This window comes from Plecotus auritus, assembly GCF_963455305.1.
Source record: "Plecotus auritus genome assembly, chromosome: 1".
NCBI classification, from domain to species: Eukaryota; Metazoa; Chordata; class Mammalia; order Chiroptera; family Vespertilionidae; genus Plecotus; species Plecotus auritus.
The window spans coordinates 50,731,232-50,802,093 of record NC_137770.1 but is presented as its reverse complement, the minus strand read 5'-3'; the positions used below and the strand labels follow the sequence as shown (position 1 = coordinate 50,802,093).

At 50.7% G+C, this 70,862-nt stretch overlaps 1 protein-coding gene across 2 annotated transcripts; it reads right to left on the bottom strand.

Moving 5' to 3' along the window:
- Positions 1-22,252: 22,252 nt before the first annotated feature.
- RBPMS2 (RNA binding protein, mRNA processing factor 2) lies at positions 22,253-51,589 on the bottom strand. Of its 2 annotated transcripts, none has more exons than XM_080678198.1 (8): positions 51,217-51,589; positions 35,205-35,282; positions 34,660-34,698; positions 32,669-32,731; positions 32,188-32,338; positions 31,559-31,710; positions 23,592-23,661; positions 22,253-23,322 (listed from the first exon to the last, which is right to left on the bottom strand). In XM_080678198.1, the coding sequence occupies exons 1-7, from the start codon at positions 51,295-51,297 to the stop codon at positions 23,599-23,601; spliced, it is 627 nt and encodes a 208-aa protein (XP_080534324.1). In that variant the 5' UTR covers positions 51,298-51,589; the 3' UTR covers positions 22,253-23,322; positions 23,592-23,598. The 2 variants fall into 2 exon arrangements, with proteins under 2 accessions (XP_080534324.1, XP_080534323.1); XM_080678197.1 differs by having other exon boundaries at positions 22,253-22,751.
- Positions 51,590-70,862: the final 19,273 nt, after the last annotated feature.

Genomic DNA, 70,862 nt, shown 5'->3' with positions numbered 1-70,862 from the left:
TTACTATGACCCCAAGTTCATAATAGCCCCAAATCACAAATGTCCCACATTAGAACCCTCTCAGGGTACCATTGCTCTACTTGACAAACAACATGCTTTTGGTTTTTAAATTATGAAGAAAGTTTGGAGCTGCCAGACTAAGGCTTTTCCAGCAAAAATGGGAAGTGATAAATGATACCAGAACTGCCCAAATTATCACTAGATATTTAAGCCAGGCTGGTCCCATATTCTGGCTCACTTTAGATCCTCCGCCTAGTCCCCTTGGCTATCCCTACCTGCTCTTCCAAGTTTGAGGTAGGAATATTCTTACAGAGCAGAATTGAACAATTAAACCCAGCCCTGATTCACCCCATCTCGTAGTCCCAGAGTCCTGAGCAATTTTCCTGGCCCTCAAGGCAGCAGCTGGGATGGCTCATTTCTGCCAGTCCATCCCTGGACAAGTAATGTTTTGGCCTGAAGAACAGGTTTTGACCCATCAATCAGAAAACATTGAGAACTAAATTATGTCAGTGATAGTGACCACTTATTAAGCATCATGCTAAAAGCACTAATTTATACAGCTCCCCACTCCCATTATATAGATGAATGAAAACTCAGGGAGATTTTGCTAACAAATTAATTTATTTGCTCTAATTCAAAAAGCTAGCCCTAGCGGGTTTGGCTCAGTGGATAGAGCGTAGGCCTGCAGACTGAAGGGTCCCAGGTTCGATTCCAGGCAAGGGCACATGCCCGGGTTGCAGGCTCGATCCCCAAGTGTGGGGTGTGCAGGAGGCAGCTAATCAATGATTCTCTCTCATCATTGATGTTTCTGTCTCCTCTCCCTCTCCCTTCTGCTCTGAATCAATAAAAATATATTAAAAAAAAAAAAAAGCTAGTAAGTGGTAGAGTTAGAATTTGGACCCAGAGTTGCCTGACCCTGTGCTTTGTCTGGACTTCCATGGTGAAGGAGTGAGAAGGCCTCTGCCACAGCTTGCTGTTTGAAGGAGTGGCCACCCTGATGGCTGCCTGGCAAGCAAGTGATAAAATTGGAGAGCCACCTTCCTATAACCTATGCATTCCACTATGCTAGCCACTAGCCACATGTGGCTATTTAAATTTAAATTAATTAAAATAAAGCTAAAAGTTCAGTTCCTCGGTCCCATTAGCCACACTTCATGTACTTAACAGCCACATGTGGCTAGTGGTTATGGTATTGCCCAGTGAAAATTTTTCCATCAACACAGAAAGTCTGGACAGTGCTATATCCCATCGTTCCCATGTCCCTATTTACTTCATTCATCACTCTGGCAATATGCCTGCCCCGCTCCTACCTCCCTGTTTCCAGCCGCATCCTTCCCCTGTGCCCTCTGCAACCTGTGATCAGCAAATTCTTCCATATCTCAGCCTTTTCTCAGGATGCTGCCTTCATCTCTTGCCTGACCTGAAACCTGGCTATCCCGTAAGGACACTGCTTCTTTAGCAGCCCTTTGAGGTGAACGCCATTTTCCTCATTCCCACGTACCTCAGAGTCAGGAAGTGGGTATGTTCCTCTCTCCCAAAGCCTTTTCTAACCCCCTCCCTCCTTCCTACAAAACCTCTGTTTTGACTCTTGGCTCACTGCCCCTCTCTCCACCCTAAATTTTGTTTTATTTGGTGAGCTCAGCATCCATATGATGGCCTCTCCAACATCCTCCTCTCACTTCCTTGACCTCCTCACCCCAGCAGTATTTTCCACACCACAGCAGCTGTCTGCTCCTGTAGTCGCACCCTCAACTTTGTTTTCACCAAAAACCATACGTCTTCCAATATGTAGACTCTCTGACCACAACCTTTTTTTAATTTTTAAAATTTATTTGAGAGAGACAGAGGAAAGGGGGGTGGGGGGAGAAAGAAACATCGATTTGTTGTTCCACTTATGTATGCATTCAGTGTTGTATGTGGCCCAACGGGATGGAATCCTCAACCTTGGCATATTGGGACGATGCTCTAACTGCCTGAACTACCTGGCCAGGGCCACCTTTTTCTTAATTAAGCCTCCATCAATCGTTTTTTGACCCTTCTCATGAGCTCCCATCCCTTGCCCTCACTAAATTCTCACTATTCATTGGCCCTAGATTTTTGGTCCTTCCTTTTAGCTTTACTTCCATCATCCATCATTATAACCACTCTCTTGCCCCCATCTCCACCCTTGGTGCTTGCCTGGCAAAACCCTTAATCTGGATAAACCCACCATCTGCCTCCTCAGTGCTTTTGCTAAAGCAAAATCACACCACCAGGCAGATTGTCTTCATTCCGTGTTTGCCATCCTACCCTCAAATGGCTCTCAATGGTGCCCGGGAATTCCTGCTACATTTCTCCAATAAGTTTGCTTTTCCACTCTCTAAGACAACTTATATGCCTATTCTCTCTCTGCAGAACCTCTAACCCTCTCATCGTAGCTGATGACCTAGCCTCATACTTTTTTTTTTATTGATTTTTAGAGAGAGAGGAAAGGAGAGGGGGAGAGAGAGAGAACCATTGATGTGAAAGCACAACATTGATTGGCTGTCTCCATGCCCCCTCCCAGGGATCTAGCCCACAATTGAACCAGCAGCCTTTTGGTGCACGGATGATGCCCAACCAACTGAGCCACACTGGCTTCACACCCCGCCCCCCAGTTTTATCGAGATATAATTGAAACATAATATCATATTAGTTTTAGGTGTACAACATATGAGATGAATATATCTCTCTAGCTCCTTATGTTACTGAGGAAATAGAAGAAAAGGGGAACTTTCTCTTATTCCTGACACAACCTGCAAATCTATCTGCCTCTCCACCCACCTGTGTCTCTCCCTTCCCCTATCTGAGAATGCCCCACCTCCTTTACAAAAGACCAGCTAATCCCTCCACAGAAGTGAGGGGCCCATCCCCTCTCCCCTGGCTCCTACAATCCCATCTTTCCCTCCAGCACACAAGCATGCTCTCCCATCCTTAAAAAATAAGACAGCCATTCTGAAAAAAACAGTTCGGCCGTTCTTAGAAAAGTAACCGTGCAACCAGTACATGACCCAGCAATTGTACTCCTGGGCATTCATCCCAAAGACATAAAAACTGTTCACATAAAAAACAAAAAACAGCCCTAGCCGGTTTGTCTCAGTGGATAGAGCGTCCGCCTGCAGACTGAAGGGTCCAGGGTTCGATTCCGGTCAAGGGCATGTACCTTGGTTGCGGGCACATCCCCAGTGGGGAGTGTGCAGGAGGCAGCTGATCAATGTTTCTCTCTCATCGATGTTTCTAACTCTATATCCCTCTCCCTTTCTCTCTGTGAAAAATCAATAAAATATTTTTAAAAAAACAACTCATGCATGTATGTTCATAGCAGCTATATTCATAATAGCCAAAAACTAGAATCAGCCCAGATGTCCTTCAGCAGGTGAACAGTTAAATAAACTGTGGTACATTCACACCATGGAATACAACTCAACAATTTTCAATTTAATTTAAAAAAATAACATATATAATGTGATAAGTGTACATTTAGGTAAAATCACATATGTAGCCGAAACCGGTTTGGCTCAGTGGATAGAGTGCCGGCCTGAGGACTGAAGGGTCCCAGGTTCAATTCTGGTCAAGGGCACGTACCTTGGTTGCGGGCACATCCCCAGTGGGGGGTGTGCAGGAGGCAGCTGATCGATGTTTCTCTCTCATCGATGTTTCTAGCTCTCTATCCCTCTCCCTTCCTCTCTGTAAATTATCAATAAAATACATTAAAAAAAATAAAAATAAAATCACATATGTAAATACAATAAAAACATATTTAGCAACAACAACAAAATATGAGTTGGGTTACAGGGCAGAAGAGTATTCTAGTCCCTAGGCACTGCTTTTGCAACTCCAGGGAACAAAAACAGGCAAGTCTGAAGAGAATATATGATAACAGGTAAGATAGAGGCTGGACAGATAATCAGTGGACCCTATTTAGGGTGTGCTTGCCCATAGGATCTCATTCAAAAAGCTATGTGGTGCCATGAGATTCAGACAAATCTGGGCTTGGCCACTGGCTGGCTATATGACTTTGGACTTGTCAGTCACATGGCTACTGAGGGCCTGTCTCCTCCTCAATGAAAAACAGGGACCATGGGCCCTGCCCTCCAAGACTGCGAGGGGAGGAGGGCGGGGGGGGGGGGGGTGCATTAAATTAAGTAGTGCATGTGCAGCATCTGCTTTCAGTATCTAGAAAATGTTCCATAAATGTGAATTCAATTCAGTCCCACTTCTCTGTATAAAAAATCTGTTCTCCAGGCAAGATCAGATAAGAAGCCAATTTATAATGATAAAACTCATGAGTATTTACTGATGATGCTCAAAAAGAAAGAGAAAAGAGAGTGAGAGAGAGAAAGGAGAAGTAAAAGGAAAAAAAAAACATCATTGACCACCTTTAGAGAATTTGAAGAATCCAACTCATTTTTCTGAACTTTGGTAAATAAAGGGAGTGAATCAAGTCAAGCATTTAATCTGCCTTTATGTGAACTGTGCTTTAGGTTCACAAAATTATTGATGTGAGATCGTTATTCTGAACACTGGTAAGAGTAATAAACAAGCATTCAACTTGATTTCCTTACAAACATGTCTCAAGGTAACCAATTAGGTAAGAAATGAAGAAGGAATAATAAAACAGCAACATTTTACAAACCCTTAATGCGATTGATGGGTAAATCACCAATAGCTGTTAAAGTTACAAAGGAGAGAGACACAGGACGGTTATGTACCCCCTGATGAAAGGGTTCATCACCTATGAATATTCTAGACAAAAACTTTAACCTGAATCAGAGTGAGCCTTTCTAATGAACTAAGGTTTACAGAAAACAAAAGGAGAGAAAAGAATGCAATCAGCAAAATCTTGAATATAGGAAATTTCTAAAGGAAAAAAAATCTCTCTTCACCAAATGGGGTAGGGTGGGTAGGATCTGTAGATTCAAATAGATTTAAGAGACTTATCCACCAAATGTAACCAGTGTGACTCCTTTTGGTTGTTAACTAAAGCTGTAGAGATAATCATTTCACATTATATACATAGGTCAAAGCTTTATGTTGTACACCTAAAACTAATACAATGTTATATGTCAATTGTACCTCAATATTTAAAAAGGAAATAATTATTCTTGTTTTAGGTCTAGTTGTTTTATAAAGAATCCTTATCTTTTTTTTTCTTAAAAAATATTTTTATTGGATTCAGAGAGGAGGGGAGAGGGAGAGTGATAGAAACATCAATGATGAGAGAGAATCATTGATCGGCTGCCTCCTGCACTCCCCCTACTGGGGATTGAGCCCATAACCCAGGCATGGGACCTTAACCGGAATCAAACCTGGGACCCTTCAGTCTGCAGGCTGATGCTCTATCCGCTGAGCCAAACCAGCTCGGGCTAGAATCCTTATCTTTTAGTGATACACACTGAAATATTTATAAATGAAATGACATCTCTGAGATGAGCTCCAAAAAGACACAAATGAGCCCTGACCGGTTTGGCTCAGTGGATAGAGCGTCGGCCTGCGGACTGAAGAAGGGTCCCAGGTTCGATTCCGGTCAAGGGCATGTACCTTGGTTGTGGGCACATCCCCAGTAGGAGGTGTGCAAGAGGCAGCTGATCGATGTTTCTCTCCCATTGATGTTTCTAGCTCTCTATCCCTCTTCCTTCCTCTCTGTAACAAATCAATAAAATATATTTAAAATAAAATAAAATAAAATAAAAGACACAAATGAGAGAGGATATGGATAAAACCAGTAGATATGAGTTGATGATTGTTGAACCATGCTTTTAACTTTTATGTATGTTTGACATTTTCCATAATAAAAATTTAGAAAACAAATAATAACAGCAACAACAACAAATCTTAACCCGTGCCAACCTGACACCACCCCACCACTCACATGGGCTGCTCACGTCCGGCCGCCTCTGGCCCAGAGTGGGCGTTCTGTCCCACTGCTTGACTCAGGAGCACTCAGTGGAGTTGGCCACTGCTTTCCTCTTGGGACACTGTCCTCTCTTCTCCTCGATGGCACTGCCCTCTCCTGAGGGGCCTCTGGCTGCTACTTCTCGATGGCCTTTTCCACTTTCACCACCTCTACCTGTCCTCTCTATCCCTGGATGAGCGCATTCATTCCCATTAATTTACATATTATCCATGGTCTGATGGTTCCCAAACCAGTGTGTCTAGCCTAGAATCCTCCTTTAACCTACGGACATACAGGCGCCATGACCAGGTCAGTCTGGCTCTAACCTCACATGCCCAAATCCTTGATTCCACCTGTCGCCTCAAACCTGGTCCTTCCCCAGGCTTCCCCTTCTTTCCCATCTCCAAAAACAGCCCTCTATCACCTGCTGCTCAGGCAGATACCTGGTTGTGGTTAGAATTTCTCTCTTCCCTCACCCCTCTTCCCTTCTCATCCCACCCATCATAGCAAGTCCTGTCTTTTCTTTCTCCACAATGGTCACATTTATTCTCCATCTTTCCCACCCTGATTGCAGCCGCCACCATCTTTGCTCAGAAGACTACGGCCTCCTCCTGGTCTCCTGGTCTCTTTTCTTGCTCTCTTCCAATCCATTCCCCACAAAACTGCTGGGTAATGAATATTTTAAGTATTTTTAAAATGTAGTGGTGTCAGTATTGTGTTTTGAGCCTTCCAAGGGTTCCCTACCTTGTTTGCAATGAATCCAACTCCTCTCCTCTCCTGCCTTTTGTTGTGGTAAAATTGTATTGTGGGAAAAGTCAACGAACATTTAGTGAAGCCGGAAAGCTTACAGTAAAGTTGGAGAGACATTGTTTACATGTATGAAACAAGTAGGAAGCAATTAGTGCAAAAGTGTGTTGCTCAGCCTGCAAGTGGAGGAATATAGAAGAATTGGGGTCAGCTTCTTTACTAATAACAGGCACAACTTAAATTCCATCTTTTCCAGGTGGAAATGGAGCCTGAGGCACTAAAACAAGATAAAACTGAAGGCTCTAAAAGGCCCCAGCAAGAGGATTAGGACACCAAGGGATGGGCATCCCTCTGTTCCCCCCCCCCCCCCCAGGGTGACGCCAAAGCTGCCTTTGGAACTGTAGGAGGTTTCAGAAGACAGTCCTCCTCCTTCACTGGTCATCGACCTTGGACACGGCACAGGTGCTCTTTGTGCTTCAGTTTCTCACCTAAATGTTGAAGTTCTTCAGGACTCTTTCCTGCTCTCAAGACTGTTTAGGTTTCCATGTGGCCGCTTTTACATGGTCGAGCTGCACAGGGACAGAAGTCACTTAAGGGATGAAATCAAATGTTAGGGGAAAGAGACTGGTTTTCAGGACCCATGGCACCTGTGTCCTGGGACTGCGTTGGGTGTGGCAGGAGGAGGGAATGAGGATGGGCCTGCCGTTACCTCACAGGGTCTGGCCTCCATCCCACGGGTCACTCCCTCCGTCAGGACCCCAGGATCCGGGGAGGAGAGGGCAGACTGGCTCTTGGAGGTGGCAAAGATTCGTGAGGCGCCCTGCCCCTTGGCTCCCTGAGCAGGAAATGCCTGGCGGAAGGCAAGGCCGTTAGAAGCACTAGAACCTAGAGGGGGCCAGGGGCAGAACATTCTTTTAGACCAACAGGAAAAACAAAAGTAGTGGTTGTCACCAACTTCCCAGCCCTAGAAATTGGAAATGACCAGTAACTCCTTTCTGCTCCTCTGAGAATGCCCACAGGCCTGTGAGCGCTTCGTCCCTGCCCGTCCGGCTGAGATGGCTCCGTCCAGAGAGAATGAGCCCTCAGATCTGCGTGCTCTGGTCCAGCACTATCTTCTCAGCACTTGCTTTCACCTCTGGAGAAAAACTTAAGGAAAAAAATGACCCTTTCTTCCCACCCACTTTCACTGGCCAAAATCCCCATCAAAGCCTGGCTTCAGTCCCTTCTACCAGGAATTATACCCAAGTGGGAGTGTGGTCACCACTGGCTACCACATAGAGGGGAAGGGGCAAACCTAAGAAATGGGAAAGAGCGCGGCCAGTGTGACTCAGAGTGTCGACCTATGGGCCAGGAGGTCACGGTTCAGTTCCAGGTCACGGCACAGGCCCGGGTTGTGGGCTCGATCCCCAGGCTGGGGTGTGCAGGAGGCAGCTGAGCAATGATTCTCTCTCTTCATTGATGTTTCCATCTCTGTCTCCTTCTCCCTTTCTCTCTGAAATCAATAAAAATATATATTAAAAAAAGAAATGGGAAAGCGTTGTCAGGCATCTGAAGTTTCACAGGGATGGCGAGGAGGTAGGGAGAAGGTCTGAGGGAGGCCGACCTTCAGGGACACGAACTGAGAGGGCGGTGTGCGGTGGGAGTAGGGCAGCCAGGGAGCCCACAGCTTGCCAACGGCCCTGGGCTTTGTGCCCGGTCTCTGATCTGCCGCATTGTTCAGCTATTTCCTTCCCTGGAAGTCGTAAGCAGTAAGCGGGTAGAAGGGGCGGGGGGGTGTGCACGGCCAGGAGTAAATGGAACAGGGTGGAGCTTCCACAGGGAGAGGGGGGCCGTGCATCCATTCCCATGACCAGCTGCCCTTCCGGCCACCCTGCGACCGCGTGGGAAAAGGCCTTGGGAGCGCTGGGACAGTGTGTGTATGTTTTCATTTGTGTCTGACTGCCTGGCTTGGCTTAGTCACAGGACAAAGCCCCTTGAGAAAGAGTCACCAGGCTATGTTCCCACTGGGCTCTGCCCTGGGAGAGGCAGAGGAACCCGCCCAGCGCCCGAGAGAAGGGCTCGGGGGCCATAGGTCCAACTCCCTGGAGGAGTCTTGGCTTCTGGTGAATCTAGATTGGCTGACTTCCTGGACTCGTGAGGATGCTAAGCTCCCAGCTTCCTGGCAGCCCTCTATTACTAGCTGGGTGTTGGGAAGCGGGTGAGAACCAGACATGAGGAGTGAAGTCAACCATTCCCACAGCGTCTCTCAAAGAAGCCCTGAATCCTCATAACCACACAGACCTTAGAGCCAAGCGGCGTGCCAGAGATCATATCATGACCCAGTGTTCTGCCTTCAGGCAGAAGCCATAAAGCAGAGATCACAAACTAGCAGCCCACAGGCCAAATGCATCCTGCAGATTTTAGAGAGAGAGGAAGGAGGAGGGAGAGAGAAAATCCATTGGTTGTCTCCTGCACGCCCCCTACTGGGGATCAAGCCTGCAACCCAGGCATGTGCCCTGACGGGGAATTGAACAGGGCCTCCTGGTGCATGGGTCGATGCTCAACCACTGAGCCACACCAGCAGGACCAGTTGCTGTTACTTATTACCCTTGCATGATTATTACATAGTTTTTTAGTGTCCTTATCACTATAAAGAATGATGGCATAAAAGAAAGAGGGCCACCGGTTTCTAGAGAGAATATTTCTACTCAGCCAGGCATATCTGTGAGCAAATGAAGATGGGATTTAGTGTCCTCCCACCACCTTTTCCACACAATTTCCTCCACCTTCCAGTGACATGGTGCTTAATGCCACCTTCTGACAATACTATGCCACAGACTCTGTGCCAAAATTACTTCCTAGGCCTCCCCTCACCCCAAAATAACAATTGTCATGTTCTCAGTGAGCAAATCCCAGTTGCAAAGCATAAAGGAGTAATGTCTTGGAGCAATCCCCAGCCCCAGGTTGCTAATGACCTACTAATAAAGCTGAAACTCCTTAGCTGGAGGAGTTCCCTCATGCAGAGGCCTGTGACCTGTGCATGTGGATACATGGAAACACATCTGATGCAGCTAACACTGAAACCAAGGTCACATCTGGGGAGATAGGAGGGGACCAGAAATGGAAGTGATGGGCCCCAAGCCTATCCATAAAGTTTTAAATTTTTATAAGGAGACTGTATCATGCATAACTTGCATAATTAAAATAAATACGAAGCAGAAATGCCTTAGCCTCGTAAATGTTAGTCTCACCCTAATTTACCTTTCCAGCTTATCTCAGATTACTCCCCGTCTTAAACTAGTCCGCTCACAGCTCCCTGAACATGCCCTGTTTCTGCTTCCATACCTTTTCTCTCTTTCTCCTACCCAGAATGCCTTTCTCCTCCTCCTCTACCAAGCCAAATCCAGTCCATTCCCAAGACAGAAATCTTTCAGTAATTTAGCTCATGTACACCCTAAACAAAATTGTAAAATGATGTACCCCTCAATAAAGCTGGCTTTAAAAACTATATTCTCTTGAAATGTTTAAATTAAAAAATTTTTCAACCATATTTAAACAGTTGCAATGGATGTGATTTTTAGTGTATAGGACTTAAAAAAAAACCATATTAAATGTATCCAATGGAATCACAGAGACTTGATAGCCATCATCAACCATTTATAAAATATATAAGCAAACTCTTTTCCAACAGAGGAAAATTTACATTATTGCATTTTCTCCTTGAACTCATATATTCTTTCTACTTCCCCCACATAATGTTATCCTACTGTAATATAAAGTTTATGCTTGGAAATGTCATCAAACCATATGTTTGGTCATCAAACCACATGTCTCTGTCATAAAAATATATATAAATTAAAAATTTTTAAATTATTTTTTGTATCCATAAGGATCTAGAGTTTAAGATTTTCTTCTGGATTGACTTATCATTACATTTTTATAAGTTCACTGTGAAAACAACATAAACATATTATAAATGTTAATAGAGAATTAATAAACATTAGAAGTAAAATTATATAAGAAATACAACTCATATTTGGTTATGTACATGCTGGAATGAGACTGATCATTAATTTTTTTAAAAAATATATTTATTGATATTTTACAGGGAGGAAGGGAGAGGAATAGAGAGCTAGAAACATCGATGAGAGAGAAACATCGATCAGCTGCCTCCTGCACACCTCCCACTGGGGATGTGCCCGCAACCAAGGTACATGCCCTTGACCGGAATCGAACCCGGGACCCTTCAGTCCGCAGGCCGATGCTCTATTCACTGAGCCAAACCGGTTTCGGCTGATCATTAATTTTATTTCCATATTTAATTTCTATAGATGTTAATGCTGAGAAATCTGGCTCATATAAATAAGAAAAAGGGAATGGAAGAAGTCTGGAGAGTCACTCAATACCACCTGCAGGTGACAACTGAATTTGTTTCACCTCCTTCAATTGCTAAAAGCAAAATATTGGGAAATCTTTGATTTGCAAAAGGATGTATTAAATAGTCCTTTTCAGTCATTCACTTTCTCAGTATTGAAATCAGTATTTTATTTTAAATATATTTTTATTTATTTTTTTAAATATATATTTTATTGATTTCAGAGAGGAAGGAAGAGGGAGAGAGAGATAGAAACATCCATGATGAGAGAGAATCGTGGATTGGCTGCTTCCTGCAAGTCCCCCACTGGGGATTGAGCCCACAACCCAGGCATGTGCCCTTGACTGAAATCGAACCTGGGACCTTTCAGTTTGCAGGCTGACGCTCTATCCGCTGAGCCAAACTGGCTAGGGCTAAATATATTTTTATTGATTTCAGAGAGAAAGGAAGGGGGAGAGACAGAAACATCAATGGTGAGAGAGAATCATTGATCAGCTGCCTCCTGCAACACCCCCCACTAGGGAGGTGCCTGAAACCCAGGCATGTGCCCAGACCGGGAATTGAACTGTGACCTCCAAGTTCATAGGTCAACACTCAACCACTGCACCACACTGGCTAGGCTGAAATCACTATTTTAAATTACTTATTCGGAGCCCCAGAGATTTTTACACACCAAGACAACACAGCAAAGTCATATTTAGGATGGACAAGACGTAAGTCCTTTGTATAGTATAGGCTAAATTATGCTACACTAACAAGCAAACTCAGAATTTTAGTTGCTTAAACCACAAAGGTTTTTTTCCCTCTCCCCCCAACACTTACCCCCAACTGAGTTGGAGGTTTGTTTTGTTTTGTTTTTCTGATCCATGCCAGCGTCACTCAGGGATCCATATTGCACCATCTGAAATGTCATGTCACCATGGCAGAGAGAAGGTAAGAGAAACATACACTGGCTCTGAAATGCTTCCTTCGAGAAGGACACACTTTTGCTCATATTTCATTGGCCAGAGCAAGTCACATGGCCACACCTAACTTCTAAAAGGTGGGAAAGTACCTGAAAGGAAAATGGGTGGACAGCACCCATGAATACCACACCTTTCTTTTGTAGAACGGGAGACAAGAACTTTGAAAATGAAGAGAAGAGGGGCATCCTGAGGCACAGAAGAGCGCAGACTGCGCGTGTGTTCTGGAAATGGGCTCCCTTCAGCATAACCCTGCCACGTACCCTTGGGAACACCTTTTGTATCTCTAGGGGTATCCATGGCCCAGTGTGAAGACCGCCGCTGCCTGGGAGCCTTCACCGACCCTGTAGGTTCAGGAACCGCGCCTGGGTCCTGCTGTCATGGTTACTTACTGGCCAATATCCATTTTGAAGCTACTGGGAGTTAGTTACCTATTTATTTATTTATTAAATATATTTTTATTGACTTTAGAGAGGAAGGGAGAGGGAGAGAGAGATAGAAACATCAATGATAAGAGAGAATCATTGATCAGCTGCCTCATGCACGCCCCTTACTGGGGATCAAGCCCGCAACCAGGGCATGTGCCCTTGACCGGAATCGAATCCGGGACCCTTCAGTCTGCAGGCTGACCCTCTATCCACTGAGCCAAACCCACTAGGGCGAGTTAGTTACCTTTTTATATATATGTATAATATTTTGTTAACAACCTGTGGTCTCTTTAAAGATGGGAATCATATCTGCACGTTTTTATCCCCCTCACACTACAGTAGGTCCTTGGGTTCCGTCGGAGATCTGTTCCTTCCGGCACGTAATGCGATTTCGCCGTAAGTTGGAACCCACCTACATAAGCACCTACGTCACTCACACGGAGCACATACACAGCAGTAATGAAGTGAAACAGTAAAAACAATTTAAAAGGAAGATAAGAATTCCTGACCTTTACTTGTGGTAAGTAAATAATAAAAAACATAAAGCACATATGTACATACGTCGAAATGACGGAACTTTTGCATGTTCACCGCCGCACGTGTTGCTGTCTCTCCCAGTCTGCCGAGGCAGCCCGGCTGAGGTCCTCCTTCTTCTCCTCCCCCTCCTCTAATCCTGGTCTTTCTACCCTCCTCTGTAATGAATCCGCTCGTTAGTGCGGAATAAACCTCCTCTTTAACATGCCTTGGTCCCTGACTCCCGTCTCCTGCGCCTCGAACCTTACAATGATCATGTTAATTGTTCCTGCACCCACCTAAGTATGTGTCCATCATTTTACTTTTTATCCAATCCCAGGGGTTCCCCCACCCTGCCTTGCTCTATCCCACTTCCTTAATCTATCACCAATGAATTTCATGTAACCCTCCTTTGATTGCAATGTATAAATACAAATGTAATTTGCTGCCATTCTCTGGAGTATTATCTCAATTCGTTGAGGTTCTGCTTCCTGGCATATATCGACAGTTTGTCTCAAATAAACTCACAAAAATTCTTAAAAAAAAAAAAAAAAAAAAAAAAAGAAAGAAATGACGGAACTTCTTTTTATATAAATAAATGGGAGATGGTGACGTAACCACAAAACGACATACGTCGAGTCTGATGTAACCCGAGGACTGCCTGTATTTAGCAAAGACGGTCAGAAAATACATGAGCTTTGCTTGATGGCTGAATTGCTTGCTTTTCTCTGTGTGCTTCAGCCTCCTCATCTGTGAAGTTGGGATAACAAGGCTAGCCTGCCCATTACAACTGAGATGACAGATAAGCTCTCCAGTCCCACTCTACTTTGTCTGCCAAGAATCAGTGTCTTGACACTGAACTTCTGAAAACCTGTTTGTGATGATGAACCACTGAAGGCTCTTGAAAAAAACTGTGGACAGTGAGTTTAGGCAGAATCAGTGACTGCTGGGTGGCTGGGGGATATGGGAGATGTGTATGTGTATGAGGGCATGTGGGGGAGCTAAGGGCAGGAAGTCAAGGTAGAAAGTTGATCTTCTGATCCAGAGGTGAGGCAATAGCGCCCTCTGGGAGGCGAGGCAGGGAATAGCGAGCCTCACTGCACCCTCAGGGAACCACCCAGATGCCTTCCTGAACCCGCAAATCTGGATTCAAGATAGATTTGTAACCTTGGCAGAGGGAGGGAGATCACAAACAATCCTCACTCCTGCCAGCCAAAACCAATCGTTTCCTGCATCCAACTCTGCCCCCTGGTGGCTTCTGGAGGCATTGCCAGTACATTCTGGTTCCTCATGGGGAGATCATGGATTGATACAGGTGAAGAAAATATGGCTAAAGCTGTAGAAAAAGAAGGGAACAAAGGAGGGAGAGGACAGGGGCATATACATGGATAGCTGAGAACTTGGGGTCAGTCTCTGTCCCCAGACTCACTGCAAAAGTGAGAAACTAGAAGAAATCTTTAAGTTGCAAACCAACAGCACATGAGTGTGGTTTAGCCCATGCAATGGTATTTACATTTTTTTAGTTAGTAGTTAACATCCAATATCAGGAAATTTCCATATTAAAATGTGAATGTCCAGTTTCTCTTGAAAAATCAAAACATCAAGCCCCATGGGCCCCCATCCTATAAACAGCAGCTGGCTGGGGCTGAGGACAAGCTGTTGCCCCTTTCAGTGAGGCATGAGGTCTCCTGCCACCCAGTCACCCAAGCTGCCCCTCTCACTCCCTGCCTCTGCACTAAGGCTGGCATTGAGCAAGGGCAAAAAATATCAGGACGGGCCAACCAGTCACCCATGCTTGACCTGCCTCCAAAACATCCCCACTAACATCTGGAACATGCCAGAACTTCCAGCTTATACTTAAAGACCTTTGGGGACAAGCAAGTCATTGCCTATTAAGTAAGGCAGCCGGCTGCACCTCTGGGTAGCTCAGACTGCTTTCACAAGGTGGGAACCTCCGTCGAGGTTGCATTCCCATGAAGACACCTGTCCAAAGAGGAGAAGAGACTTGTCTGCATTGTCTCGCAAACGTGAAGTAGCCAGTTAGCAGCCCCAGGTTAGGTACCACCAGGTCCCCTAGACATGCTGGTACGTGATGATGGTGGGACCTGCACCCTAAGGGAACTTCCAGTCTCGGCGGGCCCAGCAAGGTTTACACAGATGACATCAATGCCTGATATTCTGACACCTGGGAATAGTGCGCTGAAAAGGCACAGCCCAGATTTGAGCTCCCAGGGAGCTGTATCCATGACATTCCAGTGGGTAGAGTCTTCGCCATGGGGGAAATTAGACCTGTAAGCTCGGAAAATATCAACTGTGGTTATTAAGCTCTGTGCCATGAGGAGTTTAATTTGCGAGGTGGAAGGGCTTACAGGTAATTGACTTGATCTTCTATGAAGCCATGAGTCAGGACACCTGAGTTTTATGTCAGTTCTGCATATGAACTTGGGCACATGTCTTTGCCTCAGGGCCAAGACTTCTTAATCTGTGAACAGGGGTTGAATCAAATTTCTCGGGGCCTCATATTCACTGGTGTATCCCCAGTGCTGGCACAGGGACTGGCTTTCTAGAATATAAACTCCGTACAAATCCAGTAGGTGCTCCATAAATGTTTTGGATTGGCTGCCAACTCTTCCTCTGAGAGCATTTGCCAAAAACGGAGGCAACCAGACAGTCCAGAACAAATGGACCCTGGAGTAGCCCCAGCCAAGAGTTCCTCTTGGAAAAGAGAGGAAAAAAGGGGAAAAAAAATCCCTGCATGAGGCTTGTGACCATTTTTTTTTACCACAAGAGGGCGCCCCAGCCTCAATCCTCCCACCCGGACCCTGAGAAGAGGGAGGCTCCATCAGAGGCCTCTGTTGTGGTGCTTGCTGTCTTAGGTGAGCAGAAACCTCACCATTAGTACCACTGTCCCAAGACAAGACACCTGAGATGTAAACACAGATGAGCATAGGAGAACGGAGCAATGGAGGGTGAAGAGAAGCAGGACAGGGATGGGGCCAGAGAGAGGAAGTGTCTCACTGGGGTCACAGAGCAGCCTAGGGACCCGTTAGGAAGTGAGACCTGGGATGAGGTCACAGAGTCCCTGTTCCCTTGAGGATGAAAGCGATGCTCAATTTCATAGAGAAAAACTCCCCCTGTGAGTATCTCGGAGCCTGCATAGTGGTCAGCAAATGCTTTGACTTGAATGCACAGGGAACAAGAGGCCAGAAAGCAGACGGGTGGGTCCTGAACGCCTGCCTGAATTGGCCATCAACCCATAGGCTCTAGAGGACCCAGAAAGAAAGTTCTTTGAAACTGAAGTTGTATTTTGTCACAACTCATCCGGCAGACATAGACCGGAGAACTATGAATATATACATCCATGGAAAGTATATGCAAAAAAAATATTTGGGAGTAGGGTCTCTGGGGAAAAGCCTGGGGGAGAGGATTGTTCTGGAGGGAACCCAGTAGCTCCCTTCTCCTTCCCTCTCTTCCCTGAGACACGAGCTTGTTCCAGGAGGCACACTCCATTGGCTCCAGGAATAAGAACCTGGGTCTGGCGAGAGAAACAGGTGCAGCTGTTTTGTGAGAGATCTCACCAGCGGCTGGAGTCTGAGTGTCCTGCTTTGGAAGCTGAGGAGAGGCCTTGGGGTCAGAAACAGTGCATCTTCCTCTGCACCCGCCTCCTAAGCCACCCACGTAGTGTCCTAAGAAGCCAAGCAACAACACGGGCCCAGGTGGGTCTGGGCTCTTGGGGTGATGGAGGGCAGTAGGAAGGCATCCTGGGGGAGTGAGCCATTTGGAACCATTAACATCTAAAACTTCCCCTTCCCGGTTACTACCCACCTAAGTCGCTCCACAGCTCGGACCCCAGGCCCAGGCTATGCCCTGGGAAGAGCAACTAATCTTAGTCTCCACCTCGCACCCAACACAGGCTCCAGCAGAGAGCACTCAACAAGCGTTTGCCAACAGGAAGAATGACCGAAGAGAGAATGACTGGGTAAGCGGGTGTGGTCCCTCCCCAGGGATGACGTGAACCCAGAGCTCAGGGCCTTGGCTTGGCTCCTCAAGGCCAAACATGACTTGGGCCCCTCTCCAAACCTGAACTTCTTGTCCACCAAATGGAGATGGCCATTCCCCAGATCACATCCAGGCAATGGTAAAGATCAGAGGGTGAAGAACAGAGGCAGGAGTGCTTTGTGGTGGCAATCTGGGACTCGGCTCGCTCCTTCTCCCCTAGTCCCATGATAAGTGATTGAAAACAACAACCTCAAGTAGTTCATCTTGATAAAAATGACTCATTCAGGAATGGTAAAGATGCAGCTGCTCGAAAACTCTGAGATAATCCAACCCAGATAAAGGCAGTTAATATTGGCACCTGTAGAATCCTGCTCTGGCCAAAGTAAGAAACAAATCTATTTCAGAGATTTCTGGCCCTGGCCAGGTAGCCCAGTTGGTTGGAGCATCATCCCGATGCTCTAAGGTTGCCGATTCAATCACCAATCAGGGCGTATACAAGAATCAACCAATAGAGGCATAAATAAGTGGAACAACGTGTTTCTTTCTCTCTCTCAAATCAATAAAAACAGATATTGAAAAAAAGCGAGATTTCTGAACTCAGATCACCCTAGTCCAGGTTTTTCCCTCCCACACACTGCAATGGCTGTGGACTTTGATTTTTGTTGGTAGCCTATTTTGTAACCAGAGAGGTTTGGTCTCCACGGGCTCCTTTCTGACCAAGCTTCTATGGTCCCAGTGAGATTCTTCCAGTCTCCCAGGAGTCCTGGCCTTTGTGGGACCCTGTGACCCAGAGTTCCAGAGGATCATTTCACTCTGGATGGGGACACCAGAAAACCTGGGTCTTGAGCCTTCTGCTTTCTGTAGCACTTTATATATTTTTTTTTTTATTGATTCCAGAGAGGAAGGGAGAGAGAGAGAAACATCAATGAGGAGAGAGAATCATTGATCGCTGCCTCCTGCTCGCCCCCCACTAGGGGTCGAGACTGCAACCCTGGGCATGTGCCCTGACTGGGAATTGAACCGTGAGATCCTGGTTCATAGGTCAACGCTCAACCACTGAGTTACAGCAGCCTGGACCTTGGCACCTTTTTAACTTGGGTTTCCATAGCTACAAAAAGTGGATACTTTTCTTGCTTATCTCATAGGGCTTTGATGAGGATCACCAGATATGGTGCATGTGAACTTGTAAAGTGTAAAGCAGTCTATGAATGTGTTACTACCACTATTGTCAGAACTCAGAAATCCTAAATGATTTGATCAAAAGATGCCAAAGTGCCAAAAGCTAGCTCTGGGGGCTTCTGCCTGCTCACTCCTCCAACTCCCGTCCAGGTATAGTGAGGGGTTAAAACCCTTTGAGGACTATTGATCCATTGGGAAAACGACCAAGGAGTGCATAGAACCAACTCTGTTACAGCTGTTAAAGATGAACTATGAACACGTGGGTTTTTAAAGATACCAATAGCAAACATTTATTGCCCACCTGTTACGTATTCGGCACATTCCTATATTATCATAACCCTCACAATAAATAACCCTGTGAGAGAAGGGCACAGATTCATAAAGAAATATATACACATTTAGCCCTAGCCGATTTGGCACAGTGGATGGAGCGTCAGCCTGCAGACTGAAGGGTCCTGGGTTTGATTCTGGTCAAGGGCACATGCCCTGGTTGAGGGCTCAGTTCCCAGTAGGGGGTGTGCAGAAAGCAGCCAATCAATGATTCTCTCTCATTGATGTTTATCTCTCTCTCCCTCTCCCTTCCTCTCTGAAATCAATAAAAATATGTTTAAATATATATACACGTGTAGAGGAGAAAAGATAGGTTTTCACAAAATGATATAACCATTCCTTAGTTCCTAGACGCCTCCTACCAAATTGTGTAGTATTTTCTCTACTGCAGGCAGAAATGGAGATACACTGTCTTGCATAAACGGGGAGGCCTTATGGGTCCTGCAGGTCCCATGACCCTACCCCCTAGCTTCAAAGGCCAGAGAAACTGCACAGGGCTGGGCTGGAGTGAGAAAGGTCACTGAGGGCCTGCCTTTGTCCCTTAACCAGGGAGCAGCACCGGCAGCTCTGGAAGACATCAGGCCAGAGTGTGGCCCCACAGGAAACCCGAGCTGCAGCCCAGGCTTCTGAGCCTGTGGCAGTCCTGCGCCTGCTCTCGTCCGCTTCCCCTCTGCACGTGTGCTGAAGGGTGTGCGAAGGTCCTGGAATGGCCAGGGGGAGCTACACTGGGGTCAGCAGAGAGGAGCACGCCTTGGCCATTGCCTTTCTGACTTAGAGCAAACCACTTTCCTTCTCTGTGCTTCACCTCCCTCCCCTGTAACGTGGGAGAGGGGACTGACTACGTATGCTCCCTGCTGACGTGGGGCCCTAGAGAACCAGGCAGGGACTTGCTCCAAGGCCATGAAGACAACGGCTGAGGGGCACCTGGCCTCGCTCACTGACCTCCCTCCAAATGCCCCAGGGGCTCTCACTCACCCAACCCAACAGCAGCAGAGGGTGAGGGAGCCCTCGGTGCTGTCCACACTGACCAGCAGGTGTGGGTGGGCTGCGTGATGGTCAAGGAGGCCCAGGGAACCACCTCAGGAGTCCACGTCCCTTTCCTGTCAGCCCTGGAATATTCCCAGGGCAGGGATCCACCCAGCCCCGCCCTCACAGGCCTGGGCCTTCAGCTCTGCAGCTTCTCCTCTGCTCCCGAGGGAACACGTTGAGGAGTTCGGGGAGCAGGGCCTGCCCTCCTGGAGGTGCCCAGTGAGCAGGCCTTGCATGGGTGCAGAGGCGGGTGGGCTGCGGCTGCGGGGCTCCCTCCTCCTGCCCCGTTGTTACCTTTCCCACCCAGGGTCCCTTCTGGCACGTTCTCTAATCCTACTCTGAGGGATACTTACATTCTGACAGAGGGCTGGAGTCACGACAGGCAGGGTGGGGAAAGGTGGGGGGACAAGTGAGCCTGGTCCCTCGAGACCTCCAGGCCCCCATGGAGCCAAGCCTTCCCTTGCACTGGTTCCCGGAGAGCTTGGGGAGCCAGGAAACCTGCGGGCAGTGAAGGCTCCAAGATGCAAGTCACGCCCCCAAAAGGACTGGCGGGCAGCAGCACTCCCGAACCAACAGCCCAGCGTCCTCTCGGTCCCAGCAGGTGGGCCAGCTTCAGGCCAACAGCCACTCAGCCCCAGCCTCATGCCTGCGTGCCCGTGTGGGTGCGTGAGTGAGGTGGGGGCTGTGCACCTGTGGAGATGGTCTTCCGTGCTGCTGGGAAGGGACCTCTGAGCAAGAAAGCCTGGCCTTCCCAGGAGCCTGAAACCCTTCCAGGAAGAGAGAAGCCTCCCACCTGCGGGTCAGGATTCAACACGCCTGGGAAGTAACAAGGAGCTTTCTGGAAAGAGCAGGGACAGGATGGGGAGCCGGGCCTAGCCGCTCCTGACCTGAGCCTCCCCGCGCCCTCAAGGGAAGCCCTTTAACCATCTGAGGCTCGTCAACCCCACAGTTCGGTCCAAACGTGACTGTCCACCAAGGCGCTTCTGCGGAGGCCTCATCCGGAAAAGGCGCCTTCAGCTGGAAAAACCCCTCTGGGGTGGCCTGGGGGCCTCCCTCCCCTTCCCAGCTCCTCCTCCCAGCCCCAGGCCTGAGGCCTGCTCGGCAAAGCGTGAAGGCGGCCCCCCAGGGAAGCCGGGGGGCGGGGGCGGGGGCTTTAAATTATAGAGCAGCTCTCCTAGCCCCTCACAGCCCAGGCACCCAGCTAAATAATTCACTGCCTGGGAAGACCCAGTGGTTCCTGACAGCTAAAGTAGGTCAGTTACCGCCCTGGCCCTGGGTGGGGGCTGTGGGCTCAGAGAAGCTCCCCCACCAGCACGAGGAGGGGCTGCCGGCTGGCAAGGCCTCGCCCGCTTGGCAAGTGCCCAGCTGATCCAAATGCAGCATCGAGTGAGGGTACAAACGGGAAAGCATCAACACTCCGCTTGCTGAACAAGGCCACCAGCTCCGCCCTCCCAGAGCCTCCCTCAGGGTCCAGGTAACCCACCACTTGACACCCAGTTACCGATGGGCCAGGCTCCTCCTCCCTCATGGCTCCGAGGGGCTGTGCCCTCTCCACATGCAGGTTACCAGCGGGGGCTGCAAACGTCTGCCTGGGCCTTTCACAGCCGAACAGTCAGCAGCAGAACACAGGCCCAGTCAGGCCTGGGATTCAGAGGGTGATGTGGGGAGTGGGAGGGGCACCCAAGTCACACAAGGTGCAGGTGGGGAAGTGACAGGGCCAGCCTCAGGCGGGGGTGCTCGGGGCCTCTCCTGCTCTCCCGGCCCCTTTAGGCACAGCGTCTGAGTCCAGCAGTGAAGGGCGTGGGGAGGGGACACAGAGAGAAAAGGGAACCAGCGAAGCCATCAGGTCAGTGCCCCGACCCTCCAGGAGCTGGAAAGGGTTTCAGGCCACATCAGGGGAGGAAACTGAGGCACCAGTCACCAAGGGGAAGGCGCAGGGCCAGCCGGGGGCATCCTGACTGGGTCCGGGGCAGCCCAGGGTCAACCCCACACGGGTTCCCTGACCTTCACACACATGTGCTCCGGCTCCACTGCACCTGAGCTCAGGAATCGGGAGCTGCAGCCGGCCCCAGCAGGGTGGGGGAGCTTAACCATTTCTGCGCCACACGCCTGGGTCCTCTCCCCTCGAAAAGCCTCACAAGACCTGCGCCAAGGCCGCTGCACAGCGGAGCCCAGCCTCCTAACCAGTCCTTCTCTCCAGGGGGCCTGAAAGTCACAGGCCACGAAGGGCCAGGCCGCTGGGTCACCCGGGGAAAATGAAGGCTCCCACTGCGGGCCTCCTGTGGGCGCGGACTCTCCGGTTCTATCCTCAGAACTCGGAACATGAAGTGAATGAATCAAACACAGGTGGTGCCCGGCTGGTGTGGCTCCGTTGGGCATCCTCCCACCAACAAGAGGTCACAGGTTCAATTCCCGGTCAGGGCACGTGCCGGGTTGCAGGCTCCATCCCCAGTAGGGGGTGTGCAGGAAGCAGCCAATGGATGATGTTTCTCTCTCATAGATGTTTCTATCTCTCTTCTTTTCCCTTCCTCTCTCTTAAGATCACTAAAAACATATATATATATTTTATTTAAACACAGGTAGGCTGACAGCCCCACCCCCAATCCAATGTATGGCCCTTGGCAAGTCACTTCCCCTTCAGACTTCAGTTACACAAAAGAGGGAAGGAGGGAGAGGCTACAGGAGCTCTCAGGCCAGGGCCCACTTCACTTCCTCCCCCTGAACTCTCAACCTCCGTCCTCTTGTTATGCCCTCCCAACGGCAGTCTGCATCCGCGGAAGCAAAGGTCAGAGAGCAGTGACTTTGGATGATTTTTTTATTTTGCATTTCATATATCATCCAGTTTCACATTCTCACAGGATCAGCAATTACAACAGCCACCTCGTCTCCTAAGTCTGAAAACGGCAAGACAGCCACAGCTGCGGCCAAAGGCAAAGCACTGATGTGCTCACAAAACAAAAAAATTGCACAATTTTCCCTTCATTTTTCTTAAACTAACGCCTGACACAAAGGTTCACGGCTGGAGAATGGAAACCCTTTCTTCTTCATGCCTCAAACTAAACATTAAACTTATCTGACAGGGCGAACAAGGTCTCTTCAATAATTAATTGCACACACACATGAAAAATCCTTTATGATGCATAAATATTTTGTTACACAGGGTACAAAAATACTTTCACTTTTTGGTTGGTTTCGTAGTTTGGAAAGAATGAGGAGAAGTGGCAGGGGTGAGGTGCACTGTGGAGAGGTGAGCAAAATGGGCAGAGAAGGGATGCTCTGAACAGCTGCTGGCCCATCTGAGGAGGAAGTGGAGGACCCCGATTTGAAATGAAAAGGAAACACTCTGTCGGGTGGTCGTTGCTGTTTAGCCGGGAAGTGTGTGGGGCAGTGGAACTGGCGGCAGGGCGCGGGCCTCACCGAAGCAGGGTGGGTGTAGGGGAGGGGTGTGGAGAGAGGGACCAGGAATGATGAACCATTAAAGGCCAGGACCTGTTGCTATGGTGACACAGTGTGAGAACAAACTGTACACTCACATATACACAAGTGTAAGTGTCTTAATTCATGCCAGAAAACATGCAAAATCAAACGCCTTGTTTCTCTGAGGTGAAGCTACAAAAGCAAGTTTGGACGGGAGGTCGGGCCTCGCTCGGTCCCAGTGAGGCCTCGGAACTGGGCCTGGGCAGGACAGGGCCGAGGGAGAGGACAGAGGGGAACAGGAAGCAGTCCACTGAGTCAGGCTTAAAATTCACAGTCTTTGGAGGAAAGCAGCAGCTCTCCACAGGCCGCCTGGGGACAGTGGAAGCTGCGGGCAAGCGGGCAGCTTCCTCCCCAGCGGGGGGCGGGAGCGTCAAGCTGTGGTAACAAGACCTGGAGGGAGGGGAGAGAGGTGGCCGTGAGCAGAGGTGTGGGACGGAGCTGAACCCAGGCCTTCCCACTGTGCCAAGTCTGCAAGACAGATGGGGCGGGGTGGGTGGTAGGGTGGGAGGAGAAGGGGGAGAACCAGCCAGAGTGCCCAGTGCACACGCTCAGGTGAAGGCCTCGCATCACCTGGCTCTCGGATGCAGTGAGGGGGACCAGGGCCCTGCAGGAAGCCCGGGTCTGGGACATTCATCCCGGACCTCTGGGCCAGCACTTACTGAGGAACTAACAGAACTGACGGTATTTCCATCCTTGCTGGGTGGTATCCGAGGAAGGGTACCAGCGCACCTGCAAGAGAAGCCAACATCAGGAGCTGGCCGTGCAGTCCCGTCCCCCGATGGGGAGCCCCGTGAGCACAGCCTCCTGTGCCCTCAGAGTCCTGGTTCTGTCACCACTGGCAGGTGTCGGGACAGGCACTCACATCTAGGCACCAGTGTCTTCATCCTGAAAAGGGGAGAGTGCCCCTGACCTGCCTCCTCTGCAGGGTGAAGGTCAAATGAGAGAATGATTATGGTGATTTACACTCCACTAGACCGGACTGCAACGTGCCAGCTTGGACCAGGTGGAGTCCGGCAGCAGGTGGCCCAGGTGCTAACAACCTGTCCTTCGCCCTTTGCTGGGAGGGTGCGGAATTCCTAACAGGAGACTAAACCCCAATACATTTTTGCTCAACATCTTTGAGTCTCAGTGTCCTCATCCAGCTGTAGGCTAGAGATGACTGTCACAGGCAGCCAGGAGCATCAGTAAGACAGAATGGGAGGACTCCACACAAGAAGGCAAAGCTGGTGTGGTTTCCAGTCCTTGTGTGATCTGTAAGGAAGCCAAGGACGAGACCCCACTGATACATCCTCCCCATTTCCACCTCTCCGTCCCTCCGTTATTACCCTCCTAAGTCTAGAGGTTTGTAACCTACCAGCTGAGCCCTCGAGTGGGGCCTGACCGCTACGGAAACCCTGGCACTTTCCAGAAGGCCCCACAGCACAGTAGCCCCAAAGCAGGATCCCCAGAGACCGGTCAGGAAATGATATGCACCCCCTTTCCCACGGGCTGGTGGTCTGGATGGTAAGCTGTCTTAGGGGCCAAGCCCACACTGCAGGGAAGGCCACCTGCCCCAGTTACAGGCAGCACAACTGCCCCAGCCTGGCCCGTGGCTGCCTGGGTGGGGATGGGGCAGGCATCCCACCTGAGTGAGGGGGAAGATTACCCAGACGGAGCCCAGGGTCCCCTAGGAAAGGAAGGGATGGCACAAGAGCCGATGCAGAGACAGGAGCAGCTGGGCGCATGGACAAGTCCCCGCAGCTGCAGCAGTCAGAACCAGTTACCCACTGGGCCCCTGGGATCCTCCAGGCCATTTGGGGCTGAAGGAAGCTTCCTGAGAACTTGCTCCTGTGCCCCCTCCAATGCCAGGTGCTGCTTTGTACAGTGCAGGACTCTCACACCAGCACACAGCAGGACGTCAGGCGCTGGTCACCCTACGATGCCAGGATGCTTGGCATATAGCACACAGCAGGGCAAAGTCTTAGGTCACCTGACCAATGGGCTCCAAGCATGTGGCACCGCTGTCTCCAGGACACAGCTGACCCCAGGCTGCGAGAACTGCCTGGAGTAAGCCCCACACCACACAGAAAGGTCAGGAGCTCTTCTAGCCTTTGAGCTGTCCAGGCAGAGGCCCCGGACCTTCTTTCCTGCCTTCGGAACATCTGGAAGCGGTTCCCTGCCTTCCCGGCTGACAGCTGAGTGGGAGGAAGCCTCTCCTCCCCTTTGTGGAGCCACTGATGCCCTCTCAGCGGGAGGCCCGCTGGACACCAGAGCTCAGTCCACAAGGAGGACGAGGAAACCAGCTCCACTGCTGCTGGAGAGCCTGTGGCCCAGCTCAGGGAACCCTCGTGGGCCCCGGAGCAGCCCCCAGGAAGGAAGTGCCTGGAGCTGGGTGCCCTGCTGGGCTGGGGGCACAGAGGACATCGCATGGGAGTAGGAGGGACTCTGGAGCCTCCCCCTCACCCTCTGCACCACTGGGGAAGCCGAGGCCTCCTGCAGCTGCGCCAGGCTCCCTCAGAGAGCCCGCCTCATCCGGCCCCACACTCCCTGCAAGCGCTGGAATTCCTGCCTCTGAAGCAGCACTTTCCCTCTGGTCTGAGATGAGTCAGCCGCCGTCTTGGGGAGGAAGAAGAGGAAAGACCCCATTTCTGAGCTCCAGACAGCTGTTCCCCTGAAGTGGACAGAATGTTCTCAAGTGGCTGCATTTCCGCTTCCCTCAGACACACAGCGCAGGCCGGCGGTCCGGGTCCTCTAGGGAAGCACGGTCCAGCCCTGGCCGGGTGGCTCAGCTGGTTGAAACACTGTCCATACACCAAAAGGTTACAGGTTCAATTCCTGGTCAGGGCACATACCTAGGTTTCGGATTTGATCCCTGGGCGGGGCAACTGATCGATGTCTCTGTCTCTCTCTCTCTCCTCTTTTCTCCCCCTTCCTCTCTCTCTAAAATCAATGAACATATCATCAGATGAGGAATAAAAAAATAAATCTCCAAAGCAGAGTCCCTTCCTGTCCCAGCTCAGAATAAGACACCCCCCCCCCCCAGGGCCAGCACATCAGGGAGTGGCTGGTCCCTTCTCAGGGCCTCTAGTTGCTCACAGGGGACTTGGGGTCCTGAGATACCACAGGCCCATGGCATCTACGATGAACCAGGTCCCAAGAGGACCAGCAGTGAAACAATAGGGGGCAGGGACTCAGTCCCCTCTCACCCGGGACCAAGAAGACACGCCCAGAAGGGAAGGGGGAAAGGAGCGAAGTCACAGGAGAAGAAATATGAACAGACGACAAATACGGGGCTTCTCTCACCCGAAAGGCAATTACAATAACTCCCAGGCTTACTGAACCCAGACTGGCCAGTCTACACGTTGGCCCTGCAACAGCTCCGGGAATTCATGGTAAGGAAACAACAGGACAAGTGCCCAGAGGTGTGAACGAGGGTGCCCATTGCCGCACAGCCTACCAGCAGCGAAGAATTGTGAAAACAACCTACTTCCCATCCGCCGGGAGCTGGGCACACTCGCCCAGTGGTGGGCTGGCAGGGCATCTAGAATGTAGGTCTACATTTACTGATGTGGAAAAACGTCCTCATAGTTAAGTTTTAAAATGATTAAGTGTGTATACAGTAATTTTTGTAAAAGATTCCTATCTATGGCTCAACTACCTACCCAGTCTAAGGACTAAAGGTAGCGATTTTGTAGGGAGCAGGATGATGAGCCAAAGGGAAAAAAGAAAAAACCCTGCCTACCCCGCCCCCCTCCCCCCAATAATTGCAGAGTCCTAATAGCTAATGCTTATGAAACCCTTAGCCTGTGCCAAGTGCTGCTCGAAGTAGTTTTCAGGTACTGGGTTCATTTAATCCTCATAAACACCCTCTGACGTTGATGCTATCACCATCCCATTATACAGATAAGGAAACAGAGGCAAGGAAGCTCATGAAACTTTAAGGTTGTCGGTAAGTGGCTGTGCCAGTTTCAGGATGGGGAGCCACAGTGAGAGACCCCCACTTCCTCGGGTGAAGTGAAAAAAGGCAAAGTCCAGTCTGGGAGGACTCTGGGACACAAGGGGACATGGAGAATCCCTGCTTTTCGGCTACTATCTTTATGTACCAGACCCCAGTGGACCTCTGCCATCCACACCTCCTGCATGCCTCGCCCTCTTGAAGGAGAAGATTCTATCAAAAGGCTCAGAAGGTTGAGCAAGATGGCCTTGTGCCAAGACAGAGTGGGATGAACCATCTCCCAGCACCTTTCTGCAGGTCTGGTCCCTGGGGCTCTGGCTGAGCTACTGGCAAAGGGCATGCATTTGGGGTGTGCCCATCCAGGAAGGACTGCTTTTCACCCCCTCTTGTCTCTTAGCTGCCACCTCCTTGCCCCCAGGCATTAAAAACTCAGTTTTGTTGGTCCCCTGGTTCAGAATAATTCTCTTCAGATCAACACTGTCCACCCCTTTATTTAGGCATTTTCTTTTTAAATATATATGTATACTAGAGGCCTGGTGCACAGATTCACACCCCGGTGGAGTCCCTCAGCCTGGCCTGCGGGGATTGGGCTGAAACCAGCTCTCCGACATCCCCCAAGGGGTCCCAAATTGCGAGAGGCCAGTTCTCGGGTGACGCACCCTGGAATCGGGCTCCCTCCTCTCTGGTTCCGGGTGCATCACCCAAAAACTGCAGCTGCCAAGTCACTGCAGTTCAGCAGCTCCTGCATTGAGTGTCTGCCCCCTGGTGGTCAGTACGCATCATAGCTACCAGTCAGACAGTCACTTAGGGTTTTATATATATACTAGAGGCCCGGTGCACGAATTTGTGCATGGGTGGGTTTCAGCCGGCCCGCCAAGATCAAGGCCAATCAGGCTGGCCAGGAGGAGGGGCCGCAGGCAGTGGACTGACTGGCCCCGCCCCCTGATCGAACTCCTGGTCAAACTCCCAGTTGAGGGGACAATTTGCATATTAGCCTTTTATTATATAGGAGGATATATAGGGCTAGAGACCTGGTGCATGGATATGTGCACATTGAAAGGAAATTAATTAGAAGGTGGCCGGCAGGGTGGGCCTGGGTGAGATGGGCCAGACACGCCCTGGAGCCAACCTCCCATGGTCCCCGGCGTCTGCAGAGTAAGCGAGGGTCCCTCCAGCAGGTGGGGTCCCTTGGCCTGGCCTGCGGGGATTGGGCCGAAACCAGCTCTCTGACATCCCCCGGGGAGTCCCGGAGTGCGAGAGGGCACTTTGCAAAGTTGCTGTTGTACAGGGTGTGGAACACAAATGCAAGTGTGCAGTAAACCAGATTCGGGGCTGACAGTGCCCCAGCAACAACGCAACCCACGGATGAAGGTGGAATCGCACGGCCCCGAGAGGAATCGAGCTCTCTCCTCTCTGGTTTCGGGGGGTGTCACCCAAGAACCGCCGCTGCCAAATCACTGCAGCTCGGCAGCTCCTGCGTTGGGCATCTGCCCCCTGTTGGTCAGTGCACATCATAGTGACCGGTCCGACAGTCAAGCATATTAGCCTTTTATATATATAGAAGAGTTCCTATATATATAAAAGGCTAGTATGCAAATAGACCAAACTGCGGAACAACCGAACAACCAGTCGCTATGATGTGTGCTGACCACAAGGGGGCACACAGGGAACATGGCAGGTGTCAGAGCGCGGAACAAGGCGGGGCGCTGGTCACTGTCATTAGGGCAAGCCTCTGTTACTGAAGATTATCTGCTCCAATGCACTGAGGTCCTGCCGGGCCCTCGCACCCGCTGCTGGTGCCGGAGCTGCTGCTCACTCCTGCTGCCAGTGCCTGGTGACGGCCCCGATTGCCCCTAGGGCTTCTCCACCTCCCCCGGCTCCTGAAGGGCGATCAGGGCCGGCAGCCACCTCTTGCACCCACTGTTGGCGATGGCCCCGCTCACACCCACTGCTGGCACTATAGCCGCCGCTCTCCCCACTGCCTGTGCTGGCCCCACTTGCACCTGCTGCTGGGCCTGGGGCTGGTCCCGATCGCTCGGTGCTGTCGGCGGGTGCAAGCAGCGGCTGCCGGCCCTGATCATCCGAGGGTTTCTACACCTCCCGGTGCCGGCCCTGCTCTCACCGCTGCTGGCACTGGCCCCAATCAGCCCCAATCGCTCTGCACCGTCAGCATGTGGTAGCAGCAGCGGCGGAAGCGAGGCTGCTGGCAGACAGGGGATCGGGGTCCATGGCAGGAGGGGCCAGGTGGGGGCGCAAAGGATGGGCCGAGAACCGCCCCTGTGCCCACTGCAGCCTCGTGGCCCACAGTTCCTTTCAATGATGAGAGAGAATCAATTGGCTGCCTCCTGCACGCCCCCTACTGGAGATAGAGACCACAACCCCAGGCATGTGTCCTTGACCAGAATCGAACCCTGGACCCTTCAGTCCACAGGCCAACCCTCTATCCACTGAACCAAAACCAGCTAGGGCTATTTAGGCATTTTCAACCTCCACTTCTGAGGCAGCCCTGCTGAAGGGGCGGGGAGGGGGCTCTTGAAATGAAAAGGAAAAAATGCTACTACTTGGAAAATGCTTTCATGCCTATTACTGCATTTGGTCCTAACAACATGTTTTACTGTTGAGAACATGGCTTTCCAGAGAGCGAGGAGCAGGGACAGAATTAGTTACTACCTGGGCCAATCTCTTGTTAGTCTCCTGCCCCAAAAATGCCACTACCCTTTGAAGCAGCCTTCATCCCCTTCCCTGGGAAGCCAGGAGACAGGAACTCAGGCATGAGGCCTCCAGCCTCAGAGAGGACCCAGGTGAGGAAACTAGACAACGATGATATTAAATAATAGCCACGATACCTGGTAATTCTCTAGTCTTCCCTCTGTATAGCCGTATAAAGTAGGTATGATTATCATCATTCCAAAAAGAAACTGAGACACAGAAAAGTTAAGTAACTTGCCCAAGGTCACACAGGTGTTAAAAGAGAGCCAGGATTTGGACGAGGCAGCTGGATTAGAGTTGGACAACCACAAGGCAGGGAGGGTGGGAGGAAGCTGGAAAGGAAGACAACAGGAGGGCACGAAACCCTCTGAGCAGGTAGCAGCATACCACTCCCAGCCAGCCAGGGGCCACCCCGAGAAGGACAGAGGCCCTCTCCTGTCCCTGGCTCCCAACCTCCGCTTGGTCACTGCCACAGCCTAGCCTCTCAGAGCAGACGAGGCAGAACCTCTCACCCGCTCATTGTACAGAGGAAGACATGGAGGCCAGAAGTGAAGCCACCTGCCGAAGACCAGGTCGCTAACTGGTGCAAGGTGGGGATCAGAGGTGAGGACCCCAGCAGTTAAACTCCCCATGTGGCCGGGATACTGTGCAACTGCCCGCCTTCCACACTGCGCCAGGTCCGAGACGGCGGACAGCGTGCCCGGCTGACTACTCTGTACCCACCACAGAGCCTGGTAAACACCCAAACATCTCCCTCTAGGGAAGATCTTCACCACCTTCCTACTTCCAACCAGTTTTCCAGCTGTCTGTGCTGTGCAGCTGGGGGACAGCACCCAGTTTGCCCACACTTCTGCCCTTGGTACAATCTAAAGTTGCTGTGGCCAGGGAGAGTGCCCCTGCTGGGTTTGTTGGGGTACTAGCCCCAGAATCTGAATCCTTCCACCCTGGAACTGGGCAACCCAGAAGTCACCGAGCACCCCCAGAGGACCGAGATGACCAGGAACTGAGCCTTTGGCCAGCGCACCGACTCCTCCCACTGCAGCTTCCAGTTCCTGCGAACTCCGCCCTCCTGGCCTCTCACTTCCTTTTCCTCCTCATCCCCTTCTGCTGCCCTCGCAAGTCTGCAGCCTCTGCTCACTCCTGCTCCACAGCACAGCACGCCCCAGCGAGGTCACTCTTCCCACTGATGGGAGGCCGAGGTGGGCTGCCATTGCTCCTCCGCCCTCCTGTGCCACCTGGCAGTGCTGTCCACACAGCTGGCATTCCTGTCGCTGCCTAACAGGAATGGGCCAGTAGCTGACCCCCTGCCTGTCTGCCTCTCCAGCACCTGGCCCGGCCCTCGCTGAGCAGAGCCCTCCTGGCCAGCTCTACCCTCCCCGCCTCTCCTGGACATGCTCACGTCCTCTCTCCTGCCCCAGCGCAGGTTCAGGAGGGAGAATATCCAGGCTCCATGGAAACAGGAACCCTCGCTGAGCACTCGGGACATTTGTCCCAAGTACAGTTCTAGACCTCTCATGTACTGACATTTAATTCTCACAACAACCCTGAGGCACACAATAGTATTCTCCTTTTCCAGATAACTAGAAAAACCAAGGCACAGCAATCTTTAAGAGCTGTCTCAAGTTCATAAAGACAGGAGGAGGCAGAGGCAGGCAGAGGGTTCCGGAGACCACACTCGGGTTGGGATTTGAATCGCGATTCAGTCACCGCAAACAGAGTGCAGTGCGGGGCCGCAGGTGGTCAGGGGGCAGTGGAACCACAGCTGTGTCTTCAGGACTCTGCCCCGAATCTTCAGTGTGGCCTTACGGCTTGTCCTCTTCCTCCTCTCTGTCAGAGCCCAAGTCCTAAAGCCATGTCATGGGAGATGCGGCTCTGCTGAGCTCAGGAGACATGCGTGGTCCAGAGGCCAGGTAGGTATAAAGTCTGGCCACCTCAGAGCCTTCCCTCTCCCTTGTCCTGCTTCTCCCCCTGGGGAGAGCTTACCTGAGCATGCAGGGCGGCAGCGGCAGCAGCAGTGGCAGCTGGGTAGGTGAACGCAGCGTGTGAGATAGCCGGGGTCAGCTCTGTGGTGTACAGAGGGTAGGGGGCCCAGGCCTCTGGGGATGTGGGGATCAGAGCAGTCCCCATCAGGTCATCTACAAAGGGAGACAATAGCCCCCATCGTCAGAACACTCCCCTTCGGCCACCTCATGCCAAACAGACAAGGGGACTCAGCACTATGGTTGAAGCACAAGCTCCTGTCCGGCCAGATACCCCTCAAGACCAGATAAAGAAGCCATGTTAACTTGGCCTGGCAGTGAGAGCGTCTTGTCTGCTTTGAGAAGCTCTCAGATGGGCCTCCGCCCATCTCAACCAAGAGAAACCAGAGAAGGCTTCAGGGAAGTCTGATGGCTCAGCCTGTCTGAGGCCCAACAAAGGCTGCAGGGAGGACGGAAGTGTAGAACCCATACGGAGGTGGCTGTGGATGCAAGCAGCCTCCTGGAAAGGGGGCATGCAGGCGGACAGTCCCCCAGTGAGAATCTCAATGCCTGCTCTCTGTACAAACCCCCTGGGGGCCCCGAGCCCAGGCCTAGTGCAGGGCAGCAGGCTGCAGCTGAGCGCCACTCACTCACAGGGGTCCCGTGCGATGAAGTGTGCTCCTAGGGCGGGGTGAGCGCTGGTGGGATTTGGTGTAGCCATTAGCTTGTTCTTGGCCATCTTGGTATTGGCTTTGGCAAACTCTAGCCTCAGGGTCTGCGGGTTCTCGGGATCAAAGCGAATACCCTACACCGGAAGGAAAGGAAGGGAAAGACTTTACTCTGTAGAACCCAGACTGTCCACTGCAGTGGGTACAGAAGGGCCCCAGAAATGATCTTGCCCGAAAGACTTGCCTGCCTGGGGCCAAGACAGAGGACATGCTGCTCCAGCCTTGTGAGTAGTGACGTCTGGCCAAGACAGCACAGCCAAGGACTCTGCCCAGGGCGGCTGGGAAATAAGGTCTGTGGGCCCTCTCCTTGGGCGTGGAGCGGGGAAAGGTTTGCAGAAGACAGAACAAGGACACCCCATGCCCAGGGGATTATGGGTCAGAGAAAGACCTGTTCTCCATCTACTCACATTCAATGCATTCTTGGCTGCTTCTGCTCCTGCCCGGCTGTCAAAGATCACAAAACCAACAGGCTAATAGGAAAAAGAGAGAACACCCTTGCATCTCTCCCAACATTCCATCTCTCCCGCAAAAACAAAACAAAACCCCAAAATAATAAAAAACAACTCTTGCCCATTTCCACCCTAAGCTCAGTTTGGAACAATATAAGACTCTTGTGCACCAAAAGTCTCCAACCCAGGTACCACATTGTGGGAAATGATGCCAACAGAGCTTTATCTCACAGCACTAAACATCACCCTTCCAATAAGTCTTTCTTTTTTAAAAAAAATATATTTTATTGATTTTTTACAGAGAGAAGGGAGAGGGATAGAGTTAGAAACATAGATCAGCTGCCTCCTGCACACCCCCCACTGGGGATGTGCCCGAAACCAAGGTACATGCCCTTGACTGGAATCGAACCTGGGACCCCTCAGTCCGCAGGCCAACACTCTATCCGCTGAGCCAAACTGGTCAGGGCAAGTCTTTCTTTTTTTTTTTAATGCATGCAGGTAATTAAGAGTAAGCTCTAGCCCAGCCAGCGTGGCTCAATGGTTGAGCGTTGAAAACAGGAGGTCACAGTTCAATTCCCTGTCAGGGCACATGCCCAGGTTGTGGGTTCAATCCCCAGTGTGGGGCGTGCAGGAGGCAGCCGATCATTGATTCTCTATCATCACTGATGTTTCTATCTCTCTCTCCCTCTCCCTTACTCTCTGAAATCAATAAAAAATACATATATATATATAAAAATATCCTATCTAATAAAGAGGGAATATGCTAATTGACCATCACTCCATCACAAAGATGGCTGCACCCACAGCTGAGGCCAAGTTCCCATAACAAGCCTTAACGAGCAATCAGCAGGGACCTGAGGCTATGCCTTCCCCCGCCATGGGGCTTGACAGGGGACCTTAGGCCGCGCCCCCCCACCAGGTGGGTCTTGACAGGGGACTTCAGGCCACATCCCCGACTCAGGCACCAGGCTGGGGGACCTCAGACCGCACCCCCTGCCTGGTGGGGCTTGACAGGGGACCTTAGACCGTGCCCCCTCCCCCAGCACCGGGCCAGGGGACCTGAGGCTGTGCCCCCCTGCCTGGCTGGGCTTGACAGGGGACCTCAGGCGGTGCCCCCCACCCAGCGGGGCTTGACGGGGGACCTGAGGCTGTGCCCCCCACCCAGCGGGGCTTGACAGGGGATCTCAGGTCATGTCCCCCACCTGGCAGGGCTTGACAGAGGACCTCAGGGTGGGACTGGCCAAGTCTGGATCTAGCCCAATGGGAGGGGGCGGGCTGGCCAAGTCTGGGTCTCACGCGATTTTGAGGTGCATGTGGGTGGGCAGGGACTTGACTCTGGGTCCCATGGTGTGCCCCAGACTCTGACAGGAGGAAGGTTTTCATATACATTTTACTAATTTTCTTTCATCTCTTGACACGTCTATTGTAGAGAAAGGGCAAATCGCAATATTAAATTATTTCCTCTAATTAATCCCCTTTTGATGTGCATGAATTTCATGCACCAGGTCACTAGTGTGTGTGTGTGTGTGTGTGTGTGTGTGTGTGTGTGTGTTTATCACCCTTCCAATAAGTCTTATATATATTCATGTTCTAATGTTTTCCCAGGAAGAGGACTTCAATACATCAAGTGTCTGAGGAAGTTCCAGATTCCATCAAGGGGAAGAGGTTGAAACTTCTCCAACTTCATCTTGCCAACGTTCAGTCCAGACCCCAAATGGCCCTCAGCCTTGAGCCAGGCTGTGGCTTCTCAAGAGTCAGAGAGGAAGGACCAGGAGCTGACTGGTAAGAAGAGGGGATCTGTGGAGGCCACTGTTTCATCAGCCCAGGACAGAACCAGGATACAGGGAGAGGTCTCAGCTCCCTCAAGACTGAGTAAAAGGCACAGACTTCATTCCAAGCTCAGCAGTTGGGATTGGCTGGGAGGAAGAAAAACCTTGCAGAGAAATTACCTGTCTCGATGTGAGCTTGATCAGGGACCCTTCGTACCCCTGCAGAGAGAGGCAGTCATTAACAGGGAAGGTCAGAGCCACTGCTGTGCTGTCCCAGCCACCCACTCCGCCCTCCACCACTGTTGGGCGCCCTCCATGCTGCATCCTGCACCACACGGAGTACCACGTAGGTGGGCATGGTGGTAGCAGCCATTGTTTCACACATAAATTCCCATTTGCCACACTAGCTTGTAATCCAGACGCACAGATCTTACCTTTTTAAGTTTTCTCCTCTGCAAATCAAAAAGGCTACACTGAATCTCAAAGATTACTTACACAGCAAAATCTACAGAGATTCTCCATGTCCCCACTTTACAGATGAGGAAACAGAGGCTGGGAAGGGCTAAGTGATCAACAGAAAGCAACATGTGAATTGACAGGTCTGTGATCACAGTTTCTGATACTCTGTCCTACCTCCTCCTGCTGCCCAGCCCAGGTCAGAGACTCATTCCTGACGCTTCGCCTTATCCTAGGCTCTGCCCGTGGGTGGCTGGGCCCAGACTCACCTTGAACGGCCTGAAGAGTAGGTAGAGTTCTCTGGGCTTAATGTCCACAGGGAGGCCACTGACGAACAGTGTCCGGACCTGGAGATAGAAGGACAGGAATGATGGCCCTTCCTTCTAGAAGGAACTGGAATCCTCCCAGAGTTTAGGGAGGAATTTGGTATTTCCTGGGCCTCCTTTGGAGGCCGAGAGAAATGAATACTCAGAGGTTTATAGCATTTAACTTTTTTGTTATTGTTGTTAATCCTCACCCAAGAATATTTTTCCCATTGATTTTTAGATTTTTATTTATTTATTTAAATTTTTTTTATTTTTTAAAATATATTTTTATTGATTTCAGAGAGGAAGGAAGAGGGAGAGACAGAAACATCAATGATGAGAGAGAATCATTGATTGGCTGCCTCCTGCACGCTCCCAGACTGGGAATGATTGGAATAGAACCTGGGACCCTTCAGTCCGCAGGCCGATGCTCTATCCATTGAGCCAAACCGGCTAGGGCTGATTTTTAGAGAGAGTGTAAGGGAGTGGGGAAAGAGCGGGGGGGGGGGGGGGGGGGGGAGGGAAAGGACAGAAAGAGAAAGAGAGAGAGATGTGAGAGACACATCAACTGGTTGCCTCCTGCACATACCCTGACTGGGGCCAAGTATCACACCTACAATCCAGGTATGTGCCCTTGACCAGGAATCAAACTGAGACCCTTCAGTGTGCGAGCAGATGCTCTAACCATTGCAACAAGCATGTGAACTAGGCCAGGGCACAAGCATTTAACTTTTCAAAGGCCTTCCTGTACACTCTCCTTTCTCCAGGTTCATCCTGCAGGTGTCACTCAACGAGCACCTGCTGGGCACCTCTGTGCAAGACTGACAGCTGAGGAACAGCTGCAAGGAGAGAGCCCTATTTAATAAGCACGCAGATCACGGATCCCTCTTCAGATCAAGGACCCCTCTGACCTCCTGAGCAAACTTGGTGTCTTACTCCCCACAAATACACAAGTTAAAACGTATATAATTTGTAGCAGATACCCACAGACCCAGGTTGAGAGGTTCCGTCTGGTCCAGGGGAGAGGCAAAGATGTAAATGGAACGTAAGTCCTACGCTACACCCTGGGATGACTTCAACAGAGGGCCCACCCTGTCACACCCATCTCCTAGGCACTGCTTCTGATGCTAGATGTAAGCTCTTCGATGGCAGGAATGTGTTGTATTCTTGCCTCTATGTCCAGCTCCTACTATGGTGCTGGTACTAAATGTTTACTGAATCAGAGACCTGGGTAAGGAGTCAGGGATGGGACAATTATGCTGGGTTTTGAAGAATGAGTAGGATCTTGCCAGCTTCAAATGAGGCAAAAGATGCTGTCAGTTACAAGGCTTGCCCTCACCATGGTGACAAGTTGGTGGTGAAGCCAGGTCTAGACACCAGATTTCTATCCTGCGACTCCAGCCAAACCTGACTTCCTGAACTGCATGATAGCCTGTGGGACCCAGCCAACAGCCTTTTTATAGACAATGGATTGAATCAGGAACCTGGGGCAGCCAGGCAAAGTTACACCCAACACGCACGCACGCATGCATGCACATCCTCAACAACAGAGCCAGGAGTGACTGCGGAAACCAGCATGGACAGCTGCTGATAGCCAGTGTCACCATCCTCAGCCCATGCCTGATAACAAATGGGTAAGGACAAGTTTCTTCACTCACATGCGTTTTCTGCCAAGAAGCATACCCTTGCCATTTAGGGCACATCGTTCCTTTCAGTCATGCCTTTCCCTAAGCAGACATGCCTCTGCTCCCAGGCCTGGGGGGAAGGTTCTGTACACGTCACAGCCCGCAGCTCTGTGTCCCTGTCTACACAGTGCTCAAGTGCTGCCCTGCTCCCAGAAGCACCTGGGAGAAACTGGACAGCCGAGGCTCCGGGTGCGCTCAACGGAGTCCCGGACTCCAGAGGGCACCCTCCTCTATACTCTGCCCTTTGATGGGAGGGCCTTTAACCTCCCTGTAATCCCCCAAAGGACAGTGACCTGCTTGGGTCATCCGGCTTTTCTTTAAAGGCAGCAGACCCAGGACCCATCTGGGCACGTAGAGGTGATACTTGCTTCTGGGTGCCAGGACTTGAGCACCCAGCCAGGGCCCTGCTTCTCCCTCCTCCCTGGGATGGCGGGTCTCGGTTTGGGTCAAAGATGCAGAACCAGAGCCACCCCACAGAAACCTCTGCCTCCGTTCTCCCCAGGGGCCACCCATTTCACCCCAGCTAATTTTAAACCCTTCTTCAAATGGCTCCTTTCTGGCCAGACCTCCCCAGAGGCCCCCTTAAATAGCAAGTTCTCAGCACAAAGTTTCCTGCTGGGTGGGGGAGGGGAGGACGGAGGATCTTTCCCTCCTTCCCAGCTCAGATCCCTGGTTTCCAGCCTGCCCTCTGGGCCGGATGTTTCCAGCCTTTTTTCTTCTGGTTTCCATCATTTAGGTTCTGAAGTGTTCACAAGGCCACAGTATCGCTCCCGCCCTGTCCCTGGCCACCTCTCAGAAACAAAAGGAGGCCAAGGCAGTTACGGACGGATGAGGTGGCGGGTCCGTCTGCCAGGTCACAGACCCTTTGCTGGGATATCAAAGTCTGGGAGGTTAAGTCACAGGAAACCTGGCCCAACTATTCTCTCAGGTTCTTACTTGATCTTAGTCACCCCAGCAGATGACGGGATCCCTGACTATCCTCTGTGCAGACAGGGAAACTGAGGCCCAAAGGGGCTCATGCAGCTTAGTTCACCCAGGTGCCCTGACTCAGTCTTCGGTGCCACCAGCAATCCGTCCAGCTGTGGGGACAGATGGAGTGGCACGTGGGTGGCCTTGTTAGCCTCATGGGTAGTAGGTAAAGTATTGTCACACATCCATTCGGGAGCCCTTCCTTGGGGACTCGTTTAGGATGACAGCAAAGCTGGAACAGTAGGGTAGAACAAGAAGAAACTGGCAAAGCAAGGTCGAAGGGAGCATGAGCTCAGCCCCACGCTGAGAGGAGAAGAGGTTTCAGAGCCCACGCCTCTACCTTTCGGCTTCAGCTCCCTCTGGTCCTGCCACAGCCCATCTCCTCCGGGTCCCCGGCAAGCTCCATGTGCACCAAAGGCAGCTGCCCATGCTGCCTCTCGGGCCACCCCTCCCCGGCTCCTTAACTGAAGGGCACCCCTCACATCCCTCTACTTCCTCACTCCCCCTTCCTTCCTATGAAGTCCTACGGGGGGGCCCTCAGAACCTCCTGCCGCACATCGTTTCCACCCGTCTGAGTTTATCCTGGACGCTAAAACCCCAGAGAAGGGAGCCACGTCTCAAAACTTTCCTACCCTCCAAAGTTCCCAGAGCCAGGCCTCAGCACCTGCACAGTCCCCACGCACCTCGGTCCTTCCAAAGAAACTCCCAGCCCAAGACAGATGTGGCCCAGCGTGGCAGAGGAATGCCATAAATGGCAAAGACAACAGGCTTCAGTTAGGCCGCCGCCTGCACCCCAGCTTCAGGCTTGGCTAGGGGAAGATGCTTCCTGCCTCCGAAGCTGTTTATCTGTACAACACGGATACCATCTACCTCCAGGATGAACGGTTCGCCTCACTCCATGCCTGGCACAACAAAACGCACGTTCACATAGGGCTCCTGTAATCACAGTGGTTACCTGCATGGAAACCTCACCTATCAGGTACCCCAAGCCTTTTACCTGTAAGTGCCTAGTGAGGCGGGGTCGGGTCCGGGTCAGTCTGGAGCTGGCAACATGGGTGACACGATCTTAAGAGGTCACTGGTTCCTTTTCCTCTTTCCCAGGGAGGTAATATTGAGGTGAAGGCACAATGGAGATGAACTACAACACCCGCATTTTACAGATGAGGAAACTGAGGCTCAGAAGAGGAAACTGAGGCTCAGAAGAGGAAGGTAACAAAGCAAGGTGACTGTATAGTCAGGATCCTTTAGGGTCGGCTGGGACAGAGACATGCAGTTACTTCTCCAAGGCCTGGTCGACTAGCCCCTGGCCCAGGCCGGCCTTGGAGACCACTCCCATGCCACTTGCTGGTGCCAGCCTCACAGGGCCCATCGTTCATAATGAGGTGGGTGCAGACACCAACAGCTGGTTGATGCCAAGATGAAAAAGACCAATCAGAGAACCCATGTCCTGCCTATTCCACGAATTTATTATAAGAATTCAACACACACACACACACAAAAAAAAGAATTCAACACAAAACTGCTTTCAGTATTTGAAGGAGCATAAGGGGTGGTTCCCACAATCCCAGGTCCTAGAAGTCACCACACTCGTTTACCTGGTCCTTCTCCTTCTGGACCTCAGCCCTTCTCCAAAAGTGCCCACACAACCATAATCCTGAAACATGGAAAGCAACCACAGCCCTTTTAAAAAGGCCATCTTCGCCCGGCCAGTGTGGCTCGGTGGTTGAGAGTCGATCTATAAACCAGGAGGTCACGGTTCAATTTCCGCTCAGGGCACATGCCCAGGGTTGTGGGCTCGATCCCCAGTTGGGGGGCTGCAGAAGGCAGCCAATCAATGATTCTCATTATTGGTGTATCCATCTCTCTCTCCCTCTTCTTTTCTCTCTGAAATCAATAAAAATATGTTAAAAAAATAAAATGGCCATCTTCAATGGCAGGTACGAGCAGACAGTGCCAGACCACAGCCATGCCCTAAGCCAGCCTTGGGCAAACTACGGCCCGCGGGCCGGATCCGGCTGTTCAATCCGGTTCTCTTGCTCTCCCCTCCGCTCCTTTACTTTGAATTTATATTAGTTCACACAAACACTCTATCCATGCTTTTGTTCCGGCCCTCCGGTCCAGTTTAAGAACCCATTGTGGCCCTCGAGTCAAAAAGTTTGCCCACCCCTGCCCTAAGCACAACTGGAGCTATGCTTGGAATGGGGTAGAGCGAGGACTGGGGGAGAAGTGGAGAATCCTTAGAAGTCGGTGAAAGGAGGAACTTGCTGAGGAACAGCTCTTCAGATGGAACCCACTGGAAGCACCACATTTCATATGGACAAAGAACTTGGGCAGAGAGGTGGCCCAAGACACAGGACATCGCAGACATGGCTGTGTGGCCCTCATGGCAGTTGGGAGCAGACTCAACCTTGCTGGAGGTCCCAGCCAGCACCAGGCCCACTGAGGGGAGCCAACAGGCCTTTTGGCACAACTGGGCCCTTGTCCAGCAAGGCTTTGGGAGCTCCTGAGGCAGCTCTTTCCTTCTGAAGTCCTGCCCATCTTCCTCTGAAGTTGCTGGGAGTGAGGGGGCAGGGCAGTCCAGCCCCTTGGGTAAGCCCACGGGCTATCACTAGTTAGCAGACTTCCTGGGGCTGTTAGGTCTCTGCTGGGTGTTCCTGGGCTCTTTCCCTCCAGCTGGTGCTGGATCTAGGGTGCCTAAGGGTTCCCCTCTTGACCACTCCTCACCTTCTCTACCGGTGGCCCCTGAATCTCACTCCCAGTGTTTCAGGGAGGGGCAAAAGGGCATTACCTGAGAGGCACAGGAACGGGTGGTCCCGCATCCTCAGCCTTGTTCTTGAGGCCCCTGGGATGGGGATGTCCCCTCCCATAAGGAGCCTCTCAACTGCTCTTTCTAAGCCCAGCAAGACAGAGGACCCAGGCTCCCGGAGCAGCCCAGTCCTTTCCTTGGTGACAGGAAGGGGACTGCAGGTCATCATCTAGGATTTCCTCTCCTCTCAGCAGCCCTCTCCAGCCCAGAGGCAAAGCTTAATGTTGTACAGGGAAAAGGGAAGTAGGAAGAAGGAGCTCTGATAAACTCGTTCATATCTATGTGTCAGTGGTGTTCTTCTATCAGACAAACTGAAATCTGTTTAAAGATCTTCAGATAAAAATGAAATGAAACAAAAGCCTTCGGGAGCAAGGTGATAACACGCCCAAGGCATTGGCCTCAGAGCACAGTCAAGCTTCTGTGGGCAACGCTTCCAGACAGGACTTCGATCAATCTCGCTCCCCAGGGGGACAGCTCTCTTGCCTCTGCACTCTGATGGGCAGACCTGTCATTCAGGTGTCCCCAGGCCAGGCCAGCTTCCTCGACAGTGGCTGCTCAGGTCTTGGGCCAAGCTCAGAGGGGACCCTGCAGGAATTAAGGGAAGGGGCTGGCAGGGGAGCAGAAGGAGGTGGGTGTTCTACACAGCAAAGCCCCTGTATGGGACAGGACCTGGGTACGGGGTCAGTAGGGGCCACAGAGCCCTCCCAACTCAGCCAGAGGCCAGGCTGGCCACTCTGCTCTTACCAGATGTGTGCCCTCCTCTGCAAGGGAAAGGACATGCCTGATGCTGAGGGCTCAGTAGCTCTAACGTGTCCCAACCTCTGGACACAAAAGACCTCCTTCATACTCAGCATTAAACACGCAACTTCCCAGTGAAGGGTGGCAGTAGGGTATTGTGGCCCACAGGCTCCCCAAGTTCCAGCTTTGATTAGAGATGGGAAGGTTAGACAGGGCTTTCAAAACCAGTGGTATGCCCCTGGATAAGAGACCCTCTTATCTTTTGACCCTGAAGGACACCACAGCCTTCTTCCCACCTTGGCCTGGCAATCTCTCCAAGATTGCAGCCTGGACTTCAGGTCCACCTGCCTGGAGGGCAAACCTTTCTCCACAAAGGCTGCGGAGGCAGGAAAACACCAGGGCCACTCCCCACGCTGCCACCACCCCTCTCCCAAGTAAATGCCACAGGTCCACCAGGAGCCCCCTCCTCTGGGAGGCAGACTCCTGCCTTAGGCAAATCCCTGCTGCACAGGCTGGGATTCAGGGAAAGACACACTCGGGAAACTTGACTCTGGCAATAGAAACATTCTACCGAAGAGATAAAGACGATGTTTGAAAATTGATTCTTTGCAGCAATCCCTTAGCACCTGTGAAAGTTAGAATTCATCCCGGAAAGGAAAAACTGTCCTAACTGTCCACTCCATCAAAATGTTCAAGTAATGCGCTTGCTTTGAATCCCCGCCTACTGGCTGCTTAGGAGCTCTCCCAGTGTCATCTGGATGGAAAACACCACTTAGGGAAGGGGGGCGGAATCCAAAAAGGGAAAAACAAGCCTCTCATAAGCCCCTCCCACATCCTTCCCCAGCTCCCAGCCCTCAGCAGCAACTGAAACGCTGAATATTTGAGCTGGAAGAAACCTTATTTTTAGATGAGGAAACCCAGGCCCTGGGGTCCAGCGAGCCGCTCACGGTCACCGAGCACATCAGAAGCAGACCCAATGTCCCCAGGTGCTCACCAGTCAAAGCTCTTCTGCACACGATGATTTCACACCGCCAACCCACTCAGACCCCAGTGGGGTCAGCCTTGGGCATCCAGGAATAGGTAGATGGCCGTCAGCTTCTGAGTTAAGAGGGCAGAAACAGCTCCTCACAGAAGGCTGCTTGGGGTCCCACTGGATGACCCCACGGTTAATCCGAACAGCGTGACTTAGAGGGAGGTCAAGGGGAAAACTGCCAGACTGCCAACTCCCAGCCACTGGGTGTAGCCCTGTGCCCCATTCACTAGGAGAGTGGGGATGGGAAGCCCCTCGAACACAGGACAGGGCAGCTGGGCTCTTGTAGCTCCAGGAAGCTGCAGCCAGGCCACCCCGCCCCCGCCAGCCAGTTCACAGGGTTTATGAGCTGCAGCCTGCATTGTATACAGATTACAGCTTTCCTGATATGAAGATAGTGAACATCCTTTTTGAACTTGTACTAGCCATCATCACACCCAGCTCTGGCTTCTCCAAGGGAAAGAGACCCCACTGAGAACCAAGGCCGGGGACTCAGGTTCAGCCTCCTGCTCAGCAAACAACTGCTGACCAGATATGCACACAAAAGAAAAACAGCCTCAAACCAACTGTCAGGGAGCTTGGGTTCGAGTCCCAGCCAGTCAGGTGGCTTCCTGGCCTTCCTCACAGCCTGGGCAACAAAGGAGGGGGGTGGACTAGCCTTAGGGTCCTTCACACCCCACCTTCTAAGGTACCAGGGAAACAGGTGTCCTCCATTTGCTCAGAGTTTGAACACTTTCCTTCTGTCCACAGGGAAACAAAGAAAGTGGTGACGAAGGGGCTAGAGGAGAGGGTAGGAGAGCAGCAGTCAGAAGCCAGGCCCTGTCCAAGTGAAGCCTGGGGGTTTGAGCGGGGTCTCTGCTGGAGCAATACTGGGGTTGCCTAACAGAAAGCTCAGAGCAGTCACACCCTCCCAGGCAGAGATCGCGTGGCCAGGACTTTTCTTCTGCGCCTGTGTGTAGGGGGCAGGGTGGGGGCTGGGTTCTGCCTGGGTTCCATGCTTAAGCTTGGCACGGCAGGTCGCTCTTACCCCTCCCGGGGGAAAGAAGTCCCTCTGAGCGAGGCCACTTGACGAGAGGTGGATGGAATGTGGCGACATGGCCCGCAGATCCAGGACTTATAAGGGCTGAACAACAGCATAGGACTAAAGAGCACGCAGATACAGCCAGACAGTGAATGGGAACCTAGACACACACACTCCCAGAGCCCCAGTGCTCCCTCGTTTCCTCCAGGGAGCTCTGGGCCAGGACGCCAACAATGCCATCGGACAGCCCGATCTGGTGAAGTCCCGGCTCAGGGCCTGTCCCAGTGCTGCTTGCCCCTGCTAATTCCAGCCCAAATCACTTATTATCAGGGCTTGGCTCTCAGGCCCCATGTGGGCAGCACTTTATGGTTTCTAGTTTTTTCACGCTTACCATTGGCACGTGAGCCTGGCAGTCCTTCCATGTGATAGGCAGCGCGGTACTGGCCCATTTCATAGATGGGGAAACCAACTCAGGGATTAGGTGCCTGGCCAGCCAGTGGCAGAGCTAGGGATCAAGTCCAAGTTGCCTGGGAAGTTGGGGCTCTTGCCCTATAGCCTGCAATGTGTCCAGGACTATATGTGTGTGTGTGTGTGTGTGTGTGTGTGTGTGTGTTGGAGTGGGGAACCACGCTGGGATGATAAGAAGTTCTTTAAAGGGAGGGCATGTTTATGTTTTTTTTGTTGGGCTGGCTTGTATAAAGTGTTCAATAAGACTTCAGACCTCACACCCCAAGCTAATTCTAGCTCCAGGAACAGGCGTACCGTCTTAGAAGCACACCTGTCAAAGGCTGTTGTGAGCACCAGCCTACACTTCATGTAGGGAACCAGACCAAACAGTATGAACTGCGCCACGCAGACGACTCGGGGCTATGTCCAGGCGCCTGCTTTCCACTTGGTTTCAGACAGAGCCAGGGTCCAAGGCTTTCCAGACTCACAGGGCTTCCAGAATGGAGGGCCCACGGGTGAGGCTCCCTCCGCTTCTGCACCATACACCTCCCATCCTTCCTGGTGCTGTGTGGTTGGCCAATGCAGACCTACTGCTTGTCCCCTGGACTTGGCACCACTGTCACACACCACCCCACAGATTCAAAGCTTTGGCCTAAAGGAATCTTACACCCCAACCCCAGCTCCAAAATCAATACCTCTAACCCTTAAACCACGTGATGTTATTTCAGCGTGAACAGGCCGCACTGGGAACACAGCACTAAGCCCAACACACTGCGCATCATCTGACTGAGGCAGGTGATGCCTGACAAGAGATGTTTCCTGACGTAATGCTCCTGTTGAGAGAGGGTCTCTATTCAGGGATGGAAGCTGCACTCTGGTCGGAGCTCCCCTGTCACAAATACATCAGGATCCCTCCATTCCCAGCTGTGCCTGGATATGACAACTATCCATCGAGGACAGGGGCCAGTCTGGCCAGTTCTCAGCCTTCACAGCGACAAGGGTTCTCCAAAATGGTTTGAGGCGCTATTCCAGTAACCTCTTCTGACCCTCCACCCCCATCCCAGTAAAAGCCCAGACACATTTCGGGGGGTGGGGGGGTTGGCTCTTCCCAAAAGCTAGATACTGCAGACACATATCTCCCATGCCTGGTCCAGGTCAGGCCCTACCCTACCTCCCTGGGAGTCCAATATGCAGGTGGCCTTGATGACTTGTGACAGCCACGAGCTTCTGCTCAGTCAGCCATAAATGACTAAAGGCCATGGCAGATGGGCCTAGGCAGACCCTCCCACGACACACATCCCCTGTTATACTCCAGAGGCCCCAGCACAGATGGATCCACCAGTGGACTGTCTTCAGGAAGGGAGGATCCACCAGTACTGCCACCTGTCTAGCCTCGGCACATCTTGGAGACAACCTTATTCTTTCCATCCAAGGACAGAATAGAGGAAGAAGCAGAAAGCCAAGGAGCCTGTGCTGGTCCCTGGGCAGACAGACAGGGTTCTGGCATATGAAGCCTCTTGTCTACAGTTCCCACCTCACAGCAGCATGGTTCCCGAAGTATGGCGGACGGGCCCTGCCACCGCCTCATGGCTTTGCCAGGGGCGTGAGGACCCTTCTGAGGCAGCCATGGCCAGGGGATGGCGGGGGAACTCTAGCACTCTCCTTCAGCTCTGAATAACGAGAGGTGGGTGGCCCTTGACCAGGCGCTCAGTGGTCAGGGCAGGCAGGAAGGCTCCTCCTCTTCTCCACCTCTCAGGACTGCCTGGAGGTCCAGTGCAAAGCACGAGAGCCAAAGGCTCAGCATCCTGCAGGTTCATGCCTTGCCTCTATTTACAGTGGTCACCAGCTGCCCACTGAAGATGGGGATGAGAAGTCAGATGTGCAAACACTGAATGAGGTTTAGAAGCCGGTTCTTACTGGGGCAACCTAGGCAGGCTGTCTGTGTTTAGGGAAGGAGAAGATAAGGAGAACCAAGAGAGTACTGCCCCCGCCCCCCGCAACTGACAGGTAGTCACTTCATAGCAAGCATGGTTTCTTTAGTTAAGATGCCTAAAGCCACAGAGTACCAAGGGTGTATGAAGGCAGTCAGCCCTGGTACAGGCAACAGGGGAGCATACTGTCTGCAGAGAACTGAAAACTAAAAATGACTTGGCCTGGTTTTTATTATCATGAGATGGCAATTCTAAACAATATCTGTGATAAAACATTCCTCCTGCAGGGGCCCACAGCTCCCCTCACCCAACCCTGGGATGCCACGAGACCAAAGGGAACTAGCCTGCGGCCAGTCTCTGAGCTTCTATTGAGACCCTGGCATCACCCAAAGCTCAGGCTTCAAAAACTTTAGTTGCAAGACTTTTTCTACCCCTGCCCCCAAGTCTCACCAAAAACCCTAATAACAGAACTGCGGGTATAGTGTGGTGAAGAGAAACTCTGGGTTCAAATCCCAACTCACCCACTCGCTATCTGCGTGCGAGTTATCTAACCTCTGTGTCTACTCCTCGTTTATGAAATGGTGATGATGATGTAAGTAATTCACAGGGCTGTGGTAAGAGTTGAAGGAGTTCAAATGGTAAAGTGCTTAGAGCAATGCCTGGTACAACAAACACTACATACAGGCTCACTATTATTAGAACAGCCTCTCCCATAGTTTATTTGAGCAGAGGCGACACATCCACAACACCCAGAAAGAAAAGCCTGATCTACTGGAATCTGCCTGAATCCACTTGCCTGGGCCCTGTTTCCAGGTAAAAGCCCAGACGCATGGATGCCTCCCTTCAAAAGCCTGCAGACAGAGCACCAAGAAGTCCCAGAGTCTGTCAAATCTTTTGATGGCAGAGAAAAAAAAACAGGGAGGTGCCCAAGTTGCACGCTGGACCCAGAATTCCTTCACACTCACCTAAAGTGCTAACTCTGGATGTCCTGCCAGGGGCTAGGGATGTGGCTGGCTCTTAAGAGGCCCCTGGAGGCCCTAACCGGTTTGGCTCAGTGGATAGAGCGTCGGCCTGTGGACTGCAAGGTCCCAGGTTCGATTCCAGTCAAGGGCATGTACCTTGGTTGCGGGCACATCCCCAGTAGGAGGTGTGCAGGAGGCAGCTGATTGATGTTTCTCTCTCACTGATGTTTCTAGCTCTCTATCCCGCTCCTTTCCTCCCTGTAAAAAATCAATAAAATACATTTTTTTTAAAAAGAGGCCCTAGAGGACACATGATGGACCCAGAGGTACCAGGCCTGGACCCAGCTACAGTAAACACAATGGACAAGATGGGGGTGAGAGGACAGCAAGAGACCAAGGCCCTCAAGTCAAACTGACACCCCCTTAAGCTGCCATTAATCGGTCTTTCTATGGTTTACCATTAGGCTAACATAAAAACGTCTTTAAGGAAACAACAACAACAAAAAAGTCTTTACTTTTTGGAAACTCAACCCCCTTCCCCCAACCCAAGATTCCAAATTCTACCCTTCCCTTAGGGGGCCCCCAATGACTAATTACTGTAACTTAGTATTACCTTGTATTATAAAAGTAAAGTCTCCATTTTCAAAACAGAATGTTTACAAACCACACACACCCCTCCCCAGAAACACTGTACTACCTAGCCATCCTTCAAGAATCCCTAAAACGGGACATGTTTGGGTCTGAGGTTGAGCAGCGTTGCATTGCAAGCCAGTCCTTAGCAGGCTTCATGTGCTGTATTCCCGCACCTTTGAGCTTGGGCACCAGGCATGACCTGCCTGGGGTGGAGTATTGAGACCGACACTTAGTTCTTCCCCTTCAGACCCTCCCCTTAATTCCTCCTGCTCCCCTGAGCTTTCAAAGGGTATCAATGCTTCTAACACATCTCCTTCCCTAGAGGCAGAAAAATGCCAATGTCCCCTGAAGCTTGCATGAGCACAATGTGCCCCCCAATAATGCTGCAACATGGCAAACTTCTGGTGGTCACCCAAGCAAGCCATGTGGTTCCACAATCAACCTCCACTTTTATACATGCTACTAGAGACCCAGGGCACGAATTTGTGCATGGGTGGGGTCCCTCAGGGTGGCCTGCGGAGATCAGGCCCCAGCTCGCGTCCCCAGCCTTGAAGCCCTGCCTGGCACCCCGCCTTGGCCTGGTGCCACCCCCTCCCCTGCTCCACCATCCCGCCTGTGGGGCAATCGCCTGTGGGCAATCAATCGGGGCCAGGCCCTCCGCTCCCCTCCCACCTCCCGCCGCCCCCCACCCCCAGCCCCCCCCCCTCCAGCCGCAGCTGGTCGCAGTCTGTGGGGCTATCTGTTGGGGGCCAGGCCCCTCACCACTGGTTGCTGTCTGTGGGGCGATCGGGCCCTGCTCGCACCCACCTTGGCCTGGCGCCACCCACTCTCCTGCTCCACCATCCCACCACGGTCCTGGTCCTGCTTTTGTCGGGGCCCATTAGGGCTAGCAGCGCCTCCTACAATTCCAAAATGCCGCCCGCTACCAGCGCCACCTGCCATGTTCTGCACTGCTCCTTGATGGTCAGCACACGTCATAGCCAGCAGTTGAACTCCAGTAGATTGACTGCCCAAGCGCCCAAGGGGACAATTTGCATATTAGGCTTTTATTATACAGGAGGATTCTCTCTTCTTGGAATGCCTTTCCCACCCTCACTGACCTAACAACCTCCTACTCAGCCACATCTCAGGGAGGGCAGACCTCGGAACTTCTCAGTGGCACCACCCTATCACTCGCTGATATCCCCTTATTTTATCTACCATTGTATTCAACATTCCCTCACTTGCTGGCAAATCCTCCTGACCCCCCAGTCTGTGATCTTTCACCTATATTCCTGACCCTCGTCCAGAAAAGGAACCTAATATTTATGATATGGATGAAGCGCCCATGGGTAAGGTGGGCAACCAGGGAGAGCCCAGGCTATAAAGACAAAGCAGTTGTCCAAGAGTCAAGGCTACACAAAGATGAAACCCCATCCTGGAACCATGAAAATGCACCCTTCTCCAGTGATCTAACACCTTTAGGAATTGAGGTCTTATGTGGGCCAAGTAGGATTCCTTGATTTTCTAGGGTTGCTTTAGTTAACCTTCATAGTCAGCTGGGAAGAGCCAGCCTAGGTTAGCTATGAGAGTAAACCCTACTGCTAATGCAGATTCCCCAGGGGGTGGCTCTTAGGGGTAGCGGAACTAACCACCTAGGGGGCATCTAAGCTAAAGGGAAGGAGTCCAGTTCCAGCTCAACCCACCATTCTAAGATGGAACCCCAGCAAGAAAGCTCTTGGCCCCTTCACTGTTCAGAAGGCTAATCAGGGAAGGGGGCCAATCCTTGTGCTTACCTGATCAGGCAGACACTGGGCTCCAGGAGATCCCCAGAGCCCTTAGTTTTAGATCTTTAGACAGGGCCCTCCACCAATACCAGCTGCACTGACTCCCTGAACCCTTATGGTGCTGCGGCCACCTCCACCCCCAAGGAGTAGCAAGGATTCCACTTCTTGAGGATTCTGCCCTCTCTCTCAGAAAAGGCACTTAGAAAAAGTAACAATACCTGAAATGTTTTCTCCAAGACTAGCCTGGCCACATGGTTCACCCTTCCCACTTCAAAGGGGTAGGTCTGAGGGTTAGCCCAGCCTCTTGGGCAGTGTGAGGTCCCTGCTTAAGTCAACCCTCTAGCAGAAGTGGCATTCTGGGTCCTTGTCCAGCTTTGTAGGAGACAGCTTCTCTCCCTCAATTTCAGCCCACCCGAAGGCCAAGCAGAGGCCCCACACACCAGCAACCCTGTCACCCTCCCCCAACTCTAAGGGGGAGATTCTGAACAACCAGGTAGAGTCAGGGTGGGGTTAAGGTCCAAAACGCCAAGACCTGTGGGCATCAAGATCCAAGGAGGACAAGACCTTCAGGAGCCAAAACAACTCCACCACACTAGATCCCACACCACACTAGTGGACAGATGTCAGGCCCTCCCTTGCCACACTCAGAGTGAAGAGTTGTGTATCCTGCTTCCCCCCTCCCTGCCCCCAAAAAGCTGAATTTAGACCTAGATTCTCAAGATGTCATGCCATTGGTGGACTGGGGCTGGCAGCAGGCTCTGAATTGCTAAGAGTGGGAGCTGGCAGTGTGACCCTCCCACCATCCCTCCCACTTTGAGGAGCCCAGCCCAGCAGTGGGGCTGTGGCCGCCATTCTGCACCAAACCTATAGCACGGCCAGGCCAGCGGCAACATCACTGGATTGGAGGGGGTAGCAACACCAACCCCCACCAAGGGGCTCTGCGGTTTCTCCCCCAGACCAAGGGGAAGGGAGCTCAGAATGGATAACTGGTCCTTGGTTTCCTGGGCAAGAGCATGACAGGGTGGGGCAGGAAGGGTCTCTTAGCCCTGGAGTGACACAGCAGAGGCCTAGGCCCTTCAAGGGAGCTGCAAACCCTGTCCCCTGTCTACACCAGTTTTTGTTTTTGCGGCCCAGCTCCTGGTCTCCATCCACTGTTAGCCATATCCACCACCTCACCCCCCCACACATCCTCCCTGATTTCACGATCCCATTAACCACCCAGCTGCTGGAGATCCCACGAAGCCACCTCATACTCCCAAGTCTTAGCACATGGTTGGTGGACCAGACAGCGTCGCCTCTACTTTCGGAATCCATCCAGGCCAGCTCTGGGGTCCTAGCTTGGCTGCCTGGGCGAAACCGAAGGGAGGAGAACTGGGAAGTGTCTTTAGGCATCTCCTTCCCAACTCTAATTAATTGCCGGCTGACCTCTTTGCCAAAGCCCAGGTTCTGGGGCTGTGAGGGAAGCCCGTCCACCCGCCACCACTACAGCTCCAGTGAATCAAGGTGCCGGCGGCTGCCCCAGGCCTCCAAGGTCACGGGGAGGGGTCAGGGTGGAGAGGGCATGGGACGGTGCCGCCTGCCCGCCGTGCTAATCCCTCTCGGTTCCTTCCAGCCGAGGTGGGAGTCCCGGCCATGCGGGAGAGGCGCCGGGAAGAGAGCAGCGAGTCGGGCCGAGAGTGGAGAACGAGGGACGCGCGGGCAGGAGGCATGAGGAGGCATGGGGCGGCCGTGGTGCCGCTCGCCCACCACGGGACGCACGGCCCGCGGCCGGCGCACGGCCCGCCCCAAGCCCGGGAGGGCGGGGAGACAATGCCCGCCCGGCGGGGCAGTCCAGGCCGTACGCCCCCGCCCGCCGGACACGGGCTGCTCCTCCCTGGTCGAAGGGCAGCGGCGGGAAGGCTCCGGGAGCGATGGCCGGACCGGCGCGCCCTCTCTCCCGCCCACCTCCGCGTGCACTTCACCAGACTAGTCCCGAGGCGCAGACCCACCTCCTCCTCCAGGGTGCCGCCGGAGCCCGAGCCCGTGCCGGTGCTGGTGCTGTGCTCGTCGTCCGGCTTCAGGTTGCTCATGGTGCGGGGGGGTGGGAGGGGTGACGAGAGGAAGGGAACGCGGAGGGCGAGCGCGGCGCCGGCCCCGGCGAGGAGGTGGGAGGGGGCGCGGTGAGCGGTGCGCTCCGGGGGTGCGGGGCGGGGTGGCGGTGGGGGACGCGCGGGGCGGTGAGAGGGGCGGCCGCCGCGTCGGGCTGGGGTCACATCAAGTTTGGCGGGTGCGGGAGGCGTGGAGGGGGTGCGGCGGGGGAGGCACTGCGAACCGGAGCCGAGCCGGAGTGGCCGCCGCCTCCGCCTTTTCACTGCGACCGCCGAGTGCGCCCGCGGCGGCGGCGGCGGCGGCGGGGGGCGGGCGCCGGGGGAGGGGGCGGGCGCCGGGCGGCGGCGGGGGGCGGGGGCCGGAACCGGCCTCAGCTGGGGCCGGGCCAGCCCCCCGCCCTCCTCGCGGTCTCCGGGGAACGCGCAGCCAATCCCCGCCGCCCACTGAGGACTCGCCCCGGCCGGGCCGCGGCGCGCTAGCCCTCGGCAGGGCTTTCCCCCTCTCTCTCCTTGTCTCTCCCGCTCTCATCTTTCCCCTTTTCCTTTCTCCACAAGTTTTTAAACTTTGATGAACTTACCCAGCGAACTTTCTTAAAGGGGCCGCGCTGTCCCAGCCTACGGGCTGTGGAGCGGGGCGCCCATTCGTCCCTCGCCATCCCCGCCCCTGCGACCCCACGTGGGGGCTCCCACAGCTGGACTCCTGAGTCGTCGGCTTCAGGAAGTAGGCTCCGCTTGTACCCTGATCCGGGATTATAGGGCCCGGTGCACCCATTTCACCCCAAAATTCAGCGCCCAGACCTGGTCCACGCTCTCCTCTCTCCCAAGAGCTCAGGGCGTTGGGGGCCAGGTTCTGGGGAAGATGGCGGGGGCGTGGGATGGGTGCGGACACCTGGGCTTTGGCCCCGGCTGGGCGCAGTTTTGCTGCGTGACCTTGAGGAAATCACTTCCCCTCTCTGGCCTCAGGCTTCCAGCCCCGAGGGTGGGACTCAGATCTCACGCTCCCTTCCCAATCCCGGTCACCGATAGGACGGGCGGGGAAACGAGTCTTTGGGATCCAAATGATTCTAAGCTCCAGCAGGGGGTACCTCAAAGACTGGGAAGGTTCCGTTCGCCCTCTCCTTCCCTCTTCCCACCCTCCAGCTTTTGGGTCCTCTCTTACCACGGCTTCCATGCCCCCCACACTAACACACCTTACCCCTCCAGTTCAGAGCCCGAGGGCACAGGGAAGGGAGAGCCACCTGCGGCTTGGGCGCGGCGGTAGTGACTCCCCTCCTCGGGTCTCAAGGGCGCGGCCCTGGGAGGGGTTTTCCTCTGACTTTTGAAAACCCGCTGGGGACTGAGGCCGGCCCCTGCCGCCACCTTGTAAAAACCGGTTCCCCCCACCTGGGTTTGCTCTTCAAGCGCGGCAGCGCCGAGACCGGTGGAGCTGCCCCAGGACTGGACCTCCCTGGCGCCCCTGGCTCTGAACTCGAGCTACGACCCCGGGAATTCCGGCCAGAGGCTCCGTTGGGACGGAAGAGACCAGCGGGACCTGGCCTGGATCAGGCGTTGCCAGGCGTGATTTGCCTCCCTGCACCTCGTTTCTGTTCACTTTCCCGGGCAAACCTGGTCGCCGCACCTAAGTTATAAGGTTGGACGCGACGCACAGCGTCGGTGGAGTGAAGCTGGGTGGGCAGACACAAACCAGTTAGGATCCCAGCCCCTAGACCAGTGACTCAACCCTTCAGAGCCTCAATATGCCGCCCTGCTAAGTAAGGCTAGCGCTACCACGGGGGAGTATCTAGTGTGATGTCTTCAACGTTCCTGACTTAGTCTCCGCAACAAATCCTTTTTTAAAAAATATATTTTTATTGATTTCAGACAGGAGAGGAGAGGGAGAGAGTATTAGAAACATCAATGATGAGAGAGAATCATTGATCGGTTGCCTCCTGCACACCCTTACTGGGGATCGAGCCAGCAACCCTGCCATGTGCCCTTGACTGGAATCAAACCTGGGACCCTTCAGTCCACAGGCTGACGCTCTATCCACTGAGCCAAACCAGCTAGGGCTCCGCAACAAATCTTAATCTCCCTAGCCTGCCACTTCACAGTTAGGTAAATTGAGGCCTAGAAATAGGCAATTTCTTTCCCAAAGACATATTCTTCCAGTAAGTCATTGTTGAGCACCTACTATGTGCTTGCTGGTGGGTAGGCCAGAAGCACCCTGGTTTCCCCTCCCCCCCCCCCATTGTGAACATTAGGTTCAGGCTCTAATATGAGAGAAACTGCCTCCTATAGGAAGCAGGCACTGCCATTCCATGAGAAGTGCTTCACTTTACCCAAAAGTTTTTAGGTACTTCCAGCCTCTGGCACCTCCAGATGGAGCCAACTTTGTGAGCCTGTAGATATCCTGACCATCCTTCATAAGCCTCAGTCCACCTAGCATTATCTCCCCCACCCCTGCCCTAGATCTTCCCAGCAGGCATACCACCAGCTTTGTCCCATCTAGATTATTCCTCCTCTCCCTCCTCCTCCCTTTTTCTTTCCTCTCTGCTTTTCCAGCCTTATCAATCCAAATCCTCACTTCCCTCAAATTCCTGCTTCAGTTCAGCTCCATTTTTTTGCCTGGAGGAGAAGCCTAGCCAGTTTCCTAAACTCAGGTATCCTAAATTAGTTTGGAATTTTTCAAAGAGGAAGGGCATCTCATTTTGCCCTTCAGGTTTCCATTTTATAGAGGAGGAAGCTGAGGCCCAAAGAAGTGACAAATGACATAGGGTCCACAATTGACCCCCATTGCTGTATTTTTCTATGACATGAAGCTGGTGATTATTTTAAAATATTTATTATTTTTCTGATGATAAGAGCAATATATGCACATTGTTGAATAGTTATAAATTAGTTTAGGAAACAATCTGCCATCTAGAGAGCAATTTATTAATATTTCCTTCTAATCTTTTTGTCCGTGCATAAATTTGCGATCTGTGCTGAACATAGTTTCAGAATCCCTTTTTTCTTAAATTTGTCATGAACATTTTTTAAAATTGTTCACTCATAATTTTTTATTATTGTTAACCCCCACGAGATGTGCCATAATTTTTTTAATATATTTTTTTTATTGATTTCAGAGAGGAAGGGAGAGAGAGAGAAACATCAATGATGAGAGAGAATCATTGATCAGCTGCCTCCTGCATGCCCTTTACTGGGGACTGAGCCCACAACCCAGGCATGAGCCCTTGACCGGAATCAAACCCGGGACCCTTCAGTCCACAGACTGACACTCTATCCACTGAGCCAAACTAGCTAGGGCGATGTGCCATAATTTGACATCTTTTGTTATTAGACATTTGCATTATTTCCAGTTTTATTCTCTTTTGCCTTCATGAGAAACACCTTATACGAGGATTCTAATTGCTTCAGAAAGCTTCCTAGATGTGTGACCAGGCTTTAAGCATATTGGAGGCAGCAACTGTCTTATTTATTCCTCCTTATATCCCCCATGGCCCCTGAAATGGAAGAATCTCTGATTCCAGAGGGATTTGGAGATTATATAAATGCAAAGGTCCCACCCACCCTGGTGTGAGTGAGTATTCAGTTGATGCAAATGGAGCTAGAGAGAAGAGTTCAGGGTATACAGCTCTGGCCAACTGCCCGGTGGGTGAGAACCTTTAACTCCGTCTCCTCCAACTCTGACCTGGTAGCCCAGCCTCTAGCAACCTCTTCACTGCCCCCTGCTCCCCTGGTGCCAGGCTTCCCGTTGCCTCTGAGCTTCTCACATTCCTGTTCCCTTTGCCTGAGGCCACCTCCCACCTCTTCCCCAGCTTCCACCCCCACTCCCCTTCCCAAATGCTCTCACAGGGCCTTCTCTGTGTCCTCTTGAGCCTGGGAATACCTTGTCTTGCAGTCTCACCTACCAGGTGTGAAGATCTCTGACTCTGAGATGTATCCACAAACCCTGCTAAGTAAATATAGCCTCACCTTTCCATTTCTGCAGAGAGCTTGATGAGTGATGGGCATTTGCAGTGGTAGATGTTCCATAACCCTTTGCTGAAATGATACTGGACTGGACTATTCCTGGGGCCTCTCGGTTATCTGGGGTATATGGCCTTTTCTCTTTGATTTACTGTACATGCATTATCCTCTGGTGTTTTATTCTTAGGGGATGGGAAAGATTCAGATGGCCTCACTCCTGAGAAATGCTGCCCTGGGACCCACCCAGCATCCTGAGGGTGTGTATTCCTTGCTACTTTCTAACCTCAGCTTCCCCACCATCAGGAAAGCCTGGGCAATGAGAAGGCAGGTAGAGAGGGTGACCTTGAAGCCCAAAGGCTGGGCTGTAGCTAAGGTGTATTTTCTTGGCGTTTACAGGTTTAAGCTCCACTTGGTGTAAGAGGTCTCAGGAAGGGAAGGGGGCTGGATGGTGGCATTTTTAAAGTGCCTACTCCTTCCTGCCCCAGGCAGTTAATGTGCAGTCTAACTTAATCTTCCCATTATTCCTGCTATTCCTAATTAAAGATTAGAAAACTGAGTCCCAGAAATATTTGGGAACTTGCCTAGCTACTAGTGGATGACATGGATGATGGGAAAAATGTGAAATAGCCCTGCGACAGGATTCTGATTCTGTGACCTTGGGCAACCTACCAGCTGAGTATCAATGGGTTCATCTGTAAAATGGGAATACCAGTGCACAACTTCAAGGATGTGTTATACAAGTTAAGTAAGAGCTCATGATAAGCTCTTGTTGATTGTGATTATTACCCTTGATCCTACTGCTAGTTTAAAGGTCAAGGTCAGAGTGGCGCAGGTCAAGACCAAAAACTGGGTCTTTCCAACCCAACGTTCCTGAGCTCTCTCCTTCTCCTCTTGCCTCCTTTACTCTGGTCCACACAGTTACCTAGATCCCAAGTTCAAATCCAAAGCAAACATATTTCTAAAGAACAAAACTGTGTCAGAAGGCCCGGGTTTGAGTTTACGTGACTGCAGGCAGGTAGTTTAATCTCCCTGCGGCTTTGTTTTCTCATAGTAAAACGGGAGATGCCTTTCAGGCTCTCCTGAGTGTTATCCAGGCTTTCTTGAGTGTTAAATGAGATCCTAGCTCTGGAAGTTCTATGAGGGCCTCAAAGCTCTGGGGCAACAGAAGGAGTGATTATAAAATCAGCAAAGGAATAGAACCAAGAACTTCACTTCGAACCCAGTCTTCCCAAGAGTCAGTATCTCTGCCCTCCCTGCACATAATGTTATTTTTTCTGTTTCCACGTGGCTGAAAATTAGGGGAGGACCCTGAAGACAGGGGTGGTATCTTTTTCTGATCTTTGAATTCTCAGTGCCTAGCTCAGGTCCTGGTAGAGGGGGTTTAGTAATGAACACTGAATGAATGAAAGGCTTGAGTTGCCATGGAAAAAAATCCCTGAGAGGGGTATTTTTATACTAACATGTCAATAACTGCTTTTTCTTCCCTCTCCCAAAGTGGGAGAGAGAGTGGGATGCCAGGAACCTGAAAAGCACGCAAAAGATGAAAAAACAACAATCAGAAACCCAAAAGGGGTGTCTGGGCAGGTCAAAGGTTCCTGGCCTAGACTCTGGGTTCCCAACTTACACCTCCCTCTCTGCAGCCAGAGCCCCTGCCCCCCTTGCCAGTTCCTATCCAGCCACTGGGCCAATGGTCTTTGCAAATGGGGAAACTGAGTTTCAGCGGCTGAAATCAACATCTAAGGTTACACAGCCAGGCACTGAGTTCATTTTATACTTTCTATTTAACTTCAAAGCAGATAGCTTGGAAGAGTTCTTTCTAAGGAAAACAAAACCACAAAAAACACACAAACTAATCACAGATATTTTCATATGGAGCCCTCAAATGATCTTTTATCCTCCAGAAAGTATGTGTTTTAAAAAAAAAACGGTTCTGGCAACGATTAAATGGCACTTGCTAAACTTTTACTGTTTTCAAGTCCTTCCCAGGGAACCAAAGGTCACTGAGAATGCCACTCTGGCCTGCTTCCCTGCCGGAGTCCCAGGTCTCTCATGGCCTGAGAGAGGGCCCCCCACGCCAGACAAATTGCAGAATTGCCTGGCATGCCGGGAAGCTGGCCCCACTAAACAGTTTCCGAGAAAGACCTAGGGACTGAAAGTAGAAATAGTTGTACTTGACCCAGGGTCCAGTGGGGCAAATGACAATCTTCTGGGGACTGGCTCTGCATAGAGTGGGGTGGGGAGGGGCAAGGAGGGAGGATGAGCTGGCTCTACCTTCCCCACTGAAGGTGCCAGTGAGGCTCCTTTTACAGTCTTTTTTGCCTTCCAAAAGCCTCTTATTCATAAGGGAAAGGGAGCAGGTGCACTCACTTCTTCTCTCTTAGACTTCAGGGGTTTAAGGAGGCAGTATGCTTCCCCTGAGGTGGGCATTGCAGATCATAGAATCTGTATTAGAAGGGACCCTAGTAGTCATTCAAGTCAGTGGACCTCACACTTGGCTGCAGACCAGATTGCTTTTTGAGGAAGACAGAATCCTGTGGCCCATCGAAAACAACTACATCCAAATCTCTAGGGGCAGATCTTAGGAATCTCCTGGTACCCTAGCAACTAGAACCCTGGGACCTGAATCCAACTGCCTGCAGCAAACACTCGAATCTCCACCAAAGATTAATCCAGCCTTGGCCTGAACTTGGGGAAAAGCAACTTCACCCACCCCAAATGGCTCATTCCACTGCTACACCTCCAGCTCTACTTACAGCAATGTTATCAGATAATGATTAGTGATAATGAATAGATGTCAAGCACTTGGCCATTGACCTCTTAGCATAGAAGCTGAGCTTCCAAGTTCTAGACTGAGACAGGCCTAGGTTCAAACCTTGGTTCACTTTATATTTGTTTTTGTGACTCTGTGCAAAGTGACTAAGGACTCTGGGCCTCAATTTCTTCATCTGTGAAATGGGGACGGTTTGTGTAGAATTATACAACAGTGCTTGGCATTATGTCCTGTCAATTAAAAATTTAAGGTGTGCCTCTGGTTAAACCCAAATCTGTCTCCCTATTCCTTTAGGCAACTCCTCCATATATGTGGCCCTGAGCTTTATAGCGCCATAGAGCAAACCCATGCTCCCTATCATAGGGTAGCCCTTAGCAGACAGCGGGCCCCATTGCCAGCACCTGACTCTGGTTCTTGCCCCCTCACACCCTGCTTGGCCTCTCTTCTGGACTGGCACTAGGGATGGGGAAATATTGTGGGAGGGGGACTCTGCTCAGCAGGGCCAGGCCTGCAGGAATTCTTTGAGCATGTGAGGAATCAGAGAAGCTGATATGAAAAAGGCTGCAGAGCACAGATCTCAGGATAGAAGAGAGTAGCTTCCAAACCCTGCCTGCATAAGGCTGCTAACCTGGCTGCCAGCTGTGTGCCCGGCTCAGAGCTAGGCATAAGATGTCTCAGAACTCATTCAGCTCTCATAGCTGGCTGGATAGGTGATTTTTCTGTATTTTACATTTGTGATGCAAAGAGGTTAAGTAACCTATATAGTGATGCACAGCTACAACTGACAGGACTGGGATTTGAACTCGGGTCTCCCTATACTCTACCACTGGAACTACAATGAAACAAAGGAATTGGAGTGTAAGTCCAAAAATGCAGTTTTCTTCCAGGAATCCTCTAGCTAAGAATTTGCTAATTTTGTATCTAGCAATAATCCCTTGTATTTATACAGTAAGCTTTCTTTTTAAATAAATATACACCTTCATTTTATATATTTTTTTCTTTTTGTTTCTAGAAAAGCTAATATTTGTCATGGTGCTTATAGTATAAGATTCACAAGGTACAAAAGAATATTAAAATCAGTTTCAGTCCTTAAGAAAGTTAAACATAGAATTACCAGATGACCCAACAATTCCACTCCTAGATATGTACCCGAAAGAACTGAATCCAGGTATTTAAAAAAAGACCTGTACGTGGTGTTCAGAGTATGCTATTCCCAATAGCCAAAAGGTAGAGACTACTCAAATGTACATCAATGAATAAACAAAATGTGTTATAGTCATACATACAATGGAATATAAAAATCCATGAAAAGGATCAACGTGGATGAACCTCAAACATACTAAGTGAAAAAAGCCAGACACAAAAGGTAACATACTATATGATGCTATTTATATGAAATACGTAGACTCATTAGCAATTCTGTAGAAACAGAAAGCAAAAATAGGGAGTAACTGCTAATGGAGGCAGTGGTGTTTGGCTTTTTTATTTTGGTGTGATGAAAATATTGGGGCTACATTGAGGTGATGGTTAAACAACACTGAATGTACTGAATTGTACACTTTAAAATGGTTAAAATGACCTGGCCGGTGTGGCTCAGGGGTTGAGCATTGACCTATGAACCAGGAGTTCACGGTTCAATTTCCTGTCAGAGCGCATGCCCAGGTTGCAAGCTCAATCCTCAGTGTGGGGTGTGCAGGAGGCAGCCAATCAATAATTCTCTCTCATTATTGATGTTTCTATCTCTCCCTTTCTCTCTGAAGTCAATAAAATGTATTTTAAAAAATAAATAAAATGGTTAAAATGATTCATGTTATGTGAGTTTTAACTCAGTTTTATAAAAATACTAGAGGCCCAGTGCATGAAATTCGTGCATGGGTAGGGTTCTGAGGCCTGGCCTGTGATCAGGGCCAATTTTTCCCGTCTGCCGGCAGCCAGCCCTGCCCCCTACTCCAACGCTGGTCGCCCTCTGTGTGTGGGGTGACCAGTGGGGCGGTCCGGGGCCCGCTCACTCTCACCTGCCTTGGCCTGGCGCCACCCACATCCACCACCACCACCCCCTGTTCCCTGTTCCCCATCAGGCAATCGGAGCCTGCTGGTGGGGGAGGGACCGAGAAGTTGGCTGGCAGGCCCTGATATGGTGATCGGGGCCTGTGGGCTGGGGCAGCTCCTGCGTTGAATGTCTGCCCCCTGGTGGTCAGTGTGCATCATAGCAACCAGTCGTTCCGCTGTCTGGTTGATTTGCATATTACGCTTTTATATATATACTAGAGGCCCGTTGCAGGAAGATTCCTACAATAAGGCTTCCTGCAGCAGTCTGCTTCCCTCCCTTCTCCACAGGCCGCCTGCTTCCCTCCCTTCTCCCCTGCCCCGCCTGCTTCCCTCCCTTCTCCGCAGCCCCACTTGCTTCTCCGCAGCTTCGCTCCCTTCTGCAACGGTTGGCTTCCTTCTATGCTGTCTTCAGTCTTCCCTCTACTCCTGGATATGCAAAGTAGCCACCATCTTGGTTGGGTTAATTTGCATACTCGCTCCTGATGGGCTGGTGGGCGTGGCTGGTGGGTGTAGCGGAGTGATGGTTAATTTGCATATTACTCTTTTATTAGATAGGATAGATTGAACATTAAGGCTCCCCTCAACCCCATTCCCTGGCAACTGGTACAAGTTCCAGGGCTATTCTGAGTATTTATAAACGTGTGTATAAACTTTTCAAATAAATGGTAGACACCCTGTATACACTGCTCTGTGCCTTCTTCCTTTTACTTAACAGAGATCTTGGAGATTGTTCTACATCAGCACTTAAAAGACTGGCTATGTTATTTTTAACATCACTATAATATTCCATTTTGTGGATTTGCCCAGGTTTATCTAGCTTGCCCCTCTCTTTTTTTTTTTTCTTTTTTTTTTTTTAGCTTGTCCCCTTTTGGTGGACATTTAGATTGTTTCCAGTCTTGCTGTTTCAAACAAGCCTGCTGTACGTAGCCTTGACATGGTCATTTCACACAAACTTCTCTACCTGTGGGGAAATTCCTAGAAGTGGAATTGCTGGGTCAAAGGGCACGTGCATTTTAATTTTTTCAGTTGCAAAATTAATGCATACTTCCCTAGCCAGGCAGTTGAGTTGGAGGGTTGGAGTGTCATCTTTTGTTATTATTGTTGTTGTTAATCCTCAACCCAGGATATTTTTCCATTGATTTTTAGAGAGAGTGAAAAAGGAAGGGGAGAGACAGAGAAACAATGATGTGAGAGCAACATATCAGTGGGTTGCCTCCCACCCTGATCTGGACTGGGTACCAAGCCTTCAATCAAGATACGTACCCTTGACCAGAATCAAACCTGGGACCCTTCAGTCCAAGGGCTAACACTCTATTCACTGAGCCAAACCGGCTAGGGAGGAGTGTCATCTTGATATGCCAAAGTATCGGGTGTGATCTCTGGTCAGGGAACATACAAGAATCAACCAATGAATGCTTGAGTGAGTGGAACAGCAAATTGATGTTTCTTTCTCTCTCTTTCTCTAAAATAAATTTTTAAAAACACACACAAATATACAGATCTTGTAACAAAGAAACCCAGACCTGACACCTACATGATCATGTCGACCAATGTCACCCTGATAAATTTAATAAAACACACACACACACACACACACACAAAATTAATGCATACTTATAATACAATTTTCAAACAACTCTGAAGCTCAAAGGCATGCCTCTGAGGCGGGCTTGCTCCCACTTCTTGTCTGCCTCCCTTTTCTGACACTTCCTTCCTGGCCCTGGGCCTGCAGCTCTCAGAGCCTTCCCTGCCTGCCTGATACTGGGTCTCCCTTCCTCCTACTCCCTCACCTCTTCCTTCCTTCATCCCTCATAGAGATGTTGCCATCTGTCCCCAGGGTCTGGGCTGGGACTGAGGCTCATAATCAAATATAACCTATTATCTCCAAACCTACCAATGTCAGGCCCCTGGCAGTGCTTTCATGTCATAGAATATTCAAACCAAAAGGCTAGGAGCTTCTCATCTAACCCTCACAGTCCACCTTACATAGGAGGCAACCGAGGCTCAGAGAGGGAAATGTGGCTCAGTGAGTGGGTTTAGCCAGGAAGAGAAGATACACTCTGTACAAGAATCACTTCATTCACTTAATAAACAGTTAATGAGTAGCATATGAAAACCCACTGTTAGGCACTGGGCTCCAGCAGTGAATGAGACAGAAACTTCACATTACGTTCAGGGAGACCAACAAAAAAAACAACAAGTAGACAAAATATTTTGCTTACAAGTGCCATGTAAGCATTAAGAGTGATTTGGCCCCAGAAGAAAGTGGTGATATCTGAGCTGGGACCTGAATGACGGAAAAAGCCAGTTAAATCAGCATATGCAAAGGTCCTGAGGTAGGAAGAAAATTTGTGCATTTAACAGACAAGAGGAAGGCCAATGTGACTGGAGCAAATGAGGTATCAAAGGTATACAGGTCTAATCACTTCGGATCTTGGAGGCAGTGAGGTCATTTTGCAGAGCCATAAAGTCAGCTTTTCCCTACTCACTCCTCCGTCCCCAAAAGCTCATCCTGGAGGACACAGCAGGTTTGTAATAGAATCCTTGAGTCCGGCAAGTATAGCTCAGGGTTGAGCATCGACCCATGAACCAGGAGGTCAAGGTTTAATTCCTGGTCAGGGCACATGCTCGGGTTGTGGGCTCGATCCCCAGTAGAAGGCATGCAGGAGGCAGCCGATCAATGATTCTCATCATTGGTGTTTCTCTCTCTCTCCTCTCTCTCTCTCTCTGCAATCAATAAAAATATATTTAAAAATAAATAAATAAATAAATTCCCCAGATCACTAGTTATGTAGCTTGAGGCCCACTGTTGTTCATCTGTATTACCACCATCATAATGGCAACAACCCTTAGAGGACTCTGTGAGCCACACAGTTACATCTGTGTTGCAACTACTCTATAGCTATAGTGGGAAAGCAGCCACTGACCTTACAAAAACATGTGCATGGCTGTGTTCAAATAAGAGTTTACTGCCCTAGCCAGTTTGGCTCAGCGGATAGAGCATTGTCCTGCTGACTGAAAGGTTCCAGGTTTGATTCTGGTCAAGGGCACATGCCCAGGTTGCAGCCTCGATCCCCAGTGGGGATGATTCTCTCATCATTGGTGTTTCTATCTCTTTCTCCCTCTCCCTTCCTCTCTGATTAAAAATATAATTTAAAAAATTATTTTTAAAGTTATGTATTAAAAAAAATCTAAAAAAAAAAACTTTTACTTACAAAACCAGGCTGTGAGCCAACTCAGGTATAGTAATAGGAACCTTACATGTATTAACACCTTTATAATGAGAGGCCAGACAGATAACTGTTCTGTATCTCATTTGGGTCTTGCTCTCCCCTCAACTCCCCCTTGAGACTCAGGTGGCATCTCTGGATGCTGGCTCCACTGAAATCCACAGACATACAGAGTTGTGCACACAGCTTGGGAGGTTAAGCGCCTTGTGAAGCCTTTGTGGGCCCCCTGAATGGATAATTCCTAAGGCCTCTTCTGCCTCAGACAGTGAGGTGGTGATAGTAGTAATTGCAGAATGCCAGCAGGGAAACAGAAACAGAGTAGGAACCATGGACTTTCGGAATGGATAGTGCAGTCTGGGACCCCAAAGGAATAGCTGACAAGAGGATTCCACTCAACCTCTTTGCCGGAGTCTATATCGTAAGCTCGAGACAGTTGTCTTCCCAGAGAAAGGTGGCTCACTTGGCCCCTGGGGGACTTCCTCTCCAAAGTGAATGGCAGAAAAAGCCTAGCTTGCAGAGGAGCCCTACGGAGGCCCCCCTCAGTCACTTCTGTGCCTCCACTGTATAATGCGGTTGGATTAGACTCATTCTTTCCAACTACGGGTGTTTATGAGCACCTACTATACATCAAAGACTGCATTGGACCCCACCAGTGATGAAGCAGCCTTCAGACAGGCCAGCTGGGAAGGCACGTGGGAGGTCGCGGCACTGGAGCCCGAACCTGAAGGGGGGTAGTTGGGGGCTTTCTAGGCAGAGGGAAGGGCATGGGTGTGGGAAAACTCGGGGTGTGAGGGCCTGGTTTGGCTGGAGTGTCAGGTAAAAAGACAAGGAGAATTGGGTCCACGTAGGGCCCTGGTGTGAGCTAGACCAAGGGTCATCAGGATGTAGGGAGAAGGGTCATCAGGATGTGGGGAGAAGGACACGCACTGGGCCTCACAGAGCTTTGTAAGAGGGTGTTAGGGAGGGACAGGGAATGTGGGGGCTGGGCTGAGGGCAGCCGGACTGGATGGAGAGGAAAGCGGGATTTGATAGGAAATGTGTCTCAGGAGGTTGGAAATGGGAGGCTCGAGCTAAGAGATTATGAAACAGATTGCCCAAGGTGAATGAATAGCAGGCAGTGCGCGCCTTCTCAGGGGAGATACCGGTAGGTGCTGCAGGGAGTAAATTTGGGAGGCCCCATTCCCCGCTCCCCTCCCAAAAGCTCTGGGAGGTCCACAGTGTGCATTAGCATGTGAAAGGCTTAGAAGGAAGGGGGATGTTGCAGAAGAGATCGATTTAGCGGCTGAGTGGGGGTTGTTTCACTACGGTTCACTAGGCTTCCTGGAGGAACATCCCAGACAGGTAAACTTAAGCAGGCATTAAAAGATGTAACGGGGGGGAGGGGGCAATGGTAAGATATGTACACATATAATACCTTAATAAAATAAATGGGCAAAAAAAAAGATGTAACCATCTGATAAGGTTGAGTCTATTTTTTCAAATGGTTTGAAGTAAACTAGCCTCAGAGGGATGGATGGAGTAAGTGTGGTGGGGGCAGGTAACCTGAGCCTTGTCTATTGCTAGAAGAATCCATCTCCCCTCACAAGATTTCTAACCCAAAAGGTTCAATCCCTTTTCCACATGTGGCTCAGAGAGGTTTAGAAGCTGCCCCAAGATCACAGAGCAGGAATGTAAGGAAGTCAGGACAGGACTGGACGCCGAGTATGTTTTACCTCAAACCCCTTGCTTTTAACCTTTTGGCAATTTAACTCTTAATTAGGATTAAAAGTAGCAATGCTCTGGCTAGTGTGGCTGAGTTGGTTGAGTACCGTCCCATGCACCAAGAGGTCACTAGTTCGATTCTGGTCGGGGGCCCGGTCTCGGGCTTGATCCCCAGTAATGAGTGTGCAGGAGGTAGCTGATCAATGTTTCTATCTCTCCTTCTCCGTCCTCTCTCTCTCTAAAATCAATAAAAAATATATATTTTTTTAAAAGTTGGGATTAAAAAGTTAATAGCGTCCTAGTTAGTTTGGCTCAGTGGATAGAGCGTTGGCCTGCAGACTGAAGGGTCCCAGGTTTGATTCTGGTCAGGGGCACATGCCCAGGTTGTGGGCTCCATCCCCAGTGGGGGGCGTGTGGGAGGCAGCTGATCAATGATTCTCTTTTACCATTGATGTTTCTACCTCCCTCTCCCTTCCTCTCTGAAATAAATAAAAATATATTTTAAAAAATAAAAAAAGTTAGTAGCAACATTAAACCCATGGTGGTAGATGAAGCAGTCAGGTCCTCCCTCCCTCCCCCCACCTCCGTGCGGATTGCCTGCCTGGCCCCCTCCCCACGCCTCCAGCCCTACTGCTGGTTGTCCTGGTCCACTGAAGCTGGAAGAAATGGCAGGGGTTCAGGCCGGGGGGCGTGGTGGTGCTGCTGGTAGAAACCAGAAGGTTGAGAGGAGGAAACGATTTTTAGGATGATCATAGCTCATTTGTCATCGGACAGAGAGATCTACCACTTATCAGTATGTGACCTGGGACAATAAACTGAACCTCAGTTTCCCTGAACTGTAGGGTGGTACTACAGTGGAAACTCAGTTCTCGAACTTAATTCATTTGGAAGACTGTTCCAGAAAGGGATTGTTTGAAAATGGAATCATTACCACCTCCCCCACTTAGAAATAATGTAAATTGAGTTGATCTGTTCCAGATCCCCAAAAGCAAAACACACACACACACACACACACACACACACACACACACACACCATACTCTCAGAGCACAATTTCCTGAGATGTTAAGTACTTGAAGTTTAGCAGTAAACTGACTCACACTCACACATTTTCTCTTTGTTTGTTGCCTGAGAGACGTGTGATTGATCATACAGGTATCAGCAAGGTTGTTGGGTCAAGAACTGAAGTTTTGTTCGACAACCAAGACATTTTTCTGTGAACAACTTGGTTGAGAACAAAATTGTTCGAGATGGGAGATGTTCGAGAACTGACTTTTTTTTTTTAACATCTCCCATCTCAAACTTTCTTGAACATCTCCTCCTTTTCTTTTTTTTAAATAGTTTATTCCTTTTTTTTTAATCCTCACCAGATGATATTTTTTCCATTGATTTTAAGAGAGAGTGGAAGGCAGTGAAGAGGGGGAGAGAGATCAATGTGAGAGAGACACATCAATTGGTTGCCTCACACGCACTCCAACTGTGGCTGGATTGAACATGCAACTCAGGTAAGTGCCATTGACCAGGAATCAAACCCGAGATCTGGTCCGAAGGCTGGTGCTCTAACTGCTGAGCAACACCAGTCAGGGCAAACATCTCCTTTGTCATTGATTTCTAACTTTATCCCATGTTGTCTCACGTTTTTATTTTTAAAATATCTTTTTATTGACTTTATAGAGAGAGGGGAAGGAAGAGGGAGATACATAGAAACATCAATGATGAGAGAGAATAATCGATTGGCTGCCTCCTGCACGCCACCTTCTGGGGGTTGAGCCCACGACCCCGGGCATGTGTGCCCTGACGGGGAATCAAACCCTGACCTCCTCCTGGTTCATAGGTTGATGCTCAACCACTGAGCCACACTGGCTGGGTGGTATACTTTCTCTCTTTTTTTTTCGCCTGGGTACAGTGTACTTTTTTAAAAAATATATTTTATTGATTTTTTACAGAGAGGAAGGGAGAGGGATAGAGAGTTAGAAACATTGATGAGAGAGAAGCATTGATCAGCTGCCTCCTGCACACCCCCCACTGGGGATGTGCCCGCAACCCAGGTACATGCCTTTGACCGGAATCGAACCTGGGACCCTTCAGTCCACAGGCCGACGCTCTGTCCACTGAGCCAAACCAGCTGGGGCTGGGTACAGTGTACTTTATTGATGGTACATGCTAAGCCCCTCACCTTCTTCAGGAAGTCTGGGGTGGCAATTGTGTGAAAGGTGAGAAATTCTCAGAGTACTGAGAGATTTAGTTGGGGGCAAGATCTCTCAGCAGTTAAGACGGCATCCTGGGCTACACTGAAGACTAGGTTGTCTCCTGTGGCTTTAACAGTCACACCCACTATCCACCTTCTATGCTGGGGCTTACATCTCTTTTCTGGGGGGTGAGCCTTACATTGCTCTCAACAACCACTTTGTCAAGCTCATTTCCTAGTATGACAATGAATCTGACTACAGCACCTGGATGATGGACCTTATGGCCTCCAAGAAGGAAGAGTGACCTGGACTACCAGCCATACCCAGAACACAAGAGGAAAACTCACTGGCATGGCCTTCCATGTCCCTACCTCCTAATGTATTCACACCCATCACAGAAGGAGCATAGATATGACCCATTTGGCTCCAACCTTCAAGTGAGCCGCAGCCTTCTTCAAGGTGGTGAAGACACCAGTGGACTCCACTCAGCACCAGCATCACCCTATTTGATGTTGGTGGGATCTGGCTCCGGGGAGATGGGGATGGGCCTTCTATTGATGACAAGTTACCTGTTCTCAGCCTTGGCTGGGCCACTGAACTTGCCATGGGTGGAATAAGACTGGAACATGTAAACCATGAGGCTCAGTTCAGTGAGGAGGTCATTGATGACAACAATATCCACGTTGCTAGAGTTAAAAGTAGCCCTGGTGACGAGGCACTCAGTGTGACCAAATCTATTTACTCAGTCCTTAACCATTATGTGTCAGACCTGGCTGGCACCGCACAGCAAGAGGTGGCTGCCTGTGGAACGGGGAGGATCAGAGCTTGGTATAGTTTCTTTATGTTTATTGTGCTTGGGGTTTATTAAGTATCTTACGTCTGTAGATTTATAGTTTTCATCAAATTTGGAAATGTTTCAGTTTATTTTTCTTCAAATAATCTTTTCTGTCCTTCTCCCTCCTTTGGAGATTCCAATTACACATAGATATTAGGTCACTTGAAGTTGTCTCAGCTCACTGATGTTATTATACTTTTTTAAGCTTTTTCTCTCTGTTTCATTTTAGATAGCTTTTATTACTACGTATTCAAGTTCACTAATTTTCTGCCATGTCTAATGTTCCATTAATCCATGTAGTGCTTTTTTTTTTATCTCAGACATTATAGTTTTCATCTCTAGAATTTCAATTTAAGTCTTTTTTTTTTTTTTTTTTTTTTTTCAATTTAAGTCTTTAAAAGACATCTTCTAGCCCTTGCTGGTTTGGCTCAGTGGATAGAGCGTCGGTCTGCGGACTGAGGGTTCCGGGTTCGATTTTGGTCAAGGGCACATGCCTGGGTTGCGGGCTCCATCCCCAGTAGGGGGCATGCATGAGGCAGCCAATCAATGACTCCCTCTCATCATTGATGTTTCTCTCTCTCTCTCCCTCTCCCCTCCTCTCTGAAATCAATAAAAATATATTTAAAAAATATCTTCTATATCTCTACTTAACACAGCACTCTCTCCTTTATCTTCTTGCACCAATGGAATCGAGTTTTAATAACTGTTTTAATGTCTGAACCTCCTAATTCTTTCATCTGTGAAATTTCTGGGTGGGTTTCAATTGATTGGTTTTTCTTTCCATCATGGGCCATATTTTCCTGTTTCTTTATATACATGCTAATTTTTACTGGTTGCCAGACATTGTGAATTTTATTTTGCTGGGAGCTATTTTTGTATTTGTATAAATATTCTTAAGCTTTGTTCTGGGGTACAAAAGTCATTTGAAAATAGTTTGGCCCTTTCAGATCTTGTTTTTGCTAGGTGGGGCCAGAACAGCATTTAGTTTGACCTACTTCTGAGCCAAAAATTCTTCTGCGTGCTCCACTCAATGCCCCATTAATTGTGAGGTTTCCACTCTGGTTGTGGGAACCAGCACTACTCCCAGCCCTGTGTCAGCTCCCAGGATTGTGCTAATTCCTTTGCGTGGTTCTTACCGGCTTCCAGTAGGTTCCTCACATGGAGGCACTGCGCTGCGTTACCGAAGAGGGACCCTCTGAGGAGCTCCCGAGTTCTCTGGGCGGCTCTTGCCTTTTTAGTTCTCTGCCTTGTGTCCCCAGGCCCCTGGCTTCACCTTTCCAGTGCCCAGACCACCAGACTCCACCTGCCTGCCCTGGTCTGGAAGCTTCGGGCAGTAAAGTGGGGCTCACCACATTTGTTTTCTGACTCACAGGAGTCACTACAGGGTGTCCCCCCAAAAATGTATAGACACTGTAACAGAGGATAGCTCAGTTTTGAGAAAGAAATGTATTTTTTTAAATCTTTATTGTTGACAGTATTACATAGGTCCTCCTTTCCCCCCATTAACCTCTCCCAGCCCGCTCCCGTCCGCACCCCCCAAAAGTGAAATGTATTTTAATAAACACTGCCTTTATAATGATTCCAAGTGTGTTTACATTTGGGGGAGACACCCTATGTTTTTCATTGTCTGGCATTCAATGTCTTCAGAGCCACTGTGTCATATATTTGGTTGGGCATTTCAGTTGTTTTAGGTGGGAATGTCAATCCAGTCCCTGCTGCTCCACGTTGGCTGGAAGCAGGAATCCTTATGATCGCTCGTTAATTTGTTCAGCTGGCATTTATCGATGGCGAGCCTACTGTGTGCCCACCTCACTCTGGTCCTGTGGCTCTCAACTGCGCCACATGTCCCTATCTCAGGGTCTTCCGTGGGCCCTTGCCTCTCTCTGGAATGCTTTTCCCAGCTACACATCCTTTCTCCGCTCAAAGGCCTTCTCTGTTTTCCTTGTGTAAAGCGAATTGCTCCCTTTTATTTCCCATCACACGTAGCTTTCCTTTACAGCTTACTTTACTAGAGTAAATAGGAATGTCTGTCTGATTCCCTGCAGCCGGCTCAGGGCCAGGCACACTGTAGGTGTTCAATAAATATTTATGAATAGCGAGGTCTTTGCATATTTCACAGAGCCTGTCATATAGCACCTCAGTCAAATTGGGGATGCTTGGCTGATGGGAACACATCTCCCTGCCCTAAGGTTGCTAGCAGGGAAGGGATTCGGGGCCCCTGGCCTGAAGCCACACTCTCCTTAGTGATAACCAAAGGCCAGTGAGCCGGCCACGGAGGGCTGACAGGTGGGGTTGATGAGTTCCAGACCCAGGCCTCGCAGAGCTCGGCAGAACCGGACGCTGGGCAGGAGGCAGAGCCAAGCTTCCATGACGTCGTCTTCAAGGGCCGGGCCCCTCCCTGGGCCCTGGGTGGGGCTTCAGGTCTCACCCACCCCTCTCAGAACCCTCTGCCACCAGGTTCCGGGGGAAGATGGCCATCCTCCTGGTTCCCGTCCCAGGTCTAGTTGTGTGACCGTTGCAACTATTACAACACACACAGGACTATAGGTTGGCTATAAAGTGAAAAATACTTTGTAAACAGAAAACCTTTTACAAGTACTCAATGAATTGGAAAAAGCCTTAGGAAGCTTCTGTTCCAAACCCCTATTTTTGACTGAGGAAGAGCCTGAGGTTTCAGTGAGGTAATGTATATAGACTGCTTAGCAGCAGGCTTGGGCCTTTGTGTTTTATTCCAGCCTCTAACCAGCTGCCCACCTCTGGCTAAGCAACCTGTGCCTTGATGCCTCCCTGCTTCTCGACAGCCCTCCTCCCCACCCTCAGCTGGG

What these genes read in the sequence shown, in the direction of transcription:
- RBPMS2 (XM_080678198.1), bottom strand. Translation starts at nt 51,297, where the DNA reads ATGAGCAACCTGAAGCCGGACGACGAGCACAGCACCAGCACCGGCACG. An exon ending in CTTCATCGCACGGGACCCCT is followed by an intron (nt 31,711 to 32,187) that starts GTGAGTGAGTGG and finishes CTCCCTTTGTAG; the next exon opens with ATGACCTGATGGGGACTGCT. An exon ending in CTGCCGCCCTGCATGCTCAG is followed by an intron (nt 23,662 to 31,558) that starts GTAAGCTCTCCC and finishes CTTCTCTTGCAG; the next exon opens with GTGCGCTGGTACCCTTCCTC.